Source organism: Dendrobates tinctorius, unplaced genomic scaffold, assembly GCF_039654945.1.
Source record: "Dendrobates tinctorius isolate UK_male_01 unplaced genomic scaffold, ASM3965494v1 ptg000233l, whole genome shotgun sequence".
NCBI classification, from domain to species: Eukaryota; Metazoa; Chordata; class Amphibia; order Anura; family Dendrobatidae; genus Dendrobates; species Dendrobates tinctorius.
In genome coordinates this window covers 393,530-465,618 of record NW_027361900.1, presented here as the reverse complement: position 1 = coordinate 465,618, position 72,089 = coordinate 393,530, and the positions used below count along the sequence as shown (strand labels likewise).

At 47.4% G+C, this 72,089-nt stretch overlaps 1 protein-coding gene across 2 annotated transcripts; it reads left to right on the top strand.

Annotated features, from left to right (window-relative positions):
- Positions 1–13,502: 13,502 nt before the first annotated feature.
- LOC141060194 (uncharacterized) lies at positions 13,503–48,622 on the top strand. 2 transcript variants are annotated; one of them, XM_073556440.1, is made up of 7 exons: positions 13,503–13,692; positions 21,678–21,827; positions 21,957–22,136; positions 22,220–22,343; positions 22,427–22,524; positions 22,723–22,813; positions 47,155–48,622. In XM_073556440.1, exons 1-7 carry the CDS (start codon positions 13,588–13,590, stop codon positions 48,471–48,473), a joined length of 2,067 nt encoding a protein of 688 aa, XP_073412541.1. In that variant the 5' UTR covers positions 13,503–13,587; the 3' UTR covers positions 48,474–48,622. The 2 variants fall into 2 exon arrangements, with proteins under 2 accessions (XP_073412541.1, XP_073412540.1); XM_073556439.1 differs by having other exon boundaries at positions 47,152–48,622.
- Positions 48,623–72,089: the final 23,467 nt, after the last annotated feature.

The window sequence follows — 72,089 nt, the reverse complement described above, 5'->3', positions numbered from 1 at the left end:
GCTCCTGGTAACAGGCCCTCACTCCTGTCCCTTCACTATAAAGCCTGGGCCTCATTATACAGCTGTACAGGGGTCTAGTGAAGGCTTTTTAGCTCTTTCCTCAGTCTGTAGCTCCTGGGAACAGGCCCTCCTGTCCCTTCACTATAAAGCCTGGGCCTCATTATACAGCTGCACAGGGGTCTAGTGAAGGCTTTTTAGCTATTTCCTCAGACTGTAGCTCCTGGGCACAGGCCCTCACTCCTGTCCCCTCACTATAAAGCCTGGGCCTCATTATACAGCTGTACAGGGGTCTAGTGAAGGCTTTTTAGCCCTTTCCTCAGACTGTAGCTCCTGGGAACAGGCCATCACTCCTGTCCCTTCACTATAAAGCCTGGGCCTCATTATACAGCTGTACGGGGGTCTAGTGAAGGCTTTTTAGCCCTTTCCTCAGGCTGTAGCTCCTGGGAACAGGCCCTCACTCTTGTCCCTTCACTATAAAGCTTGGGCCTCATTATACAGCTGTACAGGGGTCTAGTGAAGGCTTTTTAGCCCTTTCCTCACACTGTAGCTCCTGGGCACAGACCCTCACTCCTGTCCCTTCACTATAAAGCATGGGCCTCATTATACAGCTGTACAGGGGTCTAGTGAAGGCTTTCAGCCCTTTCCTCAGACTGTAGCTCCTGGGAACAGGCCCTCACTCCTGTCCCTTCACTATAAAGCCTGGGCCTCATTATACAGCTGTACAGGGGTCTAGTGAAGGCTTTTTAGCCCTTTCCTCAGACTGTAGCTCCTGGGAACAGGCCCTCACGCCTGTCCCTTCACTATAAAGCCTGGGCCTCATTATACAGCTGTACAGGGGTCTAGTGAAGGCTTTTTAGCCCTTTCCTCAGACTGTAGCTCCTGGGCACAGACCCTCACTCCTGTCCCTTCACTATAAAGCCTGGGCCTCATTATACTGCTGTACAGGGGTCTAGTGAAGGCTTTTTAGTCCTTTCCTCAGACTGTAGCTCCTGGGAACAGGCCCTCACTCCTGTCCCTTCACTATAAAGCCTGGGCCTCATTATACAGCTGTACCGGGGTCTAGTGAAGGCTTTTTAGCCCTTTCCTCAGACTGTAGCTCCTGAGCACAGACCCTCACTACTGTCCCTTCACTATAAAGCCTGGGCCTCATTATACAGCTGTACAGGGGTCTAGTGAAGGCTTTTTAGCCCTTTACTCAGACTGTAGCTCCTGGGCACAGGCCCTCACTCCTGCCCCTTCACTATAAAGCCTGGTCCTCATTATACAGCCGTACAGGGGTCTAGTGAAGGCTTTTTAGCCCTTTCCTCAGACTGTAGCTCCTGGGAACAGGCCCTCACTCCTGTCCCTTCACTATAAAGCCTGGGCCTCATTATACAGCTATACAGGGGTCTAGTGAAGGCTTTTTAGCTCTTTCCTCAGACTGTAGCTCCTGGGAACAAGCCCTCACTCCTGTCCCTTCACTATAAAGCCTGGGCCTCATTATACAGCTGTACAGGGGTCTAGTGAAGGCTTTTTAGCTCTTTCCTCAGTCTGTAGCTCCTGGGAACAGGTCCTCACTCCTGTCCCTTCACTATAAAGCCTGGGCCTCATTATACAGCTGTATAGGGGTCTAGTGAAGGCTTTTTAGCTCTTTCCTCAGACTGTAGCTCCTGGGCACAGGCCCTCACTCCTGTCCCTTCACTATAAAGCCTGGCCTCATTATACAGCTGTACAGGGGTCTTGTGAAGGCTTTTTAGCTCTTTCCTCAGACTGTAGCTCCTGGGCACAGGCCCTCACTCCTGTCCCTTCACTATAAAGCCTGGCCTCATTATACAGCTGTACAGGGGTCTAGTGAAGGCTTTTTAGCCCTTTCCTCAGACTGTAGCTCCTGGGAACAGGCCCTCACTCCTGTCCCTTCACTATAAAGCCTGGGCCTCATTATACAGCTGTACAGGGGTCTAGTGAAGGCTTTCAGCCCTTTCCTCAGACTGTAGCTCCTGGGAACAGGCCCTCACTCCTGTCCCTTCACTATAAAGCCTGGGCCTCATTATACAGCTGTACAGGGGTCTAGTGAAGGCTTTTTAGCCCTTTCCTCACACTGTAGCTCCTGGGCACAGACCCTCACTCCTGTCCCTTCACTATAAAGCCTGGGCCTCATTATACAGCTGTACAGGGGTCTAGTGAAGGCTTTTTAGCCCTTTCCTCAGACTGTAGCTCCTGGTATCAGGCCCTCACTCCTGTCCCTTCACTATAAAGCCTGGGCCTCATTACACAGCTGTACAGGGGTCTAGTGAAGGCTTTTTAGCCCTTTCCTCAGACTGTAGCTCCTGGTAACAGGCCCTCACTCCTGTCCCTTCACTATAAAGCCTGGGCCTCATTATACAGCTGTACAGGGGTCTAGTGAAGGCTTTTTAGCTCTTTCCTCAGTCTGTAGCTCCTGGGAACAGGCCCTCCTGTCCCTTCACTATAAAGCCTGGGCCTCATTATACAGCTGCACAGGGGTCTAGTGAAGGCTTTTTAGCTATTTCCTCAGACTGTAGCTCCTGGGCACAGGCCCTCACTCCTGTCCCTTCACTATAAAGCCTGGCCTCATTATACAGCTGTACAGGGGTCTAGTGAAGGCTTTTTAGCTCTTTCCTCAGACTGTAGCTCCTGGGCACAGGCCCTCACTCCTGTCCCTTCACTATAAAGCCTGGCCTCATTATACAGCTATACAGGGGTCTAGTGAAGGCTTTTTAGCCCTTTCCTCAGACTGTAGCTCCTGGGAACAGGCCCTCACTCCTGTCCCTTCACTATAAAGCCTGGGCCTCATTATACAGCTGTACAGGGGACTAGTGAAGGCTTTTTAGCTCTTTCCTCAGTCTGTAGCTCCTGGAAACAGGCCCTCACTCCTGTCCCTTCACTATAAAGCCTGGGCCTCATTATACAGCTGCACAGGGGTCTAGTGAAGGCTTTTTAGCTATTTCCTCAGACTGTAGCTCCTGGGCACAGGCCTTCACTCCTGTCCCTTCACTATAAAGCCTGGCCTCATTATACAGCTGTACAGGGGTCTAGTGAAGGCTTTTTAGCTCTTTCCTCAGACTGTAGCTCCTGGGCACAGGCCCTCACTACTGTCCCTTCACTATAAAGCCTGGCCTCATTATACAGCTGTACAGGGGTCTAGTGAAGGCTTTTTAGCCCTTTCCTCAGACTGTAGCTCCTGGGCACAGACCCTCACTCCTGTCCCTTCACTATAAAGCCTGGGCCTCATTATACAGCTGTACAGGGGTCTAGTGAAGGCTTTTTAGCCCTTTCCTCAGACTGTAGCTCCTGGGAACAGGCCCTCACTCCTGTCCCTTCACTATAAAGCCTGGGCCTCATTATACAGCTGTACAGGGGTCTAGTGAAGGCTTTTTAGCCCTTTCCTCAGACTGTAGCTCCTGGGAACAGGCCCTCACTCCTGTCTCTTCACTATAAAGCCTGGGCCTCATTATACAGCTGTACGGGGGTCTAGTGAAGGCTTTTTAGCCCTTTCCTCAGTCTGTAGCTCCTGGGAACAGGCCCTCACTCTTGTCCCTTCACTATAAAGCTTGGGCCTCATTATACAGCTGTACAGGGGTCTAGTGAAGGCTTTTTAGCCCTTTCCTCACACTGTAGCTCCTGGGCACAGACCCTCACTCCTGTCCCTTCACTATAAAGCCTGGGCCTCATTATACAGCTGTACAGGGGTCTAGTGAAGGCTTTCAGCCCTTTCCTCAGACTGTAGCTCCTGGGAACAGGCCCTCACTCCTGTCCCTTCACTATAAAGCCTGGGCCTCATTATACAGCTGTACAGGGGTCTAGTGAAGGCTTTTTAGCCCTTTCCTCAGACTGTAGCTCCTGGGCACAGACCCTCACTCCTGTCCCTTCACTATAAAGCCTGGGCCTCATTATACAGCTGTACAGGGGTCTAGTGAAGGCTTTTTAGTCCTTTCCTCAGACTGTAGCTCCTGGGAACAGGCCCTCACTCCTGTCCCTTCACTATAAAGCCTGGGCCTCATTATACAGCTGTACCGGGGTCTAGTGAAGGCTTTTTAGCCCTTTCCTCAGACTGTAGCTCCTGGGCACAGACCCTCACTACTGTCCCTTCACTATAAAGCCTGGGCCTCATTATACAGCTGTACAGGGGTCTAGTGAAGGCTTTTTAGCCCTTTACTCAGACTGTAGCTCCTGGGCACAGGCCCTCACTCCTGCCCCTTCACTATAAAGTCTGGTCCTCATTATACAGCCGTACAGGGGTCTAGTGAAGGCTTTTTAGCCCTTTCCTCAGACTGTAGCTCCTGGGAACAGGCCCTCACTCCTGTCCCTTCACTATAAAGCCTGGGCCTCATTATACAGCTATACAGGGGTCTAGTGAAGGCTTTTTAGCTCTTTCCTCAGACTGTAGCTCCTGGGAACAAGCCCTCACTCCTGTCCCTTCACTATAAAGCCTGGGCCTCATTATACAGCTGTACAGGGGTCTAGTGAAGGCTTTTTAGCTCTTTCCTCAGTCTGTAGCTCCTGGGAACAGGTCCTCACTCCTGTCCCTTCACTATAAAGCCTGGGCCTCATTATACAGCTGTACAGGGGTCTAGTGAAGGCTTTTTAGCTCTTTCCTCAGACTGTAGCTCCTGGGCACAGGCCCTCACTCCTGTCCCTTCACTATAAAGCCTGGCCTCATTATACAGCTGTACAGGGGTCTAGTGAAGGCTTTTTAGCTCTTTCCTCAGACTGTAGCTCCTGGGCACAGGCCCTCACTCCTGTCCCTTCACTATAAAGCCTGGCCTCATTATACAGCTGTACAGGGGTCTAGTGAAGGCTTTTTAGCCCTTTCCTCAGACTGTAGCTCCTGGGAACAGGCCCTCACTCCTGTCCCTTCACTATAAAGCCTGGGCCTCATTATACAGCTGTACAGGGGTCTAGTGAAGGCTTTCAGCCCTTTCCTCAGACTGTAGCTCCTGGGAACAGGCCCTCACTCCTGTCCCTTCACTATAAAGCCTGGGCCTCATTATACAGCTGTACAGGGGTCTAGTGAAGGCTTTTTAGCCCTTTCCTCACACTGTAGCTCCTGGGCACAGACCCTCACTCCTGTCCCTTCACTATAAAGCCTGGGCCTCATTACACAGCTGTACAGGGGTCTAGTGAAGGCTTTTTAGCCCTTTCCTCAGACTGTAGCTCCTGGTAACAGGCCCTCACTCCTGTCCCTTCACTATAAAGCCTGGGCCTCATTATACAGCTGTACAGGGGTCTAGTGAAGGCTTTTTAGCTCTTTCCTCAGTCTGTAGCTCCTGGGAACAGGCCCTCCTGTCCCTTCACTATAAAGCCTGGGCCTCATTATACAGCTGCACAGGGGTCTAGTGAAGGCTTTTTAGCTATTTCCTCAGACTGTAGCTCCTGGGCACAGGCCCTCACTCCTGTCCCTTCACTATAAAGCCTGGCCTCATTATACAGCTGTACAGGGGTCTAGTGAAGGCTTTTTAGCTCTTTCCTCAGACTGTAGCTCCTGGGCACAGGCCCTCACTCCTGTCCCTTCACTATAAAGCCTGGCCTCATTATACAGCTATACAGGGGTCTAGTGAACGCTTTTTAGCCCTTTCCTCAGACTGTAGCTCCTGGGAACAGGCCCTCACTCCTGTCCCTTCACTATAAAGCCTGGGCCTCATTATACAGCTGTACAGGGGACTAGTGAAGGCTTTTTAGCTCTTTCCTCAGTCTGTAGCTCCTGGGAACAGGCCCTCACTCCTGTCCCTTCACTATAAAGCCTGGGCCTCATTATACAGCTGCACAGGGGTCTAGTGAAGGCTTTTTAGCTATTTCCTCAGACTGTAGCTCCTGGGCACAGGCCTTCACTCCTGTCCCTTCACTATAAAGCCTGGCCTCATTATACAGCTGTACAGGGGTCTAGTGAAGGCTTTTTAGCTCTTTCCTCAGACTGTAGATCCTGGGCACAGGCCCTCACTACTGTCCCTTCACTATAAAGCCTGGCCTCATTATACAGCTGTACAGGGGTCTAGTGAAGGCTTTTTAGCCCTTTCCTCAGACTGTAGCTCCTGGGAACAGGCCCTCACGCCTGTCCCTTCACTATAAAGCCCGGGCCTCATTATACAGCTGTACAGGGGTCTAGTGAAGGCTTTTTAGCCCTTTCCTCAGACTGTAGCTCCTGGGCACAGACCCTCACTCCTGTCCCTTCACTATAAAGCCTGGGCCTCATTATACAGCTGTACAGGGGTCTAGTGAAGGCTTTTTAGCCCTTTCCTCAGACTGTAGCTCCTGGGAACAGGCCCTCACTCCTGTCCCTTCACTATAAAGCCTGGGCCTCATTATACAGCTGTACAGGGGTCTAGTGAAGGCTTTTTAGCCCTTTCCTCAGACTGTAGCTCCTGGGAACAGGCCCTCACTCCTGTCTCTTCACTATAAAGCCTGGGCCTCATTATACAGCTGTACCGGGGTCTAGTGAATGCTTTTTAGCCCTTTCCTCAGACTGTAGCTCCTGGGAACAGGCCCTCCTGTCCCTTCACTATAAAGCCTGGGCCTCATTATACAGCTGTACAGGGGGTCTAGTGAAGGCTTTCAGCCCTTTCCTCAGACTGTAACTCCTGTGAACAGGCCCTCACTCCTGTCCCCTCACTATAAAGCCTGGGCCTCATTATACAGCTATACAGGGGTCTAGTGAAGACTTTTTAGCGCTTTCCTCAGACTGTAGCTCCTGGGAACAAGCCCTCACTCCTGTCCCTTCACTATAAAGCCTGGGCCTCATTATACAGCTGTACAGGGGTCTAGTGAAGGCTTTTTAGCTGTTTCCTCAGTCTGTAGCTCCTGGGAACAGGTCCTCACTCCTGTCCCTTCACTATAAAGCCTGGGCCTCATTATACAGCTGCACAGGGGTCTAGTGAAGGCTTTTTAGCTCTTTCCTCAGACTGTAGCTCCTGGGCACAGGCCCTCACTCCTGTCCCTTCACTATAAAGCCTGGCCTCATTATACAGCTGTACAGGGGTCTAGTGAAGGATTTTTAGCTCTTTCCTCAGACTGTAGCTCCTGGGCACAGGCCCTCACTCCTGTCCCTTCACTATAAAGCCTGGCCTCATTATACAGCTGTACAGGGGTCTAGTGAAGGCTTTTTAGCCCTTTCCTCAGACTGTAGCTCCTGGGAACAGGCCCTCACTCCTGTCCCTTCACTATAAAGCCTGGGCCTCATTATACATCTGTACAGGGGTCTAGTGAAGGCTTTTTAGCCCTTTCCTCACACTGTAGCTCCTGGGCACAGACCCTCACTCCTGTCCCTTCACTATAAAGCCTGGGCCTCATTATACAGCTGTACAGGGGTCTAGTGAAGGCTTTTTAGCCCTTTCCTCAGACTGTAGCTCCTGGGAACAGGCCCTCACTCCTGTCTCTTCACTATAAAGCCTGGGCCTCATTATACAGCTGTACCGGGGTCTAGTGAAGGCTTTTTAGCCCTTTCCTCAGACTGTCGTTCCTGGGCACAGACCCTCACTACTGTCCCTTCACTATAAAGCCTGGGCCTCATTATACAGCTGTACAGGGGTCTAGTGAAGGCTTTTTAGCCCTTTACTCAGACTGTAGCTCCTGGACACAGGCCCTCACTCCTGCCCCTTCACTATAAAGCCTGGTCCTCATTATACAGCCGTACAGGGGTCTAGTGAAGGCTTTTTAGCCCTTTCCTCAGACTGTAGCTCCTGGGAACAGGCCCTCACTCCTGTCCCTTCACTATAAAGCCTGGGCCTCATTATACAGCTGTACAGGGGGTCTAGTGAAGGCTTTCAGCCCTTTCCTCAGACTGTAGCTCCTGGGAACAGGCCCTCACTCCTGTCCCCTCACTATAAAGCCTGGGCCTCATTATACAGCTATACAGGGGTCTAGTGAAGGCTTTTTAGCTCTTTCCTCAGACTGTAGCTCCTGGGAACAAGCCCTCACTCCTGTCCCTTCACTATAAAGCCTGGGCCTCATTATACAGCTGTACAGGGGTCTAGTGAAGGCTTTTTAGCTCTTTCCTCAGTCTGTAGCTCCTGGGAACAGGTCCTCACTCCTGTCCCTTCACTATAAAGCCTGGGCCTCATTATACAGCTGCACAGGGGTCTAGTGAAGGCTTTTTAGCTGTTTCCTCAGACTGTAGCTCCTGGGCACAGGCCCTCACTCCTGTCCCTTCACTATAAAGCCTGGCCTCATTATACAGCTGTACAGGGGTCTAGTGAAGGCTTTTTAGCTCTTTCCTCAGACTATAGCTCCTGGGCACAGGCCCTCACTCCTGTCCCTTCACTATAAAGCCTGGCCTCATTATACAGCTGTACAGGGGTCTAGTGAAGGCTTTTTAGCCCTTTCCTCAGACTGTAGCTCCTGGGAACAGGCCCTCACTCCTGTCCCTTCACTATAAAGCCTGGGCCTCATTATACAGGTGTACAGGGGTCTAGTGAAGGCTTTCAGCCCTTTCCTCAGACTGTAGCTCCTGGGAACAGGCCCTCACTCCTGTCCCTTCACTATAAAGCCTGGCCTCATTATACAGCTGTACAGGGGTCTAGTGAAGGCTTTTTAGCCCTTTCCTCAGACTGTAGCTCCCGGGAACAGGCCCTCACTCCTGTCCCTTCTCTATAAAGCCTGGGCCTCATTATACAGCTGTACAGGGGTCTAGTGAAGGCTTTCAGCCCTTTCCTCAGACTGTAGCTCCTGGGAACAGGCCCTCACTCCTGTCCCTTCACTATAAAGCCTGGGCCTCATTATACAGCTGTACAGGGGTCTAGTGAAGGCTTTTTAGCCCTTTCCTCAGACTGTAGCTCCTGGGAACAGGCCCTCATGCCTGTCCCTTCACTATAAAGCCTGGGCCTCATTATACAGCTATACAGGGGTCTAGTGAAGGCTTTTTAGCCCTTTCCTCAGACTGTAGCTCCTGGGCACAGACCCTCACTCCTGTCCCTTCACTATAAAGCCTGGGCCTCATTATACAGCTGTACAGGGGTCTAGTGAAGGCTTTTTAGCCCTTTCCTCAGACTGTAGCTCCTGGGAACAGGCCCTCACTCCTGTCCCTTCACTATAAAGCCTGGGCCTCATTATACAGCTGTACATGGGTCTAGTGAAGGCTTTCAGCCCTTTCCTCAGACTGTAGCTCCTGGGAACAGGCCCTCACTCCTGTCCCTTCACTATAAAGCCTGGGCCTTATTATACAGCTGTACAGGGGTCTAGTGAAGGCTTTTTAGCCCTTTCCTCAGACTGTAGCTCCTGGGAACAGGCCCTCACGCCTGTCCCTTCACTATAAAGCCTGGGCCTCATTATACAGCTGTACAGGGGTCTAGTGAAGGCTTTTTAGCCCTTTCCTCAGACTGTAGCTCCTGGGTACAGACCCTCACTCCTGTCCCTTCACTATAAAGCCTGGGCCTCATTATACAGCTGTACAGGGGTCTAGTGAAGGCTTTTTAGCCCTTTCCTCAGACTGTAGCTCCTGGTAACAGGCCCTCACTCCTGTCCCTTCACTATAAAGCCTGGGACTCATTATACAGCTGTACAGGGGTCTAGTGAAGGCTTTTTAGCCCTTTCCTCAGACTGTAGCTCCTGGGAACAGGCCCTCACTCCTGTCCCTTCACTATAAAGCCTGGGACTCATTATACAGCTGTACATGGGTCTAGTGAAGGCTTTCAGCCCTTTCCTCAGACTGTAGCTCCTGGGAACAGGCCCTCACTCCTGTCCCTTCACTATAAAGCCTGGGCCTCATTAAACAGCTGTACAGGGGTCTAGTGAAGGCTTTTTAGCCCTTTCCTCAGACTATAGCTCCTGGGATCAGGCCCTCACTCCTGTCCCTTCACTATAAAGCCTGGGCCTCATTAAACAGCTGTACAGGGGTCTAGTCTAGTGAAGGCTTTTTAGCCCTTTCCTCAGACTGTAGCTCCTGGGAACAGGCCCTCACTCCTGTCCCTTCACTATAAAGCCTGGGCCTCATTATACAGCTGTACAGGGGTCTAGTGAAGGCTTTTTAGCCCTTTCCTCAGACTGCAGCTCCTGGGAACAGGCCCTCACTCCTGTCCCTTCACTATTAAGCCTGGGCCTCATTATACAGCTGTACATGGGTCTAGTGAAGGCTTTCAGCCCTTTCCTCAGACTGTAGCTCCTGGGAACAGGCCCTCACTCCTGTCCCTTCACTATAAAGCCTGGGCCTCATTATACAGCTGTACAGGGGTCTAGTGAAGGCTTTTTAGCCCTTTCCTCAGACTGCAGCTCCTGGGAACAGGCCCTCACTCCTGTCCCTTCACTATTAAGCCTGGGCCTCATTATACAGCTGTACATGGGTCTAGTGAAGGCTTTCAGCCCTTTCCTCAGACTGTAGCTCCTGGGAACAGGCCCTCACTCCTGTCCCTTCACTATAAAGCCTGGGCCTCATTATACAGCTGTACATGGGTCTAGTGAAGGCTTTTTAGCCCTTTCCTCAGTCTGTAGCTCCTGGGAACAGGCCCTCACTCCTGTCCCTTCACTATAAAGCATGGGTCTCATTATACAGCTGTACAGGGGTCTAGTGAAGGCTTTTTAGCCCTTTCCTCACACTGTAGCTCCTGGTCACCATGTGATCTCACCATAACCCTAACAAGCTAATTAAGGTGTGAAATCTTGGTCATAATTATCTCAGTACACAAATCTCCAAGGGTGCCCAAAGTTTTGCATCACCCTTTTTCCTTTTTGCAATTATGAAATTGTAAAAAAGTCTATATATATTTTTTTTTTATTATCTTGCCTAAAATAAAAAGGCCATGTGTCATCTTAGAGGTTCGGCCTTTTAGAGATCATTTCATCTTCATCTTACTACTGCTCACAATAACGGTCATTTTGACCCGGGGCGCCCACACTTTTACATGCCGCTGTCAATGCTTCATCCCGCTGGTGCTCAATATTTAATAGGGTCTTGCTATTAAACTTAATGAAAAGTTCGGTGAATTCCTTTGAGCTGTTATTACTAGAGATGAGCGAATATCGTCGGCGAAGTTTTTACCGAATAGCTGCATCGGGACCCCTGATCCCTGGAGCGCTCCCGATAATCAGCTGCATGTGTCGCCCTCCATGCAGGTGCTGTGACTATCACACAGCGCGACACACGCAGCTGATTATCGGGAGCGCTCCAGCACACTGAGTCCTGCACACACTGAGGTCCCTGATCATGTGACCCCTGACTCCTCCCCTCCTGTGACCTCATCACAGGTCCTGTGCACAGAGCAGTCATATATATGGCGGACACTCCTGGATCTTCTGCTTTCTGGGCCGGTTCCTCCTGTGAGTCCTATTAACCCTTTCGCTCCCTGTATTCTCCTTTCTGACCAGGACAATATCTGAATTCGGACAGTGTGACAGGAATATAAGCAATGTGGAAGGAAAAAATGACAATTTTGCTTTTTTCCCTCACAAAAATGTGACTTTAGCCCCAAAATTGGCAGCGTAACAAATCCTTATTTTCCCCACTGTAGTCTGTAGACTCCATATACAGATCCCTTAAGTGCGAAAAGAGCTGAATTCCCCACTTAAGTTATTGCATTTTGGAAATTGCCCCCACTGGGAATTTATCTCCAGGTAAAGGCACAATTGTGTCTCCATGGGGGTTGTGCTCACAGCCCAACATCGTGTGGCCTCCAAAGAAATGCCACCCCACACCATTACTGACCACTGCCAAACCGGTCATGCTGAAGGATGTTGCAGGCAGCAGATCGCTCTCCACGGCGTCTCCAGACTCTGTCACGTCTGTCACATGTGCTCAGTGTGAACCTGCTTTCATCTGTGAAGAGCACAGGGCGCCAGTGGCGAATTTGCCAATCCTGGTGTTCTGTGGCAAATGCCAAGCGTCCTGTACGGTGTTGGGCTGTGAGCACAACCCCCATCTGTGGATGTCGGGACCTCAGATCATCCTCATGGAGTCGGTTTCTAACCGTTTGTGCAGACACATGAACATTTGTGGCCTGCTGAAGATCATTTTGCAGGGCTCTGGCAGTGCTCCTCCTGTTCCTCCTTACATAAAGGTGGAGGTAGCGGTCCTGCTGCTGGGTTGTTGCCCTCATACGGCCCCCTCCACATCTCCTAGTGTACTGGCCTGTCTCCTGGTAGCACCTCCAGCCTCTGGACAGAATGCTGACAGACACAGCAAACTTTCATGCCACAGCTCGCATTGATGTGCCATTCTGGATGAGCTGCACTACCTGAGCCACTTGTGTGGGTTGTAGAGTCCGTCTCATGTTAACACAAGTGTGAACGCATAGCCAACATTCAAAAGTGACCAAAACATCAGCTAGAAAGCATTGGTACTGAGATGTGGTCTGTGGTCCCCACCTGCAGAACCACTCCTTTATTGAGGGTGTCTTGATAATTGCCAATAATTTCCATCTGTTGTCTTTTCCATTTGCACAACAGCATGTGAAATTGATAGTCAATCATTGTTGCTTCCTAAGTGGACAGTTTGATTTCACAGAAGTTTGATTTACTTGGAGTCATATTCTGTTGTTGAAGTGTTCCCTTTATTTTTTTGAACCGTGTATATATGTCATGTCACTGTCAGACTCGGGACCTGCTGTTCCGTCTTCGGCCACTAGGAGGAGCCGGACTGGCACGTCGCCGCCAGGCTCGGGGCCTGCTGGTCCAGCTTCGGCCACTAGGAGGCACCGGACTGACACGTCGCCGCCAGACTCGGGGCCTGCTGTTCCGGTCTCGGCCACTAGGAGGCGCCGGACCGTCACGTCGCCATCGGACTCAGGGATGGCTGTTCCTGCCTCAGCCACTGGGAGGCACTGAGGTTCGCCCCTGGGTGAGGGTGGTGACAGAGAAGAGGCTCCTGCGCAGGCATCTGGTGGGCGCAGGCTCTGCTTCTCTGTCAGTCATGTAGGGCTTACTGCATCACCATCTGGCCTGGTCCTGGGGGCGGTCCTAATTACATCATCAGTCCGGGAACCTGTGAGTGATGACCTGATTCCTCAAATACCTTGGACTGGTCTTGCAAGCCACCAGATATATTCTTGGTTCCCCTGCGTGTTACTGTGTGAATTGCTATAGTTAACTCTGACCGCAGCCTGGATTTCTGACCATTCTATTGCCTGCCGTTTTTGTACCTCTGCCTCTCTTCCGATTTTTTGATGCTGACCTTCGCTTGGATTTCTGACCCTTCTGCTGCCTGCTGATTCTGTACCTTTGCTGCCCTTCTGGTTTTACTGACCTTGGCCCAGACTTTTGACTCTTCCTCTGCCTGCTGATTTTGCACCTCTGCTGCCCTCCGGCCTCTGACTCCTGCCTCCTGACCACAATTATGGGTTTTAGTTTTAACCCCTTGGCGGCCGTCCTGCTCTGGTCCACTGCTCCACCAAACAGCTACCCACTGGGCCTTGCTACAATTCCAGATCCCTGTATAGGGGTTAAGGGTCTTGGGGTTACTCGGGGTCCTGTTCCTACTGCAGCCCAGATTCACAGACGACCGTCACATTATATCCGGCCCAAAAAACTGCTTTTTGTATATATGTCCATCATATATAAAAGCAGTCTCCTGAACTTTTTTTTTCCCTTCTTCTCCTGCCTTAGCTGATTTCTTGGCCTAACACCTGCTTCAGTGCACAGCCTGAAGGAACACTCCCATCTTCCTATACCAGAATGCTGCAGCCTGGAGACTTCAAGGGAAATGCTGAGCATCAGAAATCCACATTCCTGGGATGTCGGCCTCTGGGCAGCTCTGGTCGTGCTGGCCCAGAGGCTCAGGTATTGCCCACAAATGTGGCTAATCTTTTGTTACCCATCTTTCTCTCGTTTTCTCAGAAATCTCTGTGTGTGAAGGCTTCTGTGGATTGTGGTTCCGCAGGCAACTTCATGGATTTTTTGCTTGCAAGGAATCTTGGTGTACCTTTGCTAAGACTTAATTCCACTATTCACACCACTGCAATTAATGGTCCATCTATTGTTCAGGGTGGAGTGGAATTTGTTACTACAGAAATTGCTATGTCAGTGGGGGCATTACACATAGAAAATATGTCATTTTTTGTTATTCACAATTTATCACATGCGGTTGTTTTAGGTATGCCATGGTTGTGCTAGCATAATCCTGTTACTGACTGTCACTTAGGTGATATCGTGCGCTGGAGTCCACAATGTCAGAATCACTGTATGTCGCTGTCAGTGAACCAAATTAAAATTAAAACCCCCTTTATACCATATGCATTCAGGGACTATGAGGATGTTTTTTCCATAGTGGAGTCTGAGACATTACCTCCTCATAGAGAGTATGACTGTCCTATAGACTTGGTCCCAGGTGCTCGTCTCACTAAGGGGAGAATATTTAACCTCTCTGGTCCAGAGCGTGAAGCCATGAATGACTACATAGCAGACAGCTTGCAAAAAGGTTTTATTAGACCCTCCACTTCACCTGTAGGGGCTGGGTTTTTCTTTGTGGAAAAAAAAGATGGTGGACTCAGACCTTGTATTGATTATCGTGAGCTGAACGCTATTATTGTAAAAAAACAGTATCCGCTTCCACTCATCCCTGATCTGTTTAATCAGCTACTTGGAGCCCGTTGGTTCTCTAAGCTTGATCTCTGGGGAGCTTACAATCTTGTCTGCATCAGAGATGGAGATGAGTGGAAAACCGCGTTTAACACGCCCCTTGGTCATTTTGAGTACCTTGTTATGCCGTTTGGGTTAAGTAACGCACCTGCCGTGTTCCAAAACTTTGTGAATGATATCTTCAGGGATATCTGTGGGGTATATGTAGTGGTTTATTTAGATGACATCCTGATCTACTCTGCTGATGTTCTTACACACACGCATCATGTCCGTTCTGTGCTCCAGAGACTTAGAGAACATTTTCTATTTGCCAAGCTGGAGAAGTGTGTTTTTATGGCTGACAAGGTACAATTTTTGAGGTACATGATTTCTGCTAAGGGGTTCTGCATGGATCCTGCCAAGATCCGACGCATTAGCGAATGGGTGCAACCCAAAACTCTAAAAGCCCTGCAGCGATTCTTGGGGTTTACAAATTACTACTGTAAATTTATCAAAGGCTTCTCTGAGATCGCCAAACCGCTCACGGATCTGACCCGGAAGGGGGCAGACGTGGTTAATTGGAAGTCTGAGGCACTTCAGGCATTCTCTGTTTTAAAGGCTTGTTTTTCTGCCAACCCAATATTAATCCAGCCTGATCTAGACCGCCCCTTTGTGGTAGAGGTTGATGCCTCTGAGGTTGGAGTAGGGGCAGTGCTTTCCCAAGGCACTGCCTCCCTCACTCAACTCCGTCCATGTGCCTTCTTTTCCCGAAAATTTTCTCCTACTGAGAAAAATTATGATATAGGGAATCGGGAATTGTTGGCCATAAAGTGGGCCTTCGAGGAATGGCGCCACTTCCTCAAAGGTGCTAAACACAAGGTTACAGTGATCACAGATCACAAGAACCTGACTTACTTGGAGTCAAGCTAAAAGACTGAATCCTAGGCAGGTAAGGTGGGCTTTGTTCTTCTCAAGGTTTAACTTTGTGATCACGTTTCGTCCAGGGACTAAAAATGTAAGGGCTGATGCCCTCTCTCGAAGTTTGTGCCCCTCACAGGCTGAGGATTCTGAACCAGTTCCAATACTGGCCAATGGGATCGTTGTCTCGGCAGTGTCTCTGGACCTTCTGGAGGAGATCCGTAGGTCCTCAGAGCCAGCCCCGGACGCGACACCCCCCCCCAGAAATTGTTCGTTCCAGACCCGTTTCGCCTACAAGTTCTGAAGGAGTCGCATGACTCTGTCCTGGCAGGCCATCCTGGTGTCAATAATACTGCCAGACTAGTGACTAGTAATTTTTGGTGGCTGATGTTGGTTAAGGACTGTAAAGATTACGTCATCCATTTTAAGTTTATGCTTAGAACATACAACACTGCCCTTCACCTCTCCAAACAAACCTATTTCAACACCCTCATCACCTCACTGTCCAATAACCCGAAACGTCTCTTTGACACTTTTCATTCTCTACTCAATCCAAGAGTACAGGCCCCAACCACGGAGCTCCGAGCTGACGATCTGGCCAATTACTTCAAAGAAAAAATTGACCAGATCCGACAGGAAATTATCTCCAAATCCCCTCATACCATGCACTGTCCTCCCTCCCCCACTGCATCTAACTCACTCTCTGATTTTGAACCAGTCACAGAAGAAGAAGTAAGCAGGCTCCTTGCATCTTCTCGCCCAACTACTTGCACCAGTGACCCATTTCCGTCACATCTCCTCCAGTCCCTTTCCCCTGCTGTCACCCCTCACCTAACTAAAATATTTAACCTCTCTCTCTCTTCTGGTATTTTTCCCTCCTCATTTAAGCATGCCATCATACATCCACTACTTAAAAAACCATCCCTCGACCAAAACTGTGCCGCTAACTATAGACCTGTCTCTAATCTTCCCTTCATCTCTAAACTCCTGGAACGCCTGGTCCACTCCCGTCTTATCCGCTATCTCTCAGAAAACTCTGTTCTCGACCCTCTCCAATCCGGTTTCCGCTCTTTACACTCCACTGAAACTGCCCTCACTAAAGTCTCTAATGATCTGCTAACAGCTAAATCAAATGGTCATTACTCCATGCTAATTCTCTTGGATCTCTCTGCAGCATTCGACACTGTGGATCATCAGCTCCTCCTCACTATGCTCCGCTCCATTGGCCTCAAGGACACCGTTCTCTCCTGGTTCTCCTCCTATCTCTCCGACCGCTCCTTTACTGTTTCTTTTGCCGGTTCCTCCTCCTCTCACCTTCCCCTTACTGTTGGGGTTCCTCAAGGATCGGTTCTAGGCCCCCTCCTCTTCTCCTTGTACACTGCCCCTATTGGTCAAACAATCAGTAGATTTGGTTTCCAGTACCATCTCTATGCTGATGACACCCAATTATACGCTTCTTCTCCTGACATCACGCCAGCCTTTCTAGAAAACACTGGCGATTGTCTAAACGCTGTGTCTAATATCATGTCCTCACTATATCTGAAACTGAACCTGTCAAAGACTGAACTCCTGGTGTTTCCTCCCTCTACTAATGTACCTATACCCGACATTGCTATTTCTGTGTGTGGTTCCACTATTACTCCCCAGCAACATGCCCGCTGTCTTGGGGTCATACTTGATTCCGAGCTTTCCTTTGCCCCCCACATTCGATCACTGGCTCGCTCTTGTCATCTGCACCTCAAAAACATTTCTAGAATTCGACCTTTTCTTACTTTTGACTCTGCAAAAACTCTTACTGTTTCTCTTATTCATTCTCGTCTCGACTATTGTAACTCTCTTCTAATCGGTCTCCCTCTTACCAAACTCTCCCCTCTCCAATCTGTCTTGAATGCTGCAGCCAGGATCATATTCCTCGCCAATCGTTACACCGATGCCTCTACCTTGTGCCAGTCATTACACTGGCTACCCATCCACTCCAGAATTCAGTATAAACTTATTACCCTCACCCACAAAGCCCTCCATGGCTCAGCACCACCCTACATCTCCTCCCTTGTTTCAGTATACCACCCTACCCGCGCCCTCCGTTCTGCTGATGACCTGAGGTTAGTATCCTCAATAGTCAGAACCTCCCACTCCCGTCTCCAAGACTTTACACGTGCGGCGCCAATTCTTTGGAATGCACTTCCCAGGTCAATACGATTAGTCCCCAATCCCCACAATTTTAAGCGTGTCCTGAAAACGCATTTATTCAGACTGGCCTATCGCCTCAACACATTAACCTAACCTATCCCTGTGTGGCAGAGCCAAAAGTTTTACCATAACCAGGTTCCCAGCATCATGTTCCCACATGCTTTATGCATCCATTAGCCCTCTGTGTCTGTACTGTTACACACTTAACATTATGGCTGGTCCATACAATCAGAGCAACTGTTACCACCCACCTTTCGTGTCTCCCTCTTTCCTCATAGACTGTAAGCTTGCGAGCAGGGCCCTCACTCCTCTTGTTATTTGTTATCATCTACTGTATGTGATTATTGTTATGCTGTAATGTCTATTGTCTGTACAAATCCCCTCTGAAATGTAAAGTGCTGCGGAATATGTCGGCGCTATAAAAATAAAATTTATTATTATATTATTATTATTATTATTACTAGCTTGCAAAACCTGTGCTCGTGCCAAGTCCCCCCATAATCGGCCTGCCGACTGGCTCCAGTCCTTGCCCGCCCCAGAGAGTCCATGGACCCACATCTCCATGGACTTCATTACTGACCTGCCGCCCTCAGAAGGGAAGAGATGTATCTGGGTGGTGGTGGACAGGTTCTGTAAGCAGTGCCATTTCGTTCCCCTGTCTGGACTACCTAATTCAGAAACTTTGAGTAAGTTGTTTATCATTCATGTAATACGACTGCATGGCACTCCGGTGAATATCATGTCCGACCGAGGTACCCAGTTCGTTTCTAAATTCTGGAAGGCATTCTGCAAATGCATTGGCGTTGAATTATCCTTCTCCTCCGCTTACCACCCTGAGACCAATGGTCAAACTGAGCGTACCAACCAGGCCCTAGAGCAGTATCTCCGCTGCTATGTCTTGGAACATCAGTCCGATTGGGTGGAACATCTTCCGTTAGCGTAATTCGCCCTAAATAATCAATACCAAGAATCCATCAAAACCACCCCGTTCTTCTGCAATCATGGTTTGCACCCACGTGTTGGTTCATTTTCGGCTAAGATGTCGGAGCTCCCGGAGGTAGAGAAATCCATACATCACTTAAGGACCATCTGGTCGGAGGTGAACACAAACTTAAAAGGCTCCCAGGTCAAACAGGCTTTGGCCTCAAATAGACGGCGGTCCAAGGGGGCCGCACCTGGGAGTTGGGGAAAAAGTTTGGCTGTCTACCAAGAACATTAAGCTTAAGGTACCATCTGCCAAACTGGGTCCCAGATTTATTGGTCCCTATGAGATATTAGAGGTAAATAATCCGGTAGCCTTTCGTTTAAAGCTCCCTCAGGCTTTTAAAATACCCAATGTTTTCCACAAAACCCTCCTCAAGATGTACCGCTCCCCAATTCATCCTGTCCAGTCCCCTCCTCCTCCAGTTTTGGTCAAGGGTGCATTGGAGTACGAAGTCAAGGGTATCCTTGATTCCCGTTTGGTGAGAGGGTCCATGCAATATTTGGTGCACTGGAAGGGCTACGGCCCAGAGGAGACGTCCTGGGTCCCCGCTAGTGACATCCATGCCAAGGGGTTAATTAGAAGGTTTCACCTCCTTCACCCTGACAAACCGGGTTTTGAGGGTCCGGAGGCCCCTCTTAGAAGGGGGGTACTGTCACGTCGCTGTCAGACTCGGGGCCTGCTGTTCTGGCTTCGGCCACTAGGAGGAGCTGGACTGACACGTCGCCGCCAGACTCGGGGCCTGCTGTTCCGGTCTCGGCCTCTAGGAGGCGCCGGACCATTGCATCGCCGTCGGACTCGGGGACGGCTGTTCCTGCCTTGGCCACTGGGAGGCACTGTGGTTCGTCCCTGGGTGAGGGTGGTGACAGAGAAGAGGCTCCTGCGCAGGCATCTGGTGGGCGCAGGCTCCGGCCCTCTGTCAGTCATGTACGGCTTACTGCATCACCATCTGGCCTGGTCATGGGGGCGGTCCTAATTACATCATCAGTCCGGGAACCTGTGAGGGATGACCTGATTCCTCAAACACCTTGGACTGGTCTTGCAAGCCACAAGATATATTCTTGGTTCCCCTGCGTGTTACTGTGTGAATTGCTATAGTTAACTCTGACATCAGCCTGGATTTCTGACCATTCTATTGCCTGCCGTTTTTGTACCTCTGCCTCTCTTCCGATTTTTTGACGCTGACCTTCGCTTGGATTTCTGACCCTTCTCCTGCTTGTTGATTCTGTACCTTTGCTGCCCTCCGACCTCAGACTCCTGCCTCCTGATCACGATTACGGGTTTTAGTTTTAACCCCTTGGCGGCTGTCCTGCTCTGGTCCATTGTTCCACCAAACAGCTAACCCCTGGGCCCTGCTACAATTCCAGATCCCTGTATAGGGGTTAAGGGTCTTGGGGTTACTCGGGGTGCTGTTCCTACTGCAGCCCAGATTCGCAGACGGCCGTCACAATAAAGATAGAGAGATTTTTTTTTCTTTGCGTTGGAGGGTCCAATTCCAGCTATTGCTGTGTGATCTGTGATTTCTATCTACTCCACTGTGTACAGGATAATAGAGTATAATAAAGTAGTTATGGACGTGACGTAACTAACATTGTGCAGTGACTCTGCTTTCCATATAGTGATGGATATTTCTTGTTGCTGAAACTGTGATTTTTTTTCGCTTTAAATCTTTTTTAAACCACTTTGATCAGTGCGATCCTACAACATACAAGCCTCTGATGGCTCCGGTGATGCCCTGTACTACTGTAGTGCCGTGTATCATCACTGCCTGTCAGTGTAATACTAACGGCCCCATACACATGAGATCAGAGTTGGCTGATCGGTCATTTGGCAGACGGCGATCTCTCCCGACTCCCCCATACACACAAATATTCCAGCTTTCCTGTGGTCTGTATGAGAGAGTCGCCTCCAGACTCCTCTAGAGGAGGATTATCTACAGGAAGAACAGACGGATTATCCTCTGAAATTCAGGATGTCAGATCCTTCTCTACCCTGACATCATCTGTCGGGAGGCCCCCAAATACATTATATGGTCGGCCAAACCTCCCGAAATCAGTGCTTTCATGGAGCTTTAGTCTAATGTGTATGGGGGCGTTATAAGGTAACTTATTGGACGCTGCCTCTGGCCCGGCCTAATAGACCTTCATACATTGCAGCCCAGACCCCATTATTAGGCATGTAAGTATCGGAGTAACTAGGCCGCCCCATACTATCGAGTACTTGGGGGCGGGGGGCATTCAGCCGAACTCTGTCACACCTTCTTAGATGTCATGTTTGCTTTTCACAGCAGCAAGTGGTTTTGTTGAAACCTCATCTGTGCCGTCCCTGCGGTGTACATCTATGTTCTGGGGCACAAAAAGATTCATTTCTTTTTAATAAATGTTCAACATGTTAAAAATTATAAAATGTGTCTTCTGCTTTTTGCATATTTTTTTCTTCTTACAAGAATTGTTGGAGCCAATTTTTCTTTAGAAACATTTTAATATCGGCTTTTTCTGGAGTTTTTCTTGTAATATAGGAAAGTCTAAGGCCAGAAATAATCCCCATAAATCACTGTACATGGAGACTTTGGGATCAGATCATTTCTGTCCGTTGTGTTTGTCGAAACAAAAAATCTTTTCTAAAAGCCTCAAACTTCTGTGTGTGTCTCAGAGCTGAGATCTAACGGGATAGAAGATTCCAGTGCGGGGAAGACGGGAAACCTTCATATAGACGGCCGGTGGGGATGGAGGCAGTGACCGACTCTGGCCAAATCTGTCTCTAGAGCCGCAGTAGAAGATGAAGATGTCGTCCTCATCATGAAGGAGTTATTTCTCATGTCGCGTGTAATGAATATCTCCTGCAGTATTGCTAATGCCGATTCCAGTGTCGGTAATGAGGCGAGAATTAGCGTTATGGAAGATGAGTCTATGAGGAACGTGTTCAGCTGCCGACTCCGAGGAGGAAACTGCTTGTTGTCTGTGGCCTAAATATATAGGTTTTATTAGTAGATGTCAGGGAAGAAAACAACCCTGTAAAATAATAAATCTCCTCATATGTTTCCCTTATTATCTCCAGTAATTGTATTATTACACAGGATTCTTATGATGTTACATCGGATCATCTTCTTCTCATTCAGGTCTCTACAATATCGGATCCTCTCAGTGAAGATCTTCTACAAAAGAGAATTTTCCTGATTTACCCATCAAAGATTGATATGGACAAAGACAAGATGGCGGAGAGGATGTTACACCTCACCCTAGAAATCCTCTTCCGGCTCACTGGAGAGGTGAGAGATTCTGATGACGTCACATTACATCATTCTTATCTATGGGAATAACAGATGGACAGAACTGGAAAGGTGAGGACTCTGGAAATGTCTGTAGTGAGATTTATTAATGTGTCTCTCCATAACCAGGATTACACAGTGGTGAACAAGACCTCTAGTGATCGCTGTCAGGACCCTGTGTCTGAGGGATGGGGAAGACCCCTGAGCCCAATCACAGGGCCTCCACCTCACCCACTGATCCATAAGGACGTCAATGACCAGAAGATCCTAGAACTCATCTACAAGATGATTGAGCTGCTGACTGGAGAGGTGACACTGCTGGGAATGCTGGGACATTATACAGTAACACTATGAAGGGATCGGGGGGATGACGGTATCATTGTATGTGTCAGGTTCCTATGAGGTGTCAGGATGTCGCTGTCTATTTCTCCATGGAGGAGTGGGAGTATTTAGAAGGACACAGAGATCTGTACAAGGATGTCATAATGGAGGTTCCCCAGCCCCTCACATCACTAGGTAATAGACAGGACTAAATACACATGGCCTATAATTATCTGTATGTAGAGAATGAATTCAGTCCCTGTATGTGTTTCCTCCAGATCTATCCAGTAAGAGGACAACACCAGAGAGATGTCCCCATCCTCTTCTTCCACAGGACTGTAACCAAGAAGATTCCAATGTTCCTCAGGATCATCAGGTAGGTGGAGATAAGGTGTCAGGAGATCTCCCCTTTGATGTGTAGACGGCTGTGAAGGTCTTGTGCTCAGTCTTGTTTTATCCACCAGTATTATATGTTTTATACTTGTGTAATGAGAACGGTGGAGATGGCAGGATTAGAGCTGATCATAGATGGGACTTCTCCATCTGTCAGTGACTTTCACAATATGTGTTTCAGGGTGAAGATCTGACCCATATTAATACTACAGAGACATATGTGAGGGGTGATGAGTGGTGTAAAGAGGAGATTCCCACATATGACTGCCCAGGTGAGTAGTAACCACTAGTGTAGAGCGATACCATCCGATATCATGAAATATCGGATCGGATTGGATCGGACCGATACCCAAAAAGTATCGGATATCGCCGATTCCGATACTGGAAACCAATGCAAGTCAATGGGACAGAAATATCGGAATTAAAATAAACCCTTTCTTTCCTTGTAGGTTAATTCTACATGAAGAAAAACAACTAATAATAATATAGAATGTATTGGGGAAGGTGGAGGAGACATTAAAGGCATAGAGGTTTAGCCCAATCAAATGGAATAGCAGGAATAATTTTTTTTTTTTAAAGACGTTCGGAGTTACAAAGATATTGACTATGTTAACCTTTTTTATATTCTGTCAGATATGTATGTTTCACTACTTCCATGCTCTTCACCTTCTTTTTTACTTCTCCCACACTTTCTCCTTCATGATCCTCAGCAGCAGCAGCATCTTTTTCATCAATTTCTTCTTCACCTTATTCATCTTCTTCTTCTTTACCTTCTTCCTATTATTCTTTTTTTTTACATTCTTCATATTCTTCTTAATCAAATATTATTCTTCTTCATATTCTACTTCTTCATCTTCTTTCTATTCTTCTTCTTCAACATATTCTTATTTGTGACAGGCATTCCTGTAGTTGTTATCTATAAAAGTTTGAAGATTAGGCCTTCCATTCTGCCTGTCACAAAAGATTTACAACAGGATTTGTCCGCGTTCAGTTTGGCCTGCAGCAGCAGGCATTTTCCAGGGGCACCACGAGGAGGAACGGACTCACCCCCATACACTGCTTAGTCTTCTTCTGCTTATAATTTAGATATCTTTTGCTGTGATTTTTAGTCTTATGCTTAATGTTCTTCTGCTTTTTGTTCTTCTGCTTTTTGTTCTTCTGCTTCTTGGTCATCTGCTTCTGGTCTTCTGTCTCTTGTTGTTCTGTATTTTGGTGGTTGTCTTCATGTTCTTTGTCCTCTTGGTCATCTTCTTCAGGGTCATCTTTTTGGTCTTCTTCGGGGTGGTCTTCCGGGTCGTCGTCTTCAGGGTCATCGTTTTCGTGGTCGTCGTCTTCTTCGGGGTGGTCTTCAGGGTCGTCGTCTTCAGGGTCGTCGTTAGGGAGATCCAGAGTGATAACCAAAAACCATTTCCAAAGGCTTGAACTTGGAAATGTAGCAGAAGGTACAAGAAGGCTGAGGAACTGCCGAGAACCAGCTGACGGTACTGGAACCCGGATGGGTAGCAGAAGGAACAAGAGCCAATGGCACTACCGAGGACCAGCTGACGTTACTGGAACCCAGTTACTAAGCAGGAGGTACCTGTGCTAGAAAGCACTACCAAGGACCAGCAGATGTTGCTGGAACTCGGATACCGAGATGGAGGCACCTAAGCCAAAGGCACTGCCGAGAACCAGCTGATGGTGCTGGAACCCGGAGGGGCAGCAGAAGGAACAAGAGACAATGACACTACTGAGGACCAGCTGATGGTGCAGGAACCTGGTTACTAAGCAGGAGGTACCTGTGCTAGAAAGCACTACCAAGGACCAGCAGACGTTGCTGGAACTCGGATACCGAGAAGGAGGCACCTAAGCCAAAGACACTGCCGCGAACTAGCTGACGGTGCTGGAACCCAGATGGGTAGCAGAAGCTGCAAGAGCCAATGGAACTAGCGAGGACCATCTGACGGTGCTGGAACCCGTAGGGGCAGCAGAAGGAACAAGAGCCAATGGCACTACCGAGGACCAGCTGACGGTGCTGGAACCTGGTTACTAAGCAGGAGGTACCTGTGCTAGAAAGCACTACCAAGGACCAGCAGACGTTGCTGGAACTTGGATACCGAGAAGGAGGAACCTAAGCCAAAGGCACTGCCGAGTACCAGCTGACGGTGCTGGAACCCGGATGGGTAGCAGAAGCTGCAAGAGCCAATGGAACTAGCGAGGACCAGCTGACGGTGCTGGAACCCGGAGGGGCAGCAGAAGGAACAAGAGCCAATGGCACTACCGAGGACCAGCTGACAGTGCTGGAACCTGGTTACTAAGCAGGAGGTACCTGTGCTAGAAAGCACTACCAAGGACCAGCAGATGTTGCTGGAACTCGGATACCGAGATGGAGGCACCTAAGCCAAAGGCACTGCCGAGAACCAGTTGATGGTGCTGAAACCCGGAGGGGCAGCAGAAGGAACAAGAGGCAATGGAACTACCGAGGACCAGCTGACGGTGCTGGAACCTGGATGGGTAGCAGAAGGAACAAGAGCCAATGGCACTACTGAGGACCAGCTGACGGTGCTGGAACCTGGTTACTAAGCAGGAGGTATCTGTGCTAGAAAGCACTACCAAGGACCAGCAGACGTTGCTGGAACTCGGATACCGAGAAGGAGACACCTAAGCCAAAGGCACTGCCGAGAACCAGCTGACGGTGCTGGAACCCGGATGGTTAGCAGAAGCTGCAAGAGCCAATGGAATTAGCGAGGATGAGCTGACGGTGCTGGAACCCGGAGGGGCAGCAGAAGGAACAAGAGACAATGACACTACTGAGGACTAGCTGACGGTGCTGGAACCTGGTTACTAAGCAGGAGGTACCTGTGCCAGAAAGCACTACCAAGGACCAGCAGACGTTGCTGGAACTTGGATACCGAGAAGGAGGCACCTAAGCCAAAGGCACTGCCGAGAACCAGCTGACGGTGCTGGAACCCGGATGGGTAGCAGAAGCTGCAAGAGCCAATGGAACTAGCGAGGACGAGCTGATGGTGCTGGAACCCGGAGGGGCAGCAGAAGGAACAAGAGGCAATGGCACTACTGAGGACCAGCTGACGGTGCTGTAACCTGATTACTAAGCAGGAGGTACCTGTGCTAGAAAGCACTACCAAGGACCAGCAGACGTTGCTGGAACTTGGATACCGAGAAGGAGGCACCTAAGCCAAAGGCACTGCCGAGAACCAGCTGATGGTGCTGGAACCCGGATGGGTAGCAGAAGCTGCAAGAGCCAATGGAACTAGCGAGGACCAGCTGACGGTGCTGGAACCCGGAGGGGCAGCAGAAGGAACAAGAGCCAATGGCACTACCGAGGACCAGCTGACGGTGCTGGAACCTGGTTACTAAGCAGGAGGTACCTGTGCTAGAAAGCACTACCAAGGACCAGCAGACGTTGCTGGAACTTGGATACTGAGAAGGAGGCACCTAAGCCAAAGGCACTGCCGAGAACCAGCTGACGGTGCTGGAACCCGGATGGGTAGCAGAAGCTGCAAGAGCCAATGGAACTAGCGAGGACCATCTGACGGTGCTGGAACCCGGAGGGGCAGCAGAAGGAACAAGAGCCAATGGCACTACCGAGGACCAGCTGACGGTGCTGGAACCTGGTTACTAAGCAGGAGGTATCTGTGCTAGAAAGCACTACCAAGGACCAGCAGACGTTGCTGGAACTCGGATACCGAGAAGGAGACACCTAAGCCAAAGGCACTGCCGAGAACCAGCTGACGGTGCTGGAACCCTGATGGTTAGCAGAAGCTGCAAGAGCCAATGGAATTAGCGAGGATGAGCTGACGGTGCTGGAACCCGGAGGGGCAGCAGAAGGAACAAGAGACAATGACACTACTGAGGACTAGCTGACGGTGCTGGAACCTGGTTACTAAGCAGGAGGTACCTGTGCCAGAAAGCACTACCAAGGACCAGCAGACATTGCTGGAACTTGGATACCGAGAAGGAGGCACCTAAGCCAAAGGCACTGCCGAGAACCAGCTGACGGTGCTGGAACCCGGATGGGTAGCAGAAGCTGCAAGAGCCAATGGAACTAGCGAGGACGAGCTGATGGTGCTGGAACCCGGAGGGGCAGCAGAAGGAACAAGAGGCAATGGCACTACTGAGGACCAGCTGACGGTGCTGGAACCTGGTTACTAAGCAGGAGGTACCTGTGCTAGAAAGCACTACCAAGGACCAGCAGACGTTGCTGGAACTTGGATACCGAGAAGGAGGCACCTAAGCCAAAGGCACTGCCGAGAACCAGCTGATGGTGCTGGAACCCGGATGGGTAGCAGAAGCTGCAAGAGCCAATGGAACTAGCGAGGACCATCTGGCGGTGCTGGAACCCGGATGGGTAGCAGAAGGTACCCATGAAAAAAAAAGTTGCAAGGCCGCGAGCCGGCCGCAGTTACCGAAACTCACAGTCCTACAGGGGGTGCTTGTCCTATTGGCACTATGGAACCAGCCTTTGTTGCCAGATTCCGCAGCCCACATAGGAAGCCCATAAACTGCAGGCACCACAGACTCAGCTAACCCGACCGCAACACGACAGGACAACGTATTGGTGGCAAAGTTACATTGACACTACCCGGAAACAGCAGGCGTGCTGGAACCAGGCTGGGCAGGAGGGAGTACCTGTGCCAAAGACAATTCCGGGAAACAGCTGGTGGTGCTGGAACCCAGGGAAAAGACTACAAACAGAGTGGAGACATAGGCCTAATTGGAGCAAGTTTAAAATCTGTAGTTGTGTGAGTGTGGACAGAGCAAGAGAAATTGCCGGACACACAGCTGGGGATCAGATGACATTTCTGAACCCCAATAACACTGGCGCATATGTTGACTGTGCAGACGGCACTTCTGAGCAGCAACTGGCGATGTTGGAGTCCAGGGTCAATCAGGGTGTAGGCTGAGGCCTAAATTCATCAAGTTTAATATCTGTTGTAGACTACTACTGATTTTAAACGTGCTCCAATTAGACCTCTGGCTCCACTCTGTCTCTAATACTTCCCCTGGCCTCCAACCCCGCCAGTTGCTGCTCAGAAGTGGCGGCTGCACAATCAACACTTGTTCCTGTGTTACTGGGGTTCAGTAACGTCAGCTGTTCCCCTGATGTGTGTCCGGCAATGTCTCCTGCTCTGTCCACATTCCAATGTGGACAGAGCAGGAGACATTGCCGGACACACATCAGGGGAACAGCTGACGTTACTGAACCCCAGTAACACAGGAACAAATGTTGATTGTGCAGACGGCACTTCTGAGCAGCAACTGGCGGTGTTGGAGGCCAGGGTAAATACTAGAGACAGTGGAGCCAGAGGCTTAATTGGAGCAAGTTTGAAATCAGTGAAATCAGTAGTAATGTGAATGTGGAGGCAGCAGTAGACATTGCCGGACACACAGCAGGGGAACAACTGGCGTTACTGAACCCCATTAACACTGGAGCATGTGTTTTTCTCTGTGCAGACGGCACTTCTGAGCAACAACTGGCGGTGTTGGAGCCCAGGGTCATTCATGGAGTAGGCTAAGGCCTAATTGGAGCAAGTTTAATATCTGATGTTGGGATGAATGTGGAGGCAGCAGGAGACTTTGCCGGACACACAGCAGGGGAGCAGCTGGCGTTACTGAACCCCACTAACACAGGAGCTAGTGTTTTTCTCTATGCAGACGGCACTTCTGAGCAACAACTGGCGGTGTTGGAGCCCAGGGTCATTCATGGACTAGGCTAAGGCCGAATTGGAGCAAGTTTAATATCTGATGTTGGGATGAATGTGGAGGCAGCAGGAGACTTTGCTGGACACACAGCAGGGGAGCAGTTTGCGTTATTGAACCCCACTAACACAGGAGCTAGTGTTTTTCTCTGCGCAGACGGCACTTCTGAGCAGCAACTGGCGGTGTTGGAGCCCAGGGTCATTCATGGAGTAGGCTAAGGCCGAATTGGAGCAAGTTTAATATCTGATGTTGGGATGAATGTGGAGGCAGCAGGAGACTTTGCCGGACACACAGCAGGGGAGCAGCTGGTGTTACTGAACCCCACTAACACAGGAGCTAGTGTTTTCTTCTGTGTAGACGGCAATTCTGAGCAACAACTGGCGGTGTTGGAGCCCAGGGATTACAGTTCAGGTGGTAGAAACATGAACACAACAGGAGACCTGGATACTGTTGCCAACCAATTATTTATTCTGGAAGAGGACTGGCAAATTCCGGCGAGATCCAGGCCTTGTTCATTTTCAGAAAAGTAAGCCGGTCAACGTTATCGGAGGATAGTCGCGTGTGACAGTCTGTTAGTACACCACCTGCGGCACTAAAGACGCGTTCCGATAATACACTAGCAGGAGGGCAAGCCAGCACCTCTAATGCATACTGGCTAAGCTCTGGCCATGTATCCAGCTTAGAGACCCAAAACTTGAAGGGGGAAGAGCTATCTTCGAGTACACTGAGAGGGCAAGACATGTAGTCTGTCACCATCTGACGGAAACGTTGCCTCCTGCTGACTGGAGCTGTCTGTGATGGTGTAGACATTTGTGGCGGGCACACAAAACTTTGCCACATTTGGGCCATACTGGTCTTGCATTGTGCTGAGGCACTGCCATTGCTCCCTCTTTGTGCAGAGCTTCCTCCACTGGCTCGACGCACAGAGCTGCTTTGTAAAGCACTAGCAGCACTGCTCTCGGGTGGAATGGAGAACATGATGGAATGCACCAGTGTGTCTTGGTACTCCCGCATTTTACGCTCCCGGTTCAACGGTGTTATGAGGCTTTGTAAGTTGTCCCGGTAGCGAGGATCTAGGAGGGTGTGCACCCAATAATCAGCCGTGTTGAGAATGTGGGCCATGCGGCGGTCGTTTCTCAGGCACTGCAGCATGAAATCAACCATGTGCTGCAGACTCCCAACTGCCCAAGAAGCGCTGTCCCCTGCTTGAGGTGTCATCTCTGCCTGCTCTGCATCACCCCACCCTCGCTCTACATACTGACTACTAGAGCATTGTGTACCTCCCTCCTCTGAAGAGATGTCTTCCTCCTCCATTGACTCCTCCTCATCCTCCTCACAAAGTGTCCCCTGCCTAGGCCTTTGTGAGGAACCACGTTGCGCAGACTGTCCAGAAGCAGATGGCATTTGTGACTCCTCATCCTCCACCTCTTCCAAAACCTCCTCCCTTAGTGCTTGCAGTGTTTTTTGAAGCAGGCAGATAAGGGGGACAGTCATGCTCACTAGTGCATCATCTACACTCGCTATCCGCGTGGAATCATCGAAGGCACGCAAAACGTGGCAGATGTCCTTCATAGAGGCCCACTCAGTAGAGTTGAGCGACTTTTGGTTTTTTAGGGTCGCGTTTCGTTTCGTGAAATCCGACTTTTCCAAAAGTCGGGTCGAGCAAGATCGTCCGATTATAGGGAAAAGTCGGGGTCGTCCCGAAACACGAAACCCAATGTAAGTCAATGGGGAATAAAAGTCGGCAGTGAGAGAAGGACAGGAAACACACCTACAGTGCCCATTTGAATGCCAAAAGCATCAATTCTTCTTACTTAAGCTTGTCAACCTTAATTAACTTCATAATACAAGTTACGCACTGAAAAATGGGGGTTATTTGGCTAAAGTTGTGGGGGGGGAGGGCTGGCTGCAGGTTTTTATGTGCCCTGGGCGAAAGAGCGCCCCTTTAACACATACCACAACTCATCATGCTCCGATAAGGCAGAGAAATAGCGGTATAGTACAATGAAAAATACCTCACTTTTTACATCTCATGACGAGGCCCATCTATTTCTCCATACAGAATCATTGGTCCCATATAATGTTTGAAACAGTATATGATGAGCTTCACATAATGCTACAGTATATGTTGGTCCCCATGGATGAAGATCCACTGTCTTATGGGCCCAAATAATGCTCCAAACATAATGGGCCCCATTTCTAATGCTCTAGTGTATAATGGGCCCTGTAAATGCTGCTCCAGTGTCTGATGTCCACCTTTGGAATGTTCCAGTGTATGGTGGGCCCCATCTATCATTCTCCAGAGTATAGTGCTCCCCAAAAATTGCTGTCCCAACATTGAAAACAATCAAATAAGTCTCCTCGCTAGGGAATCCCTGTACTTGTCTGGACTCCTCGTCGTCCCCATCTTCCATCTCACTGCACAGTATTTCAACTTTGCAAGTGCTGTGATCCTGAGCAAGCAGGGGGGGCCCACTCGTTGGCGACGGCAATGGCACAGGGCCCCTGATAGTACGGTGGTGTGTCTGATGGCGGGTGGGCCGAACCTGCACTTTCATCTGCAGCTTCCTCTTTGTCACCGTGTAAGATGGAACTGTATATGGGAAGGGTAACCTGAGTTTCATCAGGGTCAGATTCAGGTCGTGTAGCGTGCGAGGGGAATGTAGTGGTCTGGGTCAATGTACCAGCAGATTCATCGAGCAGTGGCTGGGCATCAGTGCACTTGTGTCGCCCCCAGGAGTACGGTCGCCACAGTGGCATTACCTTCTTCCTAGGGAGTGTGATGTCATGCTTAGGAGCAACGAACGATCTCTCTAGCAGGTTAACTGATTGGGCGGCGTTATTCCCACGAGTCATGACCCTCCAAACAGCGTTCATGAAGGCAAAGTGTTTGTTTTACGTGGGCAGTATGGTTGCAAAGCTGAACCTTAAAGGAATGTCCAGAAGGGCACCACCAGGAGTGGAGCCTACGGTTAAATTCGACTCCACCTGGGAAACCTCAACCATGCCAGCTACAGAACAGATGCACACATTGCAAGCTTAATTCCGTTAATGAACGAGACTCCGTCATGCCCCGCGGTCCGAGTCCGGCTTACTAGAGGGACACGTGAGGCTCTGGCACATGAGATTGGCCAATAACTGGTGTGTCATGCCCTTACATGTCCGTGGCTGCATGTGCGCTACACTGAAAAGGCCAGCGTTTGTCGCTTACAGGTGCAGATAACCCGCTGAACAACGTTAGTGATGGGGATCACTGATTACAATTATTACCCGCGAACAATGATTTCCCAGTAAGTGCAGGTCAACCGCAGTTCCGGAAATAGGCCTAACCGTCATTCCTGAAAAAATGAAAAACTTACGTGTGCAAGCCACAGGTGCTGTAGCTTGCTTAACAGCTCGCCAGCCGTTCTCACGCCCAGTATGGATTACACGTGATTGCACAAAGGTGAGAAAGGGTACCGTATCCCCAGATAACATGTATGGATAGCGTACACATTCAAAATATATGTCTATACATCAGGAGGCAGGCTCAGACGGTGTTAGGCCCAGTATGGATTGCACGTGATTGCACAAAGGTTAGAAAGGGTACCGTATCCCCAGATAACATGTATGGATAGCGTACACATTCAAAATATATGTCTATACATCAGGAGGCAGGCTCAGACGGTGTTAGGCCCAGTATGGATTGCACGTGATTGCACAAAGGTTAGAAAGGGTACCGTATCCCCAGATAACATGTATGGATAGCGTACACATTCAAAATATATGTCTATACATCAGGAGGCAGGCTCAGACGGTGTTAGGCCCAGTATGGATTGCACGTGATTGCACAAAGGTTAGAAAGGGTACCGTATCCCCAGATAACATGTATGGATAGCGTACACATTCAAAATATATGTCTATACATCAGGAGGCAGGCTCAGACGGTGTTAGGCCCAGTATGGATTGCACGTGATTGCACAAAGGTTAGAAAAGGTACCGTATCCCCAGATAACATGTATGGATAGCGTACACATTCAAAATATATGTCTATACATCAGGAGGCAGGCTCAGACGGTGTTAGGCCCAGTATGGATTGCACGTGATTGCACAAAGGTTAGAAAGGGTACCGTTTCCCCGGATAACATGTATGGATAGCGTACACATTCAAAATATATGTCTATACATCAGGAGGCAGGCTCAGATGGTGTTAGGCCCAGTATGGATTGCACGTGATTGCACAAAGGTTAGAAAGGGTACCGTATCCCCAGATAACATGTATGGATAGCGTACACATTCAAAATATATGTCTATACATCAGGAGGCAGGCTCAGACGGTGTTAGGCCCAGTATGGATTGCATGTGATTGCACAAAGGTTAGAAAGGGTACCTTTTTCGCCGGATAATATGTATGGATAGCGTACACATTCAAAATATATGTCTATACATCAGGAGGCAGGCTCAGACGGTGTTAGGCCCAGTATGGATTACACGTGATTGCACAAAGGTTAGAAAGGGTACCGTTTCCCCGGATAACATGTATGGATAGCGTACACATTCAAAATATATGTCTATACATCAGGAGGCAGGCTCAGACGGTGTCAGGCACAGTATGGATTTGACGGCCCAGACTACACAGCGGAGGAGCAGGGAGAGGTAAAGATTGCAAATGCTGGGGCCCTGCCCAAGCAAGGGGGGCCCACTCGTGGGCGTCGGTACTGGCACTGGGCCCCTCATAGTACGGCGGTGTGTCTGACGGCGGGTGTGCACCACCACCGTCAGAGACACTTGATTGCACTATGAAGGACCCTGTACCAGTGCCCGCGCCCAAGAGTCGGCCTACCCACCTGTCCAGGGCAACGGCACTCGCACGGTGTCGTGCGCTAGGTGGTGACCCCGGCCATGGGGGGGGGAGGCAGCACAGTTAGGGAGTTTTAGAAAGTGGCATATGTTGATGTTGCACATTCAGCTGATGCAAAAGGTGAAATAGGTCAAGTCCCAGGAAGAGGTGGACCAAAGCAAGCCATTTTTCTGTCACCCTATGTGTCATCAGAGGAAGGTGGGACAAAATCCTTGGAAACCCATGCGTGGTTCATTTTAATGAAGGTTAGATCATCCACATTTTGGGTTGACAGACGGGTCCTTTTTTCTGTCAGGATTGATCCAGCTGCACTGAAGACTCTTTCCGATAGCACACTTGCAGCTGGGCAAGCGAGCTCCTGTAAGGCATATTGTGCCAATTCAGGCCAGGTGTCCAGTTAGCGGCCCAATAGTCAAAGGGGAATGACCTGTGTGGGAGAACATCGATATGGGAGGAAAAGTAGTTTGTAACCATAGTTCACAACTGCTGTCTCCTGTCACTTTCCATCGATGCAGTATTACCAGTTGTGTGAGCGGTACTTGAAAAATCAGTCCACAACATTGTCATGAAACCCCTGTCTCCAACGCCACTTCTGCTGTGTGCACCACGAACACCTCTGCCAAGCTGCCCCCGGCCCGTACGGCTCGTGTGAGAACCATCACCGCTGCTGTGTACTGGGAATGCCTCAAGCAACCGATTTACCAGAGTTGCTTGTTTATTAGCCAATATTAGGTCAAGGTTCTCCTGTGGCATGATGTTTTGTAATTTGCCTTTATAGCGTGGATCCAGGATGCTGGCCAACCAGTAGTCGTCATCGTTCATCATTTTGGCAATGCGGGGGTCCCTTTTTAGGATCTGCAAGGCATAATCTGACATGTGGGCCAATGTTCCCGATGTCAATGATGCACTGCGAGTGCTGGTTGGAGGAGCACTTTCTGGCAAATCCACATCCCTCCAGTCACGCACAAACCCTGTACCAGACCTTGCCACGCCAACATTTTCACTTGCCCCACGAGATGCACCCTCCTCCCCTAAGTAATCATCCCCATCATCCTCCTCCTCTTCTTCCTCCACCTCGTCCAGGAGAGGTCCCTGAGCAGACAATGGCTGAATGTCATCAAGGATTCCCTCCTCCTCTTCCTCCTCATCAACATTGGCTGCAGACGCCTGCTCCTTAAGGTGCGTCAAAGTTTGCATGAGCAGACGCATAAGTGGGATGCTCATGCTTAGGATGGCGTCGTCTGCGCTTACCAGCCGTGTGCATTCCTCAAAACACTGAAGGACTTTACAGAGGTCTTTCAGCTTCGACCACTGCACACCTGTCAACTCCATGTCTGCTCTCAAAGTGCCTGGCCGTGTATCCTCCCACAAATGCATTATGGCCTGCCTCTGCTCGCACAGCCGCTCCACCATGTGCAGGGTGGAGTTCCACCTTGTTGCAATGTCGATAATGAGGCGGTGGTTGGGAAGGTGGAGCAATCGCTGCAGCTTCTGCATACGAACGGAGTGTACAGGCGACCGGCGGATGTGCGCGCACAGTCTTCGCACCTTCTGGAGCAGGGCTGTTAACTCCGGATAATTTTTGAGGAAGCACTGCACCACCAGGTTCAAGGTGTGAGCCAAGCAAGGTATATGGCTGAGTTTTGAAAGGGCTATGGCTGCCACAAAATTATGGCCGTTATCACTAACTACCTTGCCTGCCTCAAGATGTACACTGCCCAGCCATGACTCTGTTTGTCGCTTCAAGTACTCGGCCAGCACCTCGGCGGTGTGTCTGTTGCCCAAACACATCATCTGCAACACAGCCTGCTGACGCTTTCCACTAGCTGCTCGATAGGGGGACACATCGTGTGCAACAGTGGCAGCTGCAGATGGAGTGCTCGTACGACTGCGCTCTGTGGACGAGCTTTCGCTTCTGGAGGAGGAGGAGGAGGAGGGTCAAACGCCTACAGCCAACTGTTTCCTATACCGTGGGCTAGGCAGCACTGTCCCACCACCGCTGTCCCCTGTGGACCCTGCATCCACCACATTAACCCAGTGCGCAGTGATGGACACGTAACGGCCCTGGCCATGCCGACTGGACCATGCATCAGTTGTGAGGTGCACCTTTCCGCTCACTGACTGCTTGAGTGCATGGACAATGCGGTCTTTCACATGATGGTGGAGGGCTGGGATGGCTTTGCGAGAGAAGAAGTGGCGACTGGGTAGGTCATAGCGTGGTACTGCATAGGCCATGAGTTCGCGGAAAGCTGTGCTTTCCACCAACCGAAAGGGCATCATCTCAAACGAGATTAGTTTGGCAATGTGGGCGTTCAAACCCAGTGTACGCGGATGAGAGACTGAGTACTTTCTTGACCTACTCATAGTGTCTGGGAGGGTGAGCTGGACTTGAGAGCTGCATATGGTGGAAGTAGCGGTGGACAGGGCGGACTGAGAGAGGGTTGATGATGGTGATGGAGTTGGTGTTCTTTCTGATGGCCTAGAATCAGTCTTTCGTTGATATAACAGTGGGATTCCCTGACTGCTGTGGCCTTGCAACGACACCTCAACATTTGCTGCTGTGCTAACCGGTGGGCTTACAGTGGGGGAAACAATGTAGCGTTGCTGACTACCTTCGTTGTGATCAGTTGCACATGTGGCACTTGAGGTTTGGTGTTGTGTCCACGCTTGCAAGTGCATGCTGGTTAAATGTCTAAGCATGCAACTGGTATTCAAATTTTTCAGATTTTTCCCTCGGCTAAAGGTCTTTGCGCACTTCTTACAGATAACCTTGGCCTGATCATGAGGATTTTGGTCAAAAAAGTGCCACACTGCACTCTTCCTACTTTGGCAGACATTTTGCGGCCTAGCACGCTGTGATCTTTTGACCCTCTGGACAAGCTGTCCAGCAACTCTTTTGATGTTTGGAACCTGTCTTTGGAGTGCTCCGGGCCTGCCAGATAACAGCTGTTGCGATGTCGATGTCTGCTGTGGATGCTCCTCATCTGAGCTATTGGAAGCAGCACCCTCTTCCCCCAATGGATGCCAATCTGGGTCAACAACTGGGTCATCCATCACCTCCTCTTCTATGTCATGTGCACCTTCCTCTGTGTCACCGTGTATGGTGGTATAGTGTGCGGGAAGGGGCACCTGAGTCTCATCAGGGTCAGAATCTGGCTCTGTACACTGCGAGGACAATGTAGTGCTCTGAGTGAATGTACCAGCAGAATCATCCATCAGCGGCTGTGCATCAGTGCACTCCATGTCAGATTCATCTTGGCCTGGGTAATTCACCATTTGACTTGATAATCCAGGCATGGTATGTGAAAACAGCTCCATGGAGTAATCAGTAGTATGGCCTGCGTCATCCTTCAATCTTGGTTGGGGTGAAGGACACAAGGAAAGGTGTGGTTCATGAACATGAGCCTCCAATGACGACTCAGTGCTTTTACTTTTTACAACTGAAGAAGAGGAGGCGATAGAGCTGGAGGCTGAGTCAGCAATGTAAGACAAAACTTTTTCCTGATGCTCTGGCTTTAAAAGCGGTTTGCCAACTCCTAGAAAACTAAGCGTTCGAGGCCTTATGTAGCCAGACGATGACGCAGGCTCAACACCTCCTGCATTCGGTCCTATTTTGCTCTTGCCACTACCATCAGATCCACCACCAACACCATCATTACCAGCTGCCAACCCCCGCCCAATTCCACGGCCTCTTCCACCAGCCTTCCTCATTTTTGGTAGAAATGTAGACAAAATCCAACAAACTATATAGTAATGTAAAACAAGGTACAAGGTGTCTATAGGACAGGGGAGATTTTGAATTTCTGCAGACACTTGTGGACACTGGACACTTTTGGATTGTGTGAGGCCCACTGATATCTGAGCGCTATGTCACAGGCTCGATGGCACAGCTGTGACAAAAGTGACGAGAGGATAAGGGAGATTTTGAATTTCTGCACACACTTGTGGACACTGGACACTTTTGGATTGTGTGAGACCCAATGAATATCTGAGCGCTATGTGACAGGCTCGATGGCACAGCTGTGACCAAAGTGACTAGAGGATAAGGGAGATTTTGAATTTCTGCACACACTTGTAGACACTGGACACTTTTGGATTGTGTGAGGCCCAATGAATATCTGAGCGCTATGTGACAGGCTCGATGGCACAGCTGTGACCAAAGTGACTAGAGGATAAGGGAGATTTTGAATTTCTGCACACACTTGTGGACACTGGACACTTTTGGATTGTGTGAGACCCAATGAATATCTGAGCGCTATGTGACAGGCTCGATGGCACAGCTGTGACCAAAGTGACTAGAGGATAAGGGAGATTTTGAATTTCTGCACACACTTGTGGACACTGGACACTTTTGGATTGTGTGAGGCCCAATGAATATCTGAGCGCTATGTGACAGGCTCGATGGCACAGCTGTGACCAAAGTGACTAGAGGATAAGGGAGATTTTGAATTTCTGCACACACTTGTGGACACTGGACACTTTTGGATTGTGTGAGGCCCAATGAATATCTGAGCGCTATGTGACAGGCTCGATGGCACAGCTGTGACCAAAGTGACTAGAGGATAAGGGAGATTTTGAATTTCTGCACACACTTGTGGACACTGGACACTTTTGGATTGTGTGAGGCCCAATGAATATCTGAGCGCTATGTGACAGGCTCGATGGCACAGCTGTGACCAAAGTGACTAGAGGATAAGGGAGATTTTGAATTTCTGCACACACTTGTGGACACTGGACACTTTTGGATTGTGTGAGGCCCAATGAATATCTGAGCGCTATGTGACAGGCTTGATGGCACAGCTGTGACCAAAGTGACTAGAGGATAAGGGAGATTTTGAATTTCTGCACACACTTGTGGACACTGGACACTTTTGGATTGTGTGAGGGCCACTGATATCTGAGCGCTATGTCACAGGCTCGATGGCACAGCTGTGACAAAAGTGACGAGAGGATAAGGGAGATTTTGAATTTCTGCACACACTTGTGGACACTGGACACTTTTGGATTGTGTGAGGCCCACTGATATCTGAGCGCTATGTTACAGGCTCGATGGCACAGCTGTGACAAAAGTGACTAGAGGATAAGGGAGATTGGATTGCTTTTAAAAAAGCAGTTTGCAGAGCAGTGGGTAAACAGCAATGCCAGCCTGTCAGGAAGCCTTAAAAGGCAGCCCAACAACCAACACCACTGATACACCACAATATAGCCTCCCCTTGCACTGCACACACAGTGACTGGTGTGTTGTACAGGCCAAATCGCTAGCAGCAGAAGCAGTTTTTTTTTCTTCTCAGCAGGACAAAACAAAAAAATTGGGATTGCTTTTAAAAAAGCAGTTTGCGGAGCAGTGGGTAAACAGCAATGCAGGAATGTCAGGAAGCCTTAGAAGGCAGCCCAACAACCAACACCACTGATACACCACTATATAGCCTCCCCTTGCACTGCACACACAGTGACTGGTGTGTTGTGCAGGCCAAATCGCTAGCAGCAGAAGCAGTTTTTTTGTCTTCTTCCCTGCCTAACGCTCTCCCTACAGAATCAGCAGCAGCCTCTCCCTATCCTGAGATCGGCAGAAGTAAGATGGCGGTCGGCGTGCACGCCCTTTTATACCCCCTGTGACGCCCACCAAAGCAAGCCAATCACTTGCATGCCCTTCTGAAAGATGGTGGTGACCCCTGCCTATGTCATCACGTTGCCCACAGTGTCCGTGGATCCTGATTGGCTGAAAAAGAGCGCTAAACAAACTTTTGAAACGCGACTTTGGCGCGTAAGTCGCCGACCTCGTGGCCGACCTCATCCTAGGGTCGGGTTTCGTTTCATGAAACCCGACTTTGCCAAAAGTCGGCGACTTTTGAAATTTTTCGACCCGTTTCGCTCAACTCTACCACTCAGTGGTGCTGAAGTGTGACCGGCGCACAGTGCGACTTGTTTGCGCCTGATGCAGCTGGTACTCCATTACTGCTGCCTGCTGCTCACACAACCGCTCCAACATATGTAACGTTGAATTCCACCTGGTGGGTAGGTCACATATGATGCGATGTTCCGGAAGGCGGAATCGGCGCTGCAGAGCTGCAGTGCTCGATCTTGCCATGCTGGAACACCGCAAGTGAGCGCACTCTATGCGGACCTTATGCAGCAGTGCATCAAGATCCGAATAGTCCCTCAGAAAGCTCTGCACGACCAAGTTGAGCACATGTGCCAGACATGGGATGTGAGTGAGGTTGCCTAGGCCCAGAGCTGCCACCAGATTTCGGCCATTGTCACACACTACCAAGCCTGGCTGGAGTTTCGCTGGCACAAACCACACGTCGCTCTCCTGCTTGATGGCAATCCAGTGCTCCTGCGCTGTGTGGCTTCGATTCCCCAAAGAAATTAATTTCAGTATGGCCTGTTGACGTTTGGCCACGGCTGTGCTCATATCGTTTAAGCGTTCACGGGTCCATGTGGAGGTAGACCGTGACGGCTCCTGCAGCACTGATTCTGAGGAACTGGAGTATGAGGAGGAGTCAATGTGTACAGACTGGATTCCTGCAATCCTTGGAGTTGGCAGAACACATACAGCGCCACTCTCAAGATCTGTACCCGGCACCACAACATTGACCCATTGGGCAGTGAGGGAAAGGTATCGTCCCTGTCCATGGTTACTGGTCCACGCATCGGTGGTCACGTGGACCTTGCTACTGACGGCGTTTAGTAGCGCATGTTTAATTTTTCCCTCCACATGCTTTTGCAGGGCAGGGACGGCTTGCGTGCTGAAATAAAAGCGACTGGGCACGGTGTATTGTGGGACTGCCAATGCCATGAAGTTACGGAAAGTGTCAGTCTCCACCAGCCTGAATGAGAGAATTTCAAGGGCCAGTAGTTTTGCAATGCCAGCATTCAGAGCCTGTGCTCGGGGATGGTTTGCCGAGTATGGCCGCCTTTTCTCCCATGCCTGTGCTACCGATGGCTGTAGAGTGGCCTGGGAGTGTGAGGATGACAGGGAACGTGGTGCTGTGGGTGGAATGTCACTGGGTCTCTGGACAACAGTGCCAGAGGTTCTTCCATGGCGATCCTGTGAGGAAGCTGAACCAGCTGTGTGTGAGCTGGAGGAAGAGGCTACAACACGAGCTGAAGAGGTGATAGGTGGTGCTGTAACTTGGCCTATGTCTTCAGTGTGTCTTTGTAACTCCACCACATGCTTGGTCTGCACATGTTTCCACATATTTGTGGTATTGAGGTTGCTGACACTTTTCCCTCTTTTGACTTTATGATTACACAGCTTGCATTTGACAAAGCAAATGTCATCTGCAACTGTGTCAAAAAAGGACCACGCTCTGCAAGTCCTGGGAGCGCCCGTTTTGGGTTTTGGAAGAGGAATGCTCCTAATGGGTGCCGAAGTGGAGGCTACAGGCAACCAAGTCTGCCCCCTCCCTCTCCCTCCTGTTTTGGCCGTTTGGGGAATCTCTTCCTCAGAGCTGCTCCCACCACCTTCCTTTTCCTCGCGCCATGATGGGTCAAAGACCTCATCATCTACACTCCCCTCTTCAAACACCTGCTTCTCCTGGGTAGTCTCGTCAGCACAGTACGCACCAGAAAGTGGCACCTGAGTCTCATCAACTGATGCGTACTGAGGTGTGCTGACCATAAGCACTGGCCCACCCGCCTCTTCAGATTCAGAGGGACAAAGCAGTTGTGCATCATTGCATACTCCCTCTTCACATTCTAGAATGCTGCTTGGCTGGCCCCCTGTTTCCAAGCCAAGAGATTCAGAGAACAGAAGTAGAGATGGCTCCTGTCCAGGGCTCTCTGACTGCCTGGGCAATTTGGCAGGTGGTGAAGAGACAGATGGTTGCTCTTCAGTGCTCTGGCCCTGAGAGGATGTGGAAGTCATTGAAGTCGATGCATTAGCTGCCATCCATCCGACAACGGCTTCAATTTGTGCATCCCGAAGCAGTGGGGTACAGCGAGGTCCTACAAAGCTGCTCATAAAGGATTGTTGCCTGGTAAAACTGGGGGATGGTGAGTCACTAGTGCCCGCAGCAGGCACAGAATCCCCACGTCCTCTCCCTGCTGAAACTCCACGCCCACGACCACGTGCCTTACTCCCTGCCTTCTTCATCTTGGTAGACTGATAAAGATAGGCAGAAATGTACAAAGGGGCGGCTTAGTGTGCTTATTCCTGAACAGCTGGTAACAGGTATAAGAAACACTAATTTTATAAAGTGTGTGGACTACACTTTAATATGAGCTAATGTGGCCTACACAACTGTCAAGTGGAGTGTTTGGTGAACTTTATTTAAGTGGTTTTTTTTCAAAAAAACAAAAAGGATGTGACCAAAGATGTGAAAGCGATAGTATCACAAACTTTTTGGAGCTATTACAATGCAGGAAGGTAACCTACAATGCAAAAGATGAGGCTCCAAAAAATAGGGTAATACTAATCTGGCTGCAGCTGAAGGACACAAGTCAGAAAAAAGGCTCCTCTATCTACTCCTATATATGTTTGCAACCAACCAATGTAGATGGATACAGATGGAAGCACACTAATAGGAGAAAAAAATCAGGAAAAATGAGCTGCAGTAAAACCAAAAAAGGACTATGTATGAGGCAGTGACGTACGCTGAGCGGACTACAACCTGAGGTGGCTGCAGAACACACTACTGTACTCACACACAGAGACCTCACAGACAGCCGTGAACAGTGCAGAGAACTGGGCATTAGCACTGAAAGGCTGTAGAAAGGCTCCACTGTCTACTCCTATAGTGTTTGCAACCAATGTAGATGGATACGGATGGATGCACACTAATAGGAGAATTAATGAAAAATGAGCAGCAATAAAACAAAAATAAATATGTATGAGGCAGTGACGCACGCTGAGCAGCCTACAACCAGAGGTGGCTGCAGAACACACTACAACGTGAGCTGCACTCACACACAGAGACCTCTCAGACAGCCGTGAACAGTGCAGAGAACTGGGCACTAGCACTGAAAGGCTGCAGAAAGGCTCCGCTGTCTACTCCTATAGTGTTTGCAACCAATGTAGATGGATACGGATGGATGCACACTAATAGGAGAATTAATGAAAAATGAGCAGCAATAAAACAAAAATAAATATGTATGAGGCAGTGACGCACGCTGAGCGGCCTACAACCAGAGGTGGCTGCAGGACACACTACAGCGTGAGCTGCACTCACACAGACGTTGCAGACAGCTGTGAACAGCGCTGCAAGGCAAAAGAAAGCTACAGTGATTGATAATGTAGCCTGGGTAAAGCACAATATTCTATAGCAAATCGCTATCTCTAACTGTCCCTCAGAGTCATCAACAGCAGCCTGTCCCTAACTGAATTCACAGCAAAGTGAACCCTAAATGGCGGCGGCGGCTTTTATAGTGCATCATGACATCATTTCAGCAGCCAATCACAGCCATGCCATTAGTTAACATGCCTACATGCCTAACAGGATGTGCCCACACTTCTGAGGATTCCTCATTGGCTTAATCAAATCAAACTGGCTCATAGCATTATGGGAACTTCCGATTCCGGTATTCGATATGCAAAAAGTATCGGAACTCAGTATCGGAATTCCGATACCGCGAATATCGGCTGATACCCGATATTTGCGGTATCGGAATGCTCAACACTATTAACCACTGAATGCAGAGAAGTCACAGATTCTTCTCAGTCACCGGCTGTGGCTGCTTTATCGGTGGTGTAGTCCGGCCATATCACCATGATCACCATTTTGCCTCTAGACCACAACATTCTCCACCCAAAACTGTTCAAATGACTTTGGGCATTGAAAGCCCTTTTATATAGAACTTACTACCTGGAGGATCCACCTACCCCGTGGTATTAGTGTGAGGGTGATCCCTTAAGGCAAGATCTATATGATTGCTTGTACTGACCCAATATAGGCCGAGTGCACGCTTAAAGAGTCACACCGAACACAGAGTTAGATGTCTACTCCTTTCTCAGCAAAGGCTTGCACACAACTGAAGTTTATTCTCAAGACAAAGAGACAGGAAATGGGTGTCACACAATCTCCTGAGTAGCCAGTGTCACTCTATGATAGGTCCATTTCAGCTTCACTTTCATATATGGTATCCAGTATCTCAGCTTCTGCATTCCAAGGATTCCTTCCAGGGTGTTGTCTGAAGACACAGACGCCATCTTGGTACACCATATCTGAACTGACGTATATAAGGTTTAATAATTGATTTCATTAGCCATTCTCTGCTTCACATTAGAAGATGCTGACCGTTACCTGCACAGATCTGTAACTATAAAGCCAAATGACAGTGTACGTAGAATGTGCTGACAAGATAGAAAATCACTTGTAGAAAAATATGCGCTCTATGTGGTGCTCTGATTACATATTCATCTGTATTACATCCAGCAAAATGTCACTGGCGATGGCGGCGCCTGCGCAGTAGCGTCTATAAGTAAGAGATAGAGGCTACTGCGCAGGCGCCACTGGTGTCATTTTGCTGGATGTAATTTTTTTTCTAAGCCTCACAATAGCCACAATATTATAGGCATTATCAACAATAATATCAATGCTATTATATGCATTATGTAATAATGGGGGCAGGTCAGTGAGGGATCAGCAACCTGTCATAAGCTAATACAGATGAATATGTAATCAGAGCACCACAAAAAGCCCTGCCCACAGCCCCGCCCACAGCCCCGACCCCGAGAATATCATTAACTGAAAACTACAAATACAGATTAAAGAACAACAACAAGACGGATTTCATCACCAGGTATCATTGTAATCAGTATAACGGTGCCGACCTGACAGTGTCTGTAGGTTACTGAGCACAATCCTGCTGACAGGTTCCCTTTAAGACATCTCAGCTCTGCACTATTATACACAGTTCTCTTTAAATGTGTAATATTTCTTCATGAAACTCATCTGACAGAAAATATTGGCCCTTACGATAGATTAGATTGTGACGTCACCGAGCCCCATACTCTAATTACCCCAGAGAGGTTTCACCACTAGCTGCTCATTTATTACTGATGGAGACTGTGGAGTTTGATCATTTCTGTAGATGGTATTGTCTATAGTCACAGTTTTTGATTACAGTAGTGTCCAAAATCCTCTGATTTAACCTCTTCCCGCAGCCAGATTTGTGTTCTTAATCAGGCCCCATTATTAATATCTGACGTGTGTCACTTTATGTGGTGGTAAGTTTGGAATTATTCACAAAGGATAATAGAAAACAAATGGATCTTACAAATTATTTTCCAGCTTCGCACTATACCGTACATACGGTTGTACACTACTGTCTGGGCACATGGCAGTGTTCAGAAGGGAAGGAGCGCCATTTAGCTATTTGAATGCAGATCTAGCTGGAATAGTTTGCAGACACAATGTATTGGGAGCACTGTTCATGGTCACCTGGCAGCTCAAAAGATGTCCACCATGAACATGCTTGGCTCTATCTTCTCTGCTTTCCATATCCCAAGGATTGCCTTGCTCATCACCCTTTAATACCATTACATGAATCTGGACTTACACTGGGACCCCTAGGCTTGGACCATGGTGTTACCTGCTATTCTGTGGTGTTAGATGGCAAGAAGACTAGTCAGGTAGCTGGGTCAGAACCAGAAGGCCAGAATACAGAATCAGAAGACACAAGAGTAGTCAGTAAACGGGCCACGGTCACAGCAGGAAACAAATACACAAGCCGCAAGCTGAGCACAGAGGACTGAACCAGAGGAGAACAGCGCTGTATCTGGCAGATTCCGGCCATGTGCTTTGCACTTTAGTAGGGTGTGGTACTTTTACAATTGGCTGAAGTAGGGAGCAGATTACTCCAGCTGGACAGCAGGAACAGATCCCAGTTGAGATTGGACACACCATATGCAGAAGCCCTAATATAAATAAATGACAGAAAACCAGAATAGTCGAAATCCCCATAAAGTGATTCCATGTTATAAATTAATTCACTGAGGGTTATAATCTATACACACGTGGTCAAAATTGTTGTTACCCCTCGTTTAATGACAGAAAAACCCACAATGGTCACAGAAATAACTTTAATCTGACAAAAGTAATAATAAATAAAAAAGCTATGAAAATGAACAAATGAAAGTCAGACATTGCTTTTCAATCAAGCTTCCACAGAATGTGTAAATCGCGGTGTGTTCACTAATTAGCATCACAGGAGTCTACAATCCTGGAGTCAGTGAGTGGCCTGTATAGAGGCTACAGATACTCACTGTGCTGTGTGGTGACATGGTGTGTATCACACTCAACATGGACCAGAGGAAGCGAAGGAAAGAGATGTCTCAGGAGATTAGAAAATTATAGACAAACATGTTACAGGTAAAAGTTATAAGACCATCTCCAAACAGCTTCATATTCTTGTGACTAAAGTTGCACATATTATTCAGAAATTTAATATCCATGGGACTGTAGCCAACCTCCCTGGACATGGCTGCAGGAGGAAAATTGATGACAAATCAAAGAGACGGATAATACGAATGGTAACAAAAGAGCCCAGAAAAACTTGTAAACAGATTAAAGGTGAACTTGAAGCTCAAGGAACATCAGTGTCCGATCGCACCAAATGTCGTTGTATGAGCCAAAGTGGATTTCATGGGAGACGACCAAGGAGGACACCATTGTTGAAAAAATATCATTAAAAAACAGACTGGAATTTGCCAAACTACATGTTGACAAGCTACAAAGCTTCTGGGAGAATGTCCTATGCACAGATGAGACAAAAATGGAACTTTCTGGCAAGGCACATCAGCTCTATGTTCTCAGATGGAAAAATGAGGCATATCACAAAAAGAACACTGTCCCTACTGTGAAACATGGAGGAGACTCTGTTATGTTCTGGGGCTGCTTTGCTGCATCTGGCACAGGGTGTCTAGAATCTCCATCATACAATGAAATCTCAAGACTATCAAGGGATTCTAGAGAGAAATGTGCTGCCCAATGTCAGATAGCTTGGTCTCAGTCGCAGGTCATACAGGATAATGACACACAATACACAGCTAAAAACATGCAAGAATGGCTAAGAGGAAAATATTGGACTATTCTGAAGTGGCCTTCTATGAGCCCTGACCTAAATCCTAATGAGCATCTTTGGAAAGAGCTGGAACATGCCGTCTGGAAAAGGCAACCTTCAAACACGAGACGACTGGAGCAGTTGCTCTTGAAGAGTGGCCAAAATACCTGTCGAGAGGTGCAGAAGTCTCATTGACAGCTACAGGAATCATTTTATTTCAACAATTGCCTCCAAGGGTTGTGCAATAAAATATTTTAGTTAAGGGAACCATCATTTCTGTCCAGGCCTATTTCATGAGTTTTATTTATTTTAAATTCTGTGGAAGCATGGCTGAAAAGCAATGTCTGACTTTCAGTTGTTCATTTTCATAGATTTTTTAATTATTACTATCAGATTAAAGTTATTTCTGTGACCATTGTGGGTTTCATTAAACAACGGGTACCAACAATTTTGACCACGTGTGTAGGAGGAGTGAATATTTTGACTCTACAGCAACTTTCCAGAAATTAACACGCAGTGGATATTGGAGTGAAAATTACACATTTGCCATTTTATTACCCAGCACAGGAGACACCGCAAATTAAGTGGATTCTTCTCACTATAATATTGCTAAATACAGGGATCCTAAATGTTGTTTGCGCACACTGCAAGACTCAGAAGTGAGAGCGGATTTTGCTGGATTGGTTTATAGAAACCCTGTTGCTTTTCAACAGCCTTTGAGCCACTAATAGTGCGGGAACCTCTGTTTTTCCATTGACAGATGATGGACCTGAGTGGGGACTTGTTTTTTGTGAGATAAGAATTGGTATTATTTTTGCCTACATAACATTGATTGGTTTCTTTGTATTTGACATTTGGGAGGCAGAATGAACAAACAGTTGAACACCACACACTACTGGTTCATCCAACAAGGTTTTCTATTAGAGTGTGAACTGTCATTGTCTTGGTAAATAATTAGTTTTTTACATAGCTTGCCATTTTTATGGACAGTTTAAGTAGAAATGTTCAAAAATATAAAACTAAAGGATATTTTTATTAATAAATAATAATTGTTTTTTACCTTAGCAGATGACTGTACCAGGAGATCAGAGGGACAGCTGACATCTTCAATTTTTAAATCTGATGATCATGAGATCCTACAAGATACAACTGAAGTGAATTCCATTACTCCAGATATATCATCATCCATTCACAGCAAAGATCTGTCATCTGATCCTATGAAACAGGTCCCATCTTCTGATTCATTACTGACTAATAAGGGAAATCAATGTCACAAAAGAGGCATTATAAAACAAACTGCTACTAAAGCAAAGAAATCATTTTTGTGTTCAGAATGTGGGAAATGTTTTACACTGAAATCAGATTTGGTTAATCACCATAGAACTCACACAGGGGATAAGCCTTTTTCTTGTTCAGAATGTGGGAAATGTTTTAACCGGAAATCAAATTTTGTTACTCACCATAGAACTCACACAGGGGAGAAGCCTTTTTCCTGTTCAGAATGTGGGAAATGTTTTAATCAGAAATCAGATTTGGTTAATCACCATAGAACTCACACAGGGGAGAAGCCTTTTTCCTGTTCAGAATGTGGGAAATGTTTTATACAGAAATCACGTTTTGTTACTCACCAGAGAACTCACACAGGGGAGAAGCCTTTTTCCTGTTCAGAATGTGGGAAATGTTTTAACTGGAAATCACAATTGGTTTATCACCATAGAACTCACACAGGGGAGAAGCCTTTTTCCTGTTCAGAATGTGGGAAATGTTTTAACCAGAAATCAGATTTGGTTAATCACCATAGAACTCACACAGGGGATAAGCCTTTTTCTTGTTCAGAATGTGGGAAATGTTTTAACCGGAAATCAAATTTTGTTACTCACCATAGAAGTCACACAGGGGAGAAGCCTTTTTCCTGTTCAGAATGTGGGAAATGTTTTAATCAGAAATCAGATTTGGTTAATCACCATAGAACTCACACAGGGGAGAAGCCTTTTTCCTGTTCAGAATGTGGGAAATGTTTTATACAGAAATCACGTTTTGTTACTCACCAGAGAACTCACACAGGGGAGAAGCCTTTTTCCTGTTCAGAATGTGGGAAATGTTTTAACTGGAAATCACAATTGGTTTATCACCATAGAACTCACACAGGGGAGAAGCCTTTTTCCTGTTCAGAATGTGGGAAATGTTTTAACCAGAAATCAGATTTGGTTAATCACCATAGAACTCACACAGGGGAGAAGCCTTTTTCCTGTTCAGAATGTGGGAAATGTTTTGCACATATATCACATTTTGTTAGACACCAGAGAATTCACAAAGGGGAGAAGCCTTTTTCATGTTCAGAATGTGGGAAATGTTTTTGCACTAAATCAGATTGTGTTAGGCACTAGAGAACTCACACAAGGGGAGAAGCCTTTTTCATGTTCACAATGTGGAACAATTTTTAACCAGAAAGGGAGTCTTGTTCCACACCAAATAACTCTCACAGGGGAGAAACTTCTTTCATGTTAGATGGAAAATAAATCTTGATCACATCAGAGATCCCACACGGGGAGGAGTCATTTTTCCTGTTCATAATGTGGGAAATGTTTTAACCAGAAATGGAATCTTACTAATAATAATATTCTTTCTTTTTATTTAGCGCTAACATATTCTGAAGCGCTTTACAGTTTGCACACATTATCATCGCTGTCCTCAATGGGGCTCACAATGTAAATTCCCTATCAGTATGTCTTTGGAATGTGGGAGGAAACCCACGGAAACACAGGGAGAACATACAAACTCCTTGCAGATGTTGTTCTTGGTGGGGGAGTTGAACCCAGGACTACAGCACTGCAAGGCTGCAGTGCTAACCACTGAGCCACCTCACCAGAGAAGTTACACAGGGGAGAAGCCTTTTTCCTGTTCAGAATGTGGGAAATATTTTAACCGGAAAGCAATTCTTGTTAGACATCAGAGCAGTCACACAGGGGAGAAGCCTTTTTCATGTGGGAAATATTTTACTTGGTAATCAGCTGTTAATAAACATCAGCGATGTCACATAGGGGAGAAGCCTTTTTTATGTTCATAATGATGGAATAGTTTTAGCCAAAATTGAATTTTCTTAAATGGGTTGTCTCTTCATTCCTCATGTTTCCTGACACAAGGATAAAACTAAACTTTATTGATTCCAAATATAAAACTATACCCGTAATTTGCAATATGGTAGAAAACCAGCTCACCTGTCTTGGCTAGTGGTGCATAGGAAGCACGGATACCGTATAGTCCCACATGGAAATGCCAAAAAATGAAAAAAATCTAGCTTCCAAATATAGACAAAATTTATTCAGGCATAAAATTACAATTCTCCACACATATGGTGCATAATGACAATGAAATCACATGATGCATGAATAAAAACCAAGAATAGAAAATGTATATAACAATTCTATTGCAAACATTAAAGATTATACAAACAGGTAAATATAAAACATATACAATCCAATATAAAAAGAAAATCTAGGTACTTTAATAGTGGAACATAATTTCCTTGCGCGCATTGAGTCCATTGGGGAACACATGTTCTTAATCGAAGCATCCAAAAAGCTTCTCTGGTCATTAATCGCCGTTTCAAATCTCCACCTCTTGTTGGAATATCCACTTTTTCAATTCCCACAACTTGAAAAGAAGAAATACTTCTATGGTGTTGGGAGATAAAATGTTTAGAGGCGAAGGACATAGCCCGATGGGAACTGCTAAGAGAGATGACTTCAGTTATGTGTTCTGAAATCCTCACCTTCAATTTGCGCATCGTGCAACCAACATAATTCAATTTGCATTCTGTACACATAATTAAATACATGACATTTTTCGTATTGCAATTGATAAAATGTTGAATTTTAAATTGCTGCACGTTACCACTATCCACAAAAAAATGCATTGCCTTGGAATGAGCACACGTTCTGCATCTGTTTCCACCACAACGGTAAAAACCTGAGTGGTTTAGCCAGGTGCGTTTGTGGCTCCGAAAATTCCAAAAACTTGGAGAAATAATGTTCCCCAATGTAGCTGCTTTTTTGGCAACAATGTGACAACCTCCTGAAAGAATGCTTGACAAGGTTTCATCTTCATTCAAAATACCCATGTTGTTCCGAATAATTTGCTTAATGGCATTAAATTGAGGGCTATAATTAATAGAACACACCAATCTTTTGTTTTGTGCACCAGGCAGATGATTAACCCTAGAACTAGAAGTTAGTAATTGTCATGATCACGTGTCTCTGGACGCAGCGGTTACCGCAAGGCGAACCCATAACACACGTGACCCTGGATACACCGCCTCCAGTGGGGCGCATTTAAATAATAAAACGTGCAGGTGGATACGCCGCCTCCACCTGGCGAATTTAGGTATTACACGTTATACAATAATCAAATAATAAAGGGGGAACCTGGGTAACTTTAACAATGGTGGGCCCTGCGATAGGGAATGGGGGACGTGGAGACCTCCTAAGCTCCCCTGAGCCAGTGTCCCTGCACTCCTTACGTTCCCTATACAGGCTCCGCACCTGTCGCCGCACGCGTACCTTAAAACCCTTGCTCACCCTGACCCTAAACCCTCACTAGGGAATAGGTTGGTGCGGAGACTAATCCCACCACTGCACTAACAACACACATGAGGAAAGAAGACAATACAGGGGAAACACCACTTAGCTTTGCTCTGTTGCGTACGCTCCTAGCAACAGAGCCCACCACCTGTGTGCATCTTCTCCTCCACCCGGATCCATCACCATAATCGGATCCTTCACCTTAGTACAGCCTTGGAGCAGAGTCCACCACCAGTTGCTGCTGCTTAGTAACAGAGTCCCCAAGATGAGTCCAGCTTCTGCCACGAAGTCAAGCATGCTTGAGTCCAGCTCAGCAGCCAAGTCCCACATGGTGAGTGCCACTCTCCATAGTCGCCACTCCACCAGTCCATGCAGACACTTCCCGCCGACACCATCACTGCGACCCCACCATGCCATGCCAGCCCTTCGTCCAGGCACCATAGCTGAAACACGTCCCCCCTGGCTAAGCTGCGCAGGACTCCTCTCCAGCTCCATCCTTCCACCAGGCTCTCAAACTCAGAGTGAAAACAATATCACAGGCCGTGATTGCACACCCCTAGCACACCTTTATAGGGTGTCACACCTGATCCATAATTACGTGCACAAAAAACCTAAAGTGCGATACCACTAACCACCACCGGGGACAGTCAAGACACCTTGGAACTTTCCAAAGTAAAAAAAGTTCACCCAGTGTAATTTAAAACTGTCAGATCATGACAGTACCCCCTCCTTAATGAGGGGTCTCTGGACCCTCAAGACCACCCCTCATTAGGGAAACACCTACAGTGGGGACGCCCAGATCCTGAGTTCACCCCACCGTTACCTGACACTCCAGGTTTATGACAAACACACCGCTGGTATTGGCAATAAAGTTCGTTTTGGAGGCACCACTCCTCTCCACAGCGCCGACCTGGGGAACGAGTTTATGTAAGTGTATGTTTGTTAAGAGCTGATCAGACTCCACAACACATTTCCACAAGATGATATTTGGTGGCACCCATACATGCTCGTTCACACGCAGGTCCGGACCTGAACGTTTATTGCACACATTCGTTTGTCATAAATTTGGTGAACTCATTCTGGACTCGACAACACAGGCGTCCCCCTGTGTCACCACACTCACACTCCCGCTATTCACCAAGGGACACCACCCTCCAACCCTTTCACCATGAGGTCTGCGCCTCCCAGGGTTGGTTAATGGCGAGGGTTGAGATTTGTCCCTACTCCCCCGCAGCACACCTGCTGCACACACCAGGAGGAGAAGGGGACGGGAAAGGGAGGAAATATACACTCGCTGGTCGCCTCCACACAACCAGGAGGGCGGCTTCTTCGGTGGTATTGAAGATTTGGCGTAAACCCCGCGGACTATCACACCAGTCAGCTCACCACAGGGGCGTACCCCTTCACCTCGGGGAATACCAGGCAGCTCCGTGGGGCACCATTCCTCCCACCTGCCTGGGTGCGCCCACATGCATGAACCAGTCCCGCTCCCCAGCAGCGACTCTAGGGGGCTTTTAGCCAGACCGCAGCCGCCATTTTTTTTTTTTATTTTCTGGTTAGCTGAGCAGAGGCCCCAGACCCTGATAACTGCTGCTGCAGTGGCTCTAACACACCATGCCGCTCCCCACTCACCTCAGTGAGGCCCGGCAGCAATTACTAACAGGTCTCCACATGGCCAAGGCTCACCAGAAAAAAAAAACTATAGCCTGTGATAATGTCACGATCACGTGTCTCTGGACGCAGTGGTTACCGCAAGGCGAACCCATAACACACGTGACCCTGGATACACCGCCTCCAGTGGGGCGCATTTAAATAATAAAACGTGCAGGTGGATACGCCGCCTCCACCTGGCGAATCTAGGTATTACACGTTATACAATAATCAAATAACAAAGGGGGAACCTGGGTAACTTTAACAATGGTGGGCCCTGCGATAGGGAATGGGGGACGTGGAGACCTCCTAAGCTCCCCTAAGCCAGTGTCCCTGCACTCCTTACGTTCCCTATACAGGCTCCGCACCTGTCGCCGCACGCGTACCTTAAAACCCTTGCTCACCCTGACCCTAAACCCTCACTAGGGAATAGGTTGGTGCGGAGACTAATCCCACCACTGCACTAACAACATACATGAGGAAAGAAGGCAATACAGGGGAAACACCACTTAGCTTTGCTCTGTTGCGTACGCTCCTAGCAACAGAGCCCACCACCTGTGTGCATCTTCTCCTCCACCCAGATCCATCACCATAACCGGATCCTTCACCTTAGTGCAGCCTTGGAGCAGAGTCCACCATCAGTTGCTGCTGCTTAGTAACAGAGTCCCCAAGATGAGTCCAGCTTCTGCCACGAAGTCAAGCATGCTTGAGTCCAGCTCAGTAGCCAAGTCCCACATGGTGAGTGCCACTCTCCATAGTCGCCACTCCACCAGTCCATGCAGACACTTCCCGCCGACACCATCACTGCGACCCCACCACGCCATGCCAGCCCTTCGTCCAGACACCATAGCTGAAACACGTCCCCCCTGGCTAAGCTGCGCAGGACTCCTCTCCAGCTCCATCCTTCCACCAGGCTCTCAAACTCAGAGTGAACACAATCTCACAATATCACAGGCCGTGATTGCACACCCCTAGCACTCCTTTATAGGGTGTCACACCTGATCCATAATTACGTGCACAAAAAACCTAAAGTGCGATACCACTAACCACCACCGGGGACAGTCAAGACACCTTGGAACTTTCCAAAGTAAAAAAAGTTCACCCAGTGCAATTTAAAACTGTCAGATCATGACAGTAATTCCTCGCGATTTTTCTCATGAACAATCCTCTTGGCACGCTCAAGTGACCTCTGAGGATAACCTCTTTTTTTAATCTGTCACAGCACAAATCTATCTCCTGTATTAGAGAGCCAGCATCACTAAAATTCCCAGTTAATCTAGTCAATTCACCCAGAGGAATTGCTTTGATGGTATGGCTAGGATGGCTGCTCCTGGCATGCAATATATTATTGCCAGCAAGCGGCTTGCAATGAGTAGAGGTTACAATCGGAACGTCTGCAAAACCTTGCAGTTTTAAATCCAGAAAGGAAATACACTTAGGATCAATTTGATGGGTAAAACGCAAGTTAAAATTATTATCATTCAGATACCCGACAAATTCCGGTATGGCAGACACATCCCCACTCCAGATAATGAGTGTATCATCAATGTATCTGCCATAACAGAAGAGGTCGGGCACAAAACGATTTCCAGCAGCATACAAAAAACGCTCCTCCCAATATGCCATGACCTAATTAGCAATAGATGCAGAATGTCTTCCCCCCATGGAAACTCCTCTGCATTGAATGAAAAACTTCTGATTGAACAAAAAATAATTGCGCTTCATGATGAAACAAATAGCACAAATAATGTAATCACAATGGTCTTTCATGTAATCACTATATTTATCCAACTGTACGGCTTCAATCATTATATGTTGCGGTATAGATGTATACAATGCAATTGCATCGCATCCCACCCAGCAGAAGTTTTCCTTCCAGGTGATCTTAGATAATTATCTAATACTTCTTTAGAATCCCTCAAAAAACCCCATAGTACGCACACATAGCGGCTGTAATAACGAATCAAGCCAATGGCTTAAATGTTCTGTTAGCCATCCAATGCCTGACACTATGGGGCGCATGGGGGGATTAATGCATTTGTGAACTTTAGGCAAAGCATGGAGAATGGGAATAACTGGAGGTGCAATTTTGATATATTCCAACTGCGTCTTAGTAAGTACCCCAAGTGCAAAACCCTCATCCGCAAAATCAAACAATTCCTTCTGAAAGTTTCCAGTCGGATCTACAGGCAATTCCATGTATGTAGAGTCATCATTTAGAAGCGTTTCTATCTGTAGTTTATACACTCCAGTATCCATTACCACTGTCAGTCCGCCTTTATCTGCTTTTTTCACCGTAACAGGAGACATGTTTTTAATCTCTTCAAGCGCATTGCGCTGTTTAAAATTTAGATTACATTTTCTTGCAGAAGAAAGGGGAGACTGATGAAGTGTTCTAAGATCCCGCTCCATGGCACACTGGAATTTCTCCATACGGTCCACCCTGGAATTGACTGGAGAGAAATAAGGGTTTTTGGTCAACAATGACCTGCAAAATGCACTGACCTTTAAACGCCAACACTTTCTCGTTTGAGCTGCTCTAAATTTTTTAATGCCATTTGTTCCTTGAACATGAACTTACTATATACATGCTCAGAAAAATCATCATCAGAATTTGTTTCACAAGATTTCTCACCAAAAAATGTTTCCTCACCGTTAAATTGCGAATAAATCTGTTAACGTCTAGGAGAGTCTGAAGTAGATGAAAACACTTATCTGGAGCAAAATTTACACCAAATGACAGAACCTGCAACTGCTCCTCCGTTAAAGTACAACTGGAGATATTCAACACATTGGAAAAATCATTTTCATTACGAACATCAGAAAGAGAAGAAGAAACACTCCTTACTTCTTGTTGCGGGTGGCCATTCTGGTGTATATTCCTATGCTTGCGGCCCCCGCGGTTTTTACGTTTTTTTTTTAAAACCATCTCCTGAATTTCCTATAATAGGATTTCCCATTACCATGAAAATTATCATCAGAGGTATTATCTTCACAATAAACATCATTTACACTGTTGTTCAGCTATTCTGCATCTGTCGAGCTGAAGGACACATGCCATTCCCATGTGTCAGCCGATCTGTTGTGGTGTTTCAAGATAGAACGTGGAGTGGACGGCGATCTGGCCCACCTGCCCCATTCATGTACTTGATTACTCTGGTAATCACCAATGTCACGTTGAAATTTGTTCTTTTTTCGGCTCATGATGGAATTTTACAATTAAGAAACTTTGCTGTATGTTAGCTAGTGGCTCCTTGAGTCTTACAGACTCTTTTTCCTCCAGTTTCATTTTCATAGCCGTAATGACTGCCTGAATTCTCTTCAGATTATCCGCTTCATGCTTCATAATGAGCTGCATGAGTTTAATCGAACAAGCACTCAAGATTTTATTCCAATCCTCCACAAGTTCTTGTGAATAAATTGTGGTTGGTATCTTTTTCAACCTTAATCCCCTCGGGATCATATCTTTCTGTACGTAGTTGTCCAGACCAGATTTTAGTTTCCTGGATCATAAGTTTTTCCAGCTTTTTAATATCCTGGGCGAATTCATCTGGAGACAAATCTCTATCCACAGCAGACGTAGTAGCATTAAACTATTTTGCGGCTTTTAGTGTCCTGTCTGGACTTATGCTCATAATGTCCAATTATCAAAAAAATGCAACCACCAAAATATAGCCAAGAAAAAGCCAAGAAAAATAGGACTATATGAAGGCAAATTAAAAACACAGTTCCAGAATGATTGCCTTAGTCCCAGGCACAGCACGGTTGGAACAGTGGGCAGCAACTAACAGAATGGTTTTTAACAGGGAGAAATGCAAAGTACTACATCTAGGCAATAAAAATGAAAAAAGCATATACAGAATGGGAGGAATAGGGCTAAGTGACAGCACATATGAAAAAGACTTGGGTATACTAATAGATCACAGACTGAATATGAGTCAACAGTGTGATGCAGCAGCAAAAAAGGCAAATGCAATTCTAGGATGTATTAACAGAAGCATACAGTCTAGATAACGTGAAGTCATTATTTCCCTCTACTCCTCTTTGGTGAGACCTCATCTGGAATATTGTGTCCAGTTTTGGGCACCACATTTTAAAAAAGACATCAACAAACTGGAGCAAGTTCAGAAAAGAGCAACCAGAATGGTGACCGGTCTGCAAACCCTGTCTTATGAGGAAAGGTTGCAGGATTTGGGAATGTTTAGTTTGCAAAAGAGAAGACTGAGAGGAGACTTAATAGCTGTCTACAAATATCTAAAGGGCTGTCACATTGTAGAAGGATCAACTTTATTCTCATTTGCACAAGGAAAGACTAGAAGCAATGGGATGAAACTGAAGGGGAGAAGACACAGATAAGATATTAGAAAAAACTTTTTGACAGTTAGAGTGATCAATGAGTGGAACAGGCTGCCACGAGAAGTGGTGAGTTCTCCTTCAATGGAAGTCTTCAAACAGAGGCTGGACAGACATCTGACTGGGATGATTTAGTGAATCCTGCTTTGAGCAGGGGGTTGGACCAGATGGCCCAGGAGGTCCCTTCCAACTCTACGATTCTATGATCTATGATTCTATGGAACAAACTTCATTATGCAATACGGTAGAGAACCAGCTCAACTGTCTTGGCTGGTGGTGCATAGGAAGCACGGATATCGTGTAGTCCCACGTGGAAATGCCAAAAAATGAAAAAAATCCAGCTTCCAAATATAGACAAAATTTATTCAGGCATAAAATCAAGGTCAACAGACAGACCGCATCAGTGCAGAATGGCAATAGCACTAGCAATGCGCTTCAAGCAATCCGCTGTTCTTTTTCCAAGCTGCTAACACATGAACATCATGCGGTATATATACCCCCTTTCACCAATTACAATTCTCCACACATATGGTGCATAATGACAGTGAAATCACATGATGCATGATTAAAAACCACAAATAGAAAATGTATATAACAATTCTATTACAAACATTAAAGATTATACAAACAGGCAAATGAAAAACATATACAATCCAATATAAAAAGAAGAAAAATCTAGGTACTTTAATAATGGAACATAATTTCCTTCCATGCATTGAGTCCATGGGGAACACAAAAAATGACCAGAGAAGCTTTTTGGATGCTTCGTTTGAGAACATGTTCCCCATGAACTCAATGCGCACAATATCCTTGCATATCCTCGAAATCCCCCGGGATTCTGGGCACAAGATGACTTAAATGATCGTCCACCCAAGAACTCAAATTCTCATTTACAGATCCAATTCTAGAAATGATAGGAGTAAAGGTGGTAGAAAGATATTTTTATGAGTCTTGGGTAAACCAGGAAGAACAGGAATAATGGCATGATCTGGTAATAGCCATTTGCTGACTTTAGAATTTATGATGCCGCCACGTGTGGCTTTTCCACACTACAACCCCCTTTGTCAGATTGACGTATCACAATGTTGGAGTTGCACTGTAATTCCTCGACAGCATTAGATTAATAGACAAATTATTAACATGATTTATGTCAATTTCGGCATCCAGTGCTTTCAGTTCTTTTTCAACCAATGATTGGAAAACATCAAGAGAAGGAACCCTTGATTGTAAAGGGTAATAAGTCGAATTCTGAGTAGAAACAAAAATGTCATTGTCTTGAACAGAACAAGGATTGCATTTTGGATCCTGAAGAGATGATAATGTACAAATGGCTTTCTGTTCCTCAAGTGAAAATAATGCGGTAGTCATAGGTGATGAAGCGGGTTCAAATGTTGGAAAAATACATTGCTGATCCTCAGAGAAAAAGTGTCTTTTGACGGTTAACAACCTCGTAAGTTTATTAACATCTTTAATGCTCTGGAATAAGTTGAACTTTTTGCTTGGTACAGAATTCAGTCCTTTTGATAAAACTTCCATTTGTGCTTGAGATAAAACCACAGGGGTCAGAATCAGGACATAAGAAAAACTATCAATGGCTTTTACTAAGTTGTTTTCCTGTGCCTTGTAGGATAGCGTCTCCATGGACGGTTTTCTCTGTCTCCGTCCTCCTCTCCTACACACATTGCGTTTTTTGTTGCAACAGTGGAAAAATTACGAGGGTCACGTGTATCCACAGCCCTCCTACGTGAGGAATGGCCAGTGTCATAATCCGAGCTATGGTATTCAGATGAAAAAAAATAGACGGTTTTATTGCTTTTATAACCAGGTTTGAAGTGTTCACATCATTTCTCAAGATGGATTTTTTAGAGGAACCATGAAAAGAAGATTTATTCCAATTATATACTTGATTGCTTTTATAGTCCATAGAGTCTCTGGAAAACTTAGATTTTTTAGTCTTGATTATATTGTCTTCCAATGATTTTATATTATCAGTGATTTTTTTCATGGAAATGTCAAAATCAGGTAGTGAGTTAAATTTATTTACCGTATATACTGAATGTCATAGACTGCAAGAAAGAGAACTATGATATGCCATGGACTTCTATGGCCCTCATCCACCTTCCCTATGCCATGGACTTCTATTGCCCCCATCCTGGATCTGCCCCCATCCCCCATCCACCTTCCCTATGCCAAAGACTTCTATAGCCCCCATCCTGGATCTGCCCCCATCCACCTTTCCTACAGCCCCTACCCAACATCCCTATGGTCCCTATCCCTATTCCCTTTTGTACACTTGCTTTGGCAAAACTAATGTGTATTTAGTCCTGCCAATAAAGCTTTATTGAATCTTGAATCAACATGAGTATAAGCCAAGATTTTCAGCCCATTTTTTTAGGCTGAAAGTGCCCCTCTCAGCTTATACTCGAGTCATTGTCTCAGGGGGTAGGCGGGGGATAGGGAGTGCAGGAGTCAGCAGCTGTCAGATCATACTCACCCCCTCCTGGCATGGTCTCTGCTTCTCAGATGGTCTCCAGAGCCGCAGCTCTTCTTGTGTTCAGCGGTCACGTGCTACCACAAGACAGAGTGGCGCATGGAGGTGGAACGGGGACAGGTGAATATCACAGGTGCCGGGGCCCTGAGCCAGTGGCGACACTGGCACCTGGTCCTCATAGCGAGAGGTCAGTATGTCATTTTTTTAATCACAGCAGCATATGGGGCATATATATCTATGGAGCATCGTATGGGACCATCAACCTTTATGGTGCATTATATGGGGCATATATATATATCTATAGAGCATCTTATGGGGCCATCAACCTTTATGGAGCAGCATATGGAGCATATTAGTCTATGGAGCATCTTATGGGGCCATCAACCTTTATGGAGCATTATATGGGGCATATATATCTATAGGGCATCTTATGGGGCCATCAACCTTTATGGAGCAGCATATGGAGCATATTATTCTATGGAGCATCTTATGGGGCCATCAACCTTTATGGAGCAGCATATGGCGCATATTATTCTATGGAGCATCTTATGGGGCCATCAGCCTTTATGGAGCAGCTCTCAACCACAACTATAAACTCTTGGCGAGGATCCTGGCGAACTGACTGCAGATGCTGCTACCTGGCCTCCTATGTGAGGCTTAGACAGGATTTACTCAGGGACGCAGCAGCGTGGCAAATATTCGCATTTCAAACTTTTCAAACCTTTGCGGGTATTAAGGTTCCCGTGTCAATTTACTAATGGCTCACTGAAATACTTGGGAATACAGATGACAAAACACCCAGCTAAATTATAGAAAACTAATATTAATACATATCTTAAAAACTTAGAATCTACTTTAGTGAAATGGAAAGATTTTAACTTGTCATATCTAGGCAGAACCAACTTAGTTTAGATGACGGAATTCCCACGTCTCCTATACCTCTTCCATACTCTCAATATATCTAGTTCCTAAAGAAGAGAAGCGGATTAACTATCTGTATCGCTCATTCATCTGGGAGGGAAAAATGCCCCGTATAGCCTTCAAAATTCTCCAACGATCGAGGGGAGACGGGAGAATAAATTTCCCTGATGTAGACACTATATCGTAGCAACCCTGTACCGGGTGGTGGTGGACTGGCTGAGAGGAATGTCTTATTATGCCCAATATGACCTGGAGCTGTCTTGCCCCGGCACTGGCTCTCCCTGCCCTTCTACATCTCCCTTATATGGAATTGCCGACTGAAGTGTAAGGGAGGGACAGCACTGTAGTTGTGATCTGTATTCCGGTGGCAGCTGTGTCCAGTCCTTCCCCTACATGAAACAATACTATTCTCGGCATACCTGCATCTCCTGATTCAGCTTCACCCGGGCACTTCCCAGGCCGTAACGGTCTCTCTTCTAGGCGACCTCCATCAATGGAGACACAGTCCGAGACAACTGTAACACTTTCTTTACTTAGGATTTCGCACGTTACATTCACAGTTGGTACGTTATAACATTTGCTTACTTCCTGATCTTTCCCTTGCTTGTCACTTCTGTGCAGTAAACGCCCGGACCGGACCGTACTAGACTGCTTCCCAGTTCCTTCCAAGCCTGACCTCACTATAATGACATTTCCTTCAGCCTGTTTCACCCCAGACATGAATTCATCAATCACTATGTTTGGTGGCCCCTAGTGAAGCATCCAGCCCATCTGTACTGATCTTGTCAAAGCTCCAACTCCTTTCATCTCCATAGTCCAGCCAACTTCTTCCCTAAAAGTATTGGCCCAGGCGGTAAGATGCCACATCTTCCTTTTCCTATTCTGACCCACTGATAAGGCATGCAGTGGCCGTGGGTAACGTGGGCAATGACTTAACGTTACATGACTGCCAAGCTGTCCGGGCCTATAGCCCATGTGGACACTTGGGCACCCTGGCCCCGTATGACTAAACCACTCTTCATCACTAACCTTAACGCTCTGCAGCCCGTCCTACAATTAACCCTCTAAGAACCTCCTATCAGGCCCCGCTTGTATACCCCCACCTAGTGGCCCTCAGCATAATTACAACTACCCGGTCTATAGATGAAACTATATACTAAGAGTGCCCTCCTTTAATGTCCCAAGGAAGATACACTACCTTTCCCTGACTGTCATATACAAAGAATACATAATATGTAAGCAATATTAAAATACAGGAATGCAAGTCAATATATACAGTTTTCTGTACAATGGTAACACATTCAAGTGGCAATACCATAAGCAATGAGCAGTAATACATAGTTATACATGTAGCAGTACCGCAGGCAATTATCATAAAACACGTCTGTAAACATTTAGAACTGGAAGACAATCAGAGGGAAGGGGAGCATGAAAGACATCATATCTTACCCCCTTACACTCATGAGAGCTAACCCACTTTTAATGTCTACATGGAGGGTATGGCAGAAACTATGTTGACATTTCCAGCTCTCTCCCTGAATGTCTCTTCTTCCACTTATTGGTAACCCCACTTTCAGGATGGGCACTCTCACCCTGTCTTCTACCAGTGGCACTTCCAAGGTATAATAACTATTAAGCACTTAGTCCACCCCGAGGAACGACGGATATACTCAATAGAGGAGTTGAAATGTAAATATCCCACTGCCATATTCCCTCCCTTCCAATACTTGCAAGGTAAAAGCTATGGAACAAAAGTATTAGCACATCTTTCTGAATATGAATGGAGACCATCCGTGCTTAGATGGCTCACGAAATCTAATTCTCCATCTGGCCAAATAGCCACTAATTACAAATTCATCCATGCAGCTCTGGATTATGCACAATTCCAATTTCCAGTAACAAAATGGCAGACTGAAGACCCCAGCATGTCCTGCAAAATTATTCTGAAAGCTCTAGACCCAGCCTACAAATTCCTCCCTCCAGCCCGTTTCCTAGAAATGAGATTGAAAATCTGTCACGGCTCTTACCTGACTCCACAAAAGGTCATAGAATGGGGTTGTACACAACTTCTAAATGTTTTATATACCATTCCCCAGAAGCCAACCTGTTTCTTTGCTTGTGGGCATGTCCGGTCATTAGACTATTTTGGGAAAGAGTACGGCAATACACCGCCACACATCTGACAAACTTTGTTCCTGATGAACCCTTATGGGCCATATTTGGATACCTAAAACCAGATAATTTCACCTGTTCTCCAGGGGCCCCTAAACTACTGCATTTGGTGGCGGCTGCCGGTCCTAAGGCCATTTTACAGACATGGATCCACGACCATGCCCCTCCTTTCAATATCTTTCTAGAGAAACTGTCGTTCTTGCTTCAAATGGACTGGGATGAGGCCTCTTTACATAAAGAGGGAAGGGTGCAGGCCTTTTTCGAAACTTGGGAAAGCTTCATCTCTCTGCTCCCACAAAGAATCCACAGCGATATTAAGACCTGTTCTCAGCCGACAGTCTGGTACCAGGAGCAATTACTACTGGGGGAGACACCTGTCCAATCATGTCTCTGGGTGAACCCCTGTGGAGAGACACTTCAGGGTGTTTGGGGTGCACTTTGGTGTCAGTGGGTCATGAACTTAAGGTTGGACACATGTGCTGGATGTCTGATGGGTAAACATTATGCTTGTTTTTGACATGCCCCCCCGCTTCCTTCTCCTTTTTCCCTTCCCCGGTTTTTCATGTTTGTCTTAGTCTATTGTTCTGTGTAGGGGCACGTTCCTGGAACTTGGACATTCACCCATATGGGTAAGCACGATATGGCACTTTAATTTGCACCGTCACTTTATTCAGCTAAGAAGGTATAGCCCCATAGGTGGGCGACTCCCTGCATACTAGCCACAGTGCTGTTTCACTAGTAGTCTCTTTACTCTGTATTTGGATATATACATATATTTTCTGATATTTATGGGATCCATAGAGATTTGAGATTGTATGCATAGGGTGATGATATGATACGGGCACCTTACTGCCCTCCTTCTTTTGGGGAATTTCCCTTATGGTGCACTTTATTTTTGCCTAGGCTTTGAATTAGTTCTGGGGAATCTGTTTTTGTTTCCCAAACACTGATTACTTCATTCACTATTACTATGATTTTGTGGTTTTTATGTGATGTTTAATAAAAGGATCTTTTAATCTAATTCTTTCTGATGTTCATTTACATTGGGCAGTATGCTCTTCCCATGTGTGAATTTTGCTGCTTGGATATATGTATGAAATTTTTTTTTTGCATTAAATAAAAACAAAGTTTAAAAAAACAGCTGGACTCCAATGAAGTAGAACCATCTCAAGGAGAATCACAGGGAAATGGACGGCATGGGACTTACATATGAGTGTCTGAGCAAAGAGTCTGAATACTTAAGACTATGTGATACTGGTAACAATCATAAGAACCTTCATCTTTCTCTGATGATACTTCCATTTCCCACCTGACTCTCTTATGATGGGACATGACCTGTACTGTCTGATGGGGAACTGGACTGGAAACTGTGCTTAGCACTACTTCCCTAATTATAGACCTCATGTCAGCCATGAATGAGGTCTGCTCCTTCTTTAGGATCTTTGTAAATACAGTCGGCACACAGCTGTTTCTTATGTGTCACAAATAACAGCCAGGACACCTAACTACTTTGCCACTTGTCCTTGCAAGCTTATAGGACTCACGTGTCTCTAGACAGGATGGTTCCGCCTTCATCCTGGTCAGGTCAGGGTTAATTTTAGTCCGCCTCTCTTTGGTTTTGGGGCGGCTATTTAATCTTGGCAGTTCCTGGATTCAGTGTCGGTGATACTTCCGTATACTCGGTTTGTGGTTGCTGACCCAGGTGACTCATCTGTAAATGTGTGCCTCTGTGCTTGCGTGCTTTGCTGACCGATTTAGTCTCCTGACTTTTGCCTCTGTATTCTGCTTTGTACTTTTCTGTCCCACCTGCTTATCTGATCCCCTTGGCTTGTCTCCATTTACTCTTTTGTCTTGTCCCTAGGTACTGCACGCTCCTCTGGCTTTTGAACCTTGGCTGTCCTTAACCATGTTTACTGTCTTTGCCCTGCGTGCTCAGTTTCCTTCCCTGCACTCACATGCGGAGACTCCGCCCCCTGGTCACATGATCGCTTAGTGCCAGGTCCTGTGCTTACTGCACTAGACTCAGGTCCTTGCGCACTCCGTGCCTTCTGCCTGCACTCCCCATACTTATTCATGTGCCCTCTGATAGCGCCCCTAGGCAGCGCCAGTGACACCTTTGGTGTTATCAGATCACGACAAGGAAACTTAGAGACCGAGTAAGTGAACATGTCTTGAACATCAACAATTCTAAAAAGACTGAAGACCTGTCTCAATTAAAACCCTTGCCGAGACATTTCAAGACAAAACATAACTCGATAGGGTTACCAATAGGGGTGGCGACTGGAAAAAGATCTGGTCACTAAGGATGGGCGAACCCGAATGTCATGATTTGTAGTTTTGCCCTGTCCTGTATTTTGTATAATATGTCATTTAACTTTTCTCTGGTTGTATTTGCTGTAAATTAACCATGTCTCCTTCCCCCAATACTTTGCAATGTCTTGTGATGTACCTGGACCATAATCTAATTTAGGCTTGTGTCAACAGCTAGTGGAACTTTGGCTATTGTTTCCTAAGCAGAAGATAACCTACAATACACATCCTGTAGACTCAGTGGAGCCCTTACATTTCTAGAATATTCTGATGGACCAAACCATTGAATAGTAGGTGTGACCCCTACCCCCCTTCAGATGGGCTGATCCCAGGAGCCCTGACAATACATTCTTGTTTTAAGATCAGTTGTGATTTGAGTGCGGACGTGAAGGAGTCACGAACTGAGTTGAGGCCAGCTCGTGACGTTCGTGGGATTGTGTGGAATCCTGTGGACTATTGCAAGGATTATTGTTATCGCATCTGGCACAAGGACTATCGTGAGGTGCCTGGATTTGTTTCCATTGTGTGGACTTATTGTGGTCTTCTCATGGACTCCAAGGACATTATGGATATTTGATGTTGTATGCTCACTGCCTTAATAAATCTTGTTGGATCGTCCCTCAGCCTGTTGTCCCTTCTTGCTCTGTCATATACCCCATCACAAACTGGTGGCAGCAGTGGGATCAGAGCAGAAGGAATGGAGGACAACGGCCCATCAACATCTAGAACCAGCACCGCAGAGTACACGAACTGGACTGCGGTGAACCTACAAACAAAGGCCCGTGAACTGGGAGTCAGCTACAAGGGGCTCTCCAAGGAGCAGCTGATTGAGGCTTTGGAAGGAGTTCGCCTGCAAGATGACGCTGAGGAAGGATCCCCACAGCAAACGGAGGAAAGACTGCAGCCGGAGGTAAATACCCAAAAAAGTCAGTGGGTTGTGTGGTACGAGGAGGAGTTGGCATTGCTGGGAGAAGAGGCTACCATAGAAGATAAGAGGGAGGCCATTCATAGAGCTCAAGAGAGGGCATTGCTGGAGAGGCAGCTCGCTGTGGAAGCAGCTAGAAGCTCCAGACAGACTGTAACCCCAGCACCCACCATGAGGGAACTCCCCAGAGTGTCCCGCAAAGACTTCAAGCTGTTTAATGAGGCTTCAGGTGACATTGAAGGCTTCTTCCAGGACTTTGAGCATCAGTGTCGATTAATGGAAGTCCCGGAAAGGGAGCGAGTCCGACATCTGGTGGGGCTCTTAGAGGGTGGAGCTGCCGCAGCCTATAGAGCTATGGACCCTCGGTGGAACTGTGAGTATGCGGAGGTTAAAAAGACTTCTAGAATATTATGCTGTGACCCCAGACACTTACAGGACCCAGTTCTGTACTTTAGCCTGTGATGAGGAAGTGTCCTTCAAGATGTATGCCCACAGACTCAAACAAATATGTCATCGCTGGCTGGAGGGAGAGGAGGCCTTAACTTGGGAGACCTTCCTCCAAGTCATCCTAAAAGAGCAGTTTTACTTCAAGTGCCACGCTGAGATCCGGGAATGGGTGAGTGAAAGGAGACCAGCCACTGTGGAGGAAGCTGCAGCTCTAGCTGATGAGGCTCTCACCATCAAGCCTCAGTGGAAAAAAACTACTACTCAGTGAGAAAAAAACTACCAGCCCCCCAACGCTGTCGGCCCCTGGTCCTTCGGCCTCCAATATTCACCATCCCACTAGACCATCAACTCATGGTGACCGTCGTGTGACTGTGCCTCGCATTACTCCTGCTCCACCTTCGGGACTACGACGTGGAGGAAGAATCCCAGAGCGCAGATGTTATAGATGTGGGCAGCCTGGACATCTGCAATTCCAATGTCCAGGAGTTCGGAGACAGGACATCTACAGACTGCCTTTGCCTGTTCTTTATCTACAGATACCATCACTAGGAGGAGAGCTGGATTCAGTCCCTGATGACTTGCCAAGTGACTCTGATATCCTGGCTCCCCTACCCGGAGTCTATGGGGTATGAGCCCCAGCCACCTGTTCTTCTTATCTTCAGCACAAACATCTACAGGAGGTCGTGCTAGATGGCCAAAAAGTTGTTGGCTTCCGTGACACTGGGGCTTTTCTCACCATAGCCGATCCCCGAGTAATTCAACCAGAAGCAATTCAAAAGGGACCAGGAATTGCCATTGAATTGGCTGGAGGTACCCAGAGATATATTCCAAGAGCGAGTGTGACCCTGGATTATGGCTTTGGGGTAAAACAATGCGTGGTCGGTGTGATGAGCGGCCTCCCTGCAGACGTTCTTCTAGGAAATGATGTGGGGAATCTTCATTGCCACTTTGTCGGTGCGGTAACCAGAAGTCAAGCCAAGAGAGCAGCTAATGTGGACGTGTACAACCCATTAATGGAAATGAGGCCACCAGAACTGCCATCACAGCCGGTGAGTGGTTCTTCTTGTGGGGACAATGTGAGAGTTACTTGGGATAAAGTTCAGTTTAGACAAGAGGTAGATACTGACCCCACCCTAGCTAGTTTTAGAGCTCGAGCTGAGATAGGGCAGTTGGGGGAGAACGGGGAAAGAATTATCATAGAAAAGGGACTTCTGTATCGGGTTACCAATGCTGACTCCCTAGATAAGCCCTGGACTTATAGCAAACAGCTGATTGTTCCTCAGAAATACAGAATTCCCCTATTACACCTTGCTCATGACATTCCTACTGCTGGCCATCAAGGCAAAACCCACACTGAGAGACGATTGACTCAATCTTTCTATTGGCCTGGGATTTCCCAAGCCGTAGCGCATTTCTGCCGAACTTGCGACATATGTCAGCGTAGAGGGCGACCCGGAGATCACCCAAAGGCACCCCTGCAACCGCTCCCTATAATAGAAGAACCCTTACAAAGAGTAGCTGTCGATATCATTGGACCTCTGGCTAAACCAAGTAAATCTGGAAAGCAGCATATTCTCACTGTTGTGGACTATGCCACCCGATATCCAGAAGCTGTGACCTTGTCAAGTATTTCTGCAGCCAAGGTGGCCGAGGCCCTGGTTACCATTTTCACCAGAGTAGGATTCCCCAGTGAGATCTTGTCAGACCAAGGCTCCCAGTTCATGTCAGAGCTGGTCCAGTGTCTGTGGCGCACCTGTGGAGTACGAGCGATCCGAACGACCCCGTATCATCCCCAAACAAATGGACTTTGTGAACGGTTCAATGGCACTCTGAAGAATATGCTGAGGGCCTTCACTGACAGAGATTCAAACTGGGAGAAGTACCTACCCCATCTCTTGTTTGCCTATCAGGAAGTTCCCCAGGAGTCCACCGGGTTTTCCCCCTTTGAACTACTCTATGGAAGAAAGGTCCGAGGACCCTTAACCCTGCTAAAAGAATATTGGGAGGGACAAGTTGAAGATACAGGAGCCCCTGTTGTCCCTTATGTCCTAAAGCTGTGAGAAACCCTGGCTCAACTCGCTAGCTTAGCCCAGAGTCATGTGCGATGGCTCAAACCAGACAGAAGACATGGTATGACCGTAAAGCACGCTATCGGGAGTTTGTAGAAGGACAACAGGTCTTAATGATTGTTCCCCATCGGCAGAATAAACTGCGGACAACATGGGAGGGTCCCTTCCGGGTTCTCAGAAAACTAAATGATACCAATTATCTTCTTGCTTTAGATGATCAGGGGCTAAGACAAAAGACTGTCCATGTGAATATGATTAAGGAGTACCATGACCGGAACCTTCCAATGATAGCAAGCTGTCGGCTAGCTTCAGAAGACGGTCAAGAGGATGAGGACTCCCTACCTGATCTCGTGGAAGCAGCGAGAGCCCCATCCACTGTGGAACAGGTTCTTCTGGGAGATCACCTGGATTCCTTGCAGAAAAACCAGATGCTGGGAGTGCTTCAACAGAGACGGGCTGCTTTCTCATCCCAACCAGGTCGAACCACCGTCACCCAACATCATGTGGACACTCAGGGTATCCGTCCCATACAACAGGCTCCTTACCGGGTACCTGAATCTGTTCGAAACACCATGCAGCACGAACTGGAGATGTTACAGCTTGGGGTAATCCAGGCCTCCCATAGCCCTTGGGCATCTCCTGTGGTGTTAGTACACAAGAAGGATGGGAGTACTCGATTTTGTGTGGACTATCGACGACTAAACAACCATACCATCTGCGATCCTTACCCAATGCCCCGTATTGACGAACTTCTAGACCGACTGGCTGGGTCCCGATATGTCACTACCTTGGATCTCAGTAAGGATACTGGCAAATCCCTCTCACGGTGGAAGGGAGAGAAGGGTCCGCTTTTATAACCCCCTATGGTCTGTATGAATTTCTAAGCATGCCTTTTGGAATGAAGAATGCCCCGGCAACCTTCCAGAGAATGGTGGCCCAGATCCTCCGGGGATGTGGTGACTTTGCTTGTGCCTACTTGGATGATATCGCCATCTTCAGCCAGACGTGGGAGGAACATCTCAATCAAGTAGCGATTATTCTTGACCTGATTCTTGCAGCCAGCCTAACCATTCGACCCGATAAATGCCAATTGGGGATGGGTGAAGTCCAGTTCCTAGGGCATAGAGTAGGAGGAGGGAAGCTACGTCATGAACCTGCCAAAATCCAGGCTATTAGAGACTGGCCTGTACCCCAAACTAAGAAACAAGTTATGGCTTTTTTGGGCACTGCCAGTTATTACTGAAAATTTGTTTCGCATTTCAGCACTGTGGCCAAGCCTCTTACCGACCTGATCAAGAAAACGATGCCCCGGCTGGTGATCTGGACTCCAGCCTGTGATGAGGCTTTTAACCGGCTGAAGGACACCCTGGTCTGCGACCCTGTTCTGGCTGCTCCAGATTACAAGAAGAGATTCATTGTGCAGACGGATGCCTCTGCCTATGGACTGGGAGCTGTCCTCAGCCAGGTGAATGCAGCTGGGGACGAACACCCCATCGCCTACCTTAGCAGGAAACTGCTGGACCAAGAAGTGGCCTATGCAACTGTTGAAAAAGAATGTCTGGCTGTAGTGTGGGCCCTTAGGAAACTAAGGCCGTATCTGTATGGACGAGAATTCACTGTCATTACTGATCACAAACCTCTCACCTGGCTGAACCGAGTCTCTGGGGACAATGGACGCTTACTACGATGGAGCCTGGCTCTGCAGCCCTATAACTTTACCATACGGTATAGAAGAGGCAGCCAACACCAAAATTCAGATGGACTGTCCAGGCAGGAGGAGCCCTGAGTCTGGTCAGCCATGCCTGTGTGTACTTAACAAGCGACCTGTAGAGGTCCCTAGTATGTACACAAATTGGGAGGGGAAGGGATTGTCATGATTTGTAGTTTTGCCCTGTCCTGTATTTTGTATAATATGTCATTTAAATTTTCTCTGGTTGTATTTGCTGTAAATTAACCATGTCTCCTTCCCCCAATACTTTGCAATGTCTTGTGATGTACCTGGACCATAATCTAATTTAGGCTTGTGTCAACAGCTAGTGGAACTTTGGCTATTGTTTCCTAAGCAGAAGATAACCTACAATACACATCCTGTAGACTCAGTGGAGCCCTTACATTTCTAGAATCTTCTGATGGACCAAACCATTGAATAGTAGGTGTGAGCCCTACCCCCCTTCAGATGGGCTGATCCCAGGAGCCCTGACAATACATTCTTGTTTTAAGATCAGTTGTGATTTGAGTGCGGACGTGAAGGAGTCACGAACTGAGTTGAGGCCAGCTCGTGACGTCCGTGGGATTGTGTGGAATCCTGTGGACTATTGCAAGGATTATTGTTATCGCATCTGGCACAAGGACTATCGTGAGGTGCCCGGATTTGTTTCCATTGTGTGGACTTATTGTGGACTTCTCATGGACTCCAAGGACATTATGGATATTTGATGTTGTATGCTCCCTGCCTTAATAAATCTCGTTGGATCGTCCCTCGGCCTGTTGTCCCTTCTTGCTCTGTCGTATACCCCATCACACCGAACTTTAAAGTTCTGGACCTGTACCGAACACATAGTTGTTACGGATCTGCAACACAGGACTAGGGTAGAAGGGGGAAAACTGACCCTGTACTATGACTAGGCTGATACCGTACGATGGAGTGTGCGACCCATTCCTTGCGAATAGACCCACCAGCGATCCTAGGTTAATCTCAAGCGAAGACCTATAGATGGGGGGAAGGGGGTCCCTGAAAGATCTAAGGACTGGGTACAAAAACGGCTGACCTCCTAATAGATAGCACAGAGAAGGCTGCAGAAACCAACGAAATACAGAAACAAAGACTAGCAGAACCAGAGGTCCCAGCTCTGCACAAATTACACACACAGAAGGCAAAGCAAAGCACCAATCCAGAACTCAAGAGGATTAACACTGTTGTCCAGCAAAGACTGGGAGGCATGTGCTGGGTAATAAAGAGTGATACCATCACCTGACCCAAGACAAACCCAGCACCAGAAGAAAAAGACCAGCAGCCAGAACGCCACAAGAAAATGGCAGATAGTCACAAACTAAACAGATTCTAACAGTACCTCCCCTTTAACGAGGATCCCCCAGATCCTCTAGGCCAGGCCTTATTCAGAAATCTCCTGTGAAAAGCCTAAATAACCTTGAGGCTGAGACGTCCACAGCTTTCACCCAGGAATTGTCATCGGGACCGAAACCCTTCCAGGACACAAGATACTGTAACCCTCCTCTGTGCCACCTGGAATCAAGAATGCGTGAAATCTCAAACGCGCAGTCCTCATCAATTGGAGGTGCAGATGGCATAACCACCTTATCTGGCATGTCAACTTTCTTCAGCAAAGATAAATGAAAAACTGAATTAATTTTCCAGGATGAAGGAATGTTTAATCTTACCATTGCCGAATCGACAATCTGAACCACTTTGAAGGGTCCAACAAACTTAGGCCCCAACTATTTAGAAGGGATGTTCAAATGCAAATTCCTAGAGGACAACCAAACCATGTCCCCAACAACAAACCTCGCCTCCTTTCTTCTCTTGCTAAAATATTTCTTAGACCTCCTATTAGCCTGTTTCAGATTATGGCGCACACTGGTCCAAACCCTTTCCAAATTTCCAGAAAAACTCTCCTCCTCAGTCACCGCCGCCCCAATCCTAGAAAATGGACCGAAAGATGGATGCTTCCCAGTACAACAGAAAAAAGGAGAACACCCAGCCGAAGAAGACGTATGATTATTGAGAGCAAACTCAGCTAATGGTAGATATTCCAGCCACATCTCCTTATTGTCTGCTACAAAACATCTCAAAAACTGCTCAACGTCCTGATTCTTCCACTCGGTCTGTCCATTGGACTCTAGATGATAACCCGACGAAAATGACAAATGAACCTTAAGTCTGTCACAAAAACCACGCCAAAAGCGAGCCATAAACTGTGGCCCCCTATCGGAGACAATGTCGTGGGAACACCATGGAGCCTGACAACCTCTTTCAAAAATGCCCTGGCAAGGTCTTAGCGGAGGGTAATTTATTGAATAGGACCAGATGACACATCTTACTAAACCGGTCCACTACAACCCAGATG

Bases quoted from the DNA above. Each gene is read 5' to 3' on its own strand.
- LOC141060194 (XM_073556439.1), top strand. From the start codon at position 13,588: ATGCTGCAGCCTGGAGACTTCAAGGGAAATGCTGAGCATCAGAAATCC. The intron at 13,693-21,677 runs GTATTGCCCACA...CTTCTCATTCAG, and splicing joins GTGCTGGCCCAGAGGCTCAG to GTCTCTACAATATCGGATCC. The intron at 22,525-22,722 runs GTAGGTGGAGAT...TATGTGTTTCAG, and splicing joins ATGTTCCTCAGGATCATCAG to GGTGAAGATCTGACCCATAT.